This window comes from Salvelinus namaycush, chromosome 5, assembly GCF_016432855.1.
Source record: "Salvelinus namaycush isolate Seneca chromosome 5, SaNama_1.0, whole genome shotgun sequence".
Classification (NCBI taxonomy): domain Eukaryota; kingdom Metazoa; phylum Chordata; class Actinopteri; order Salmoniformes; family Salmonidae; genus Salvelinus; species Salvelinus namaycush.
Window position 1 is genome coordinate 38,266,901 of NC_052311.1, and position 72,089 is coordinate 38,338,989.

The 72,089-nt window shown below is 43.6% G+C and overlaps 3 protein-coding genes and 1 pseudogene across 5 annotated transcripts in view; 1 reads left to right on the top strand and 3 right to left on the bottom strand.

Annotated features, from left to right (window-relative positions):
- Positions 1–5,314: 5,314 nt before the first annotated feature.
- On the bottom strand, positions 5,315–6,379 carry LOC120047522 (membrane progestin receptor alpha-B-like). Its single transcript, XM_038993049.1, has one exon. The coding sequence runs from the start codon at positions 6,377–6,379 to the stop codon at positions 5,315–5,317; it is 1,065 nt and encodes a 354-aa protein (XP_038848977.1).
- Positions 6,380–13,148: 6,769 nt separating this feature from the next.
- On the bottom strand, positions 13,149–16,772 carry LOC120047523 (stathmin-like). The gene is made up of 5 exons (XM_038993050.1): positions 16,070–16,772; positions 14,511–14,554; positions 14,114–14,280; positions 13,763–13,954; positions 13,149–13,560 (listed from the first exon to the last, which is right to left on the bottom strand). Exons 2-5 carry the CDS (start codon positions 14,524–14,526, stop codon positions 13,501–13,503), a joined length of 435 nt encoding a protein of 144 aa, XP_038848978.1. The 5' UTR covers positions 14,527–14,554; positions 16,070–16,772; the 3' UTR covers positions 13,149–13,500.
- A 16,285-nt stretch (positions 16,773–33,057) lies between these two features.
- Positions 33,058–44,770, top strand: LOC120047099 (annotated as a pseudogene).
- An 18,417-nt stretch (positions 44,771–63,187) lies between these two features.
- Positions 63,188–72,089, bottom strand: part of LOC120048247 (transcription factor HIVEP3-like) — an 88,471-nt gene continuing 79,569 nt past the window's right edge. The window contains exons 4-7 of one of the 3 annotated variants that reach the window (XM_038994063.1): positions 71,048–71,223; positions 67,850–67,951; positions 65,552–66,204; positions 63,188–64,933 (exon numbers count right to left, since the gene is read on the bottom strand). In XM_038994063.1, the coding sequence (XP_038849991.1) occupies positions 64,235–64,933; positions 65,552–66,204; positions 67,850–67,951; positions 71,048–71,223 (1,630 nt within the window). In that variant the 3' untranslated portion in view covers positions 63,188–64,234. Of the gene's footprint in view, positions 64,934–65,551; positions 66,271–67,849; positions 67,952–71,047; positions 71,224–72,089 lie in introns of all 3 variants that reach the window. The other 2 variants (XM_038994062.1, XM_038994061.1) reach the window with 2 other exon arrangements.

Genomic DNA, 72,089 nt, shown 5'->3' on the forward strand with positions numbered 1-72,089 from the left:
ATTTTCCAACAATTGTCTCCAGACATATTATTTAACTTATTTCAATTCCAGTGGGTCAGAAGTGTACATACATTAAGTTGACTTTGGCTTTAAACAGCTTGGAAATTCCAGAAAATTATGTCATGGCTTTAGAAGCTTCTGATAGGCTAATTGACATCATTTGTGTCAATTGGAGGTGTACCTGTGGATGTATTTCAAGGCCTACCTTCAAACTCAGTGCCTCTTTGCTTGACATCCTGGGGAAATCAAAAGAAATCAGCCAAGACCTCAGAAAAAAATTGTAGACCTCCATAAGTCTGGTCCATCCTTGGGAACAATTTCCAAATGCCTCAAGGTACCACATTCATCTGTACAAACAATAGTACGCAAGTATAAACACCATGGGACCACGCAGCTGTCATACAGCTCGGGAAGGAGACGGATTCTGTCTCCAGGAGATGAACGTACTTTGGTGCGAAAAGTGCAAATCATCCCCAGAACAACGGACCACAATGTTCTTAAGGAGGGTCTTGAACATAAGAAAGCAGTGCAAAGACAGGCTTTCAAACACATTCACATCTGAATCAAACATATATACACGCAAAGAGACATGCTCCAAGGCACGTACAGTTGAAGTCGGAAGTTTACATACACCTTAGCCAAATACATTTAAACTCCGTTTTTCACAATTCCTGACATTTAATCCGAGTAAAAATTCCCTGTCTTAGGTCAGTTAGGATCATCACTTTATTTTAAGAATGTGAAATGTCAGAATAATATAGTTGAGAGAATGATTTATTTGTCACGTTCGTCATAGTGAGGAGACCAAAGCGCAGCGTGATGTGAATACATACTTTTAATGTAAGACGAATGAACACGAAGTACACTAAACAAACTAACAAAATAACAAAATGAACGTGAAAGCTATAAACAACAAGTGCAGACATGCAACATCACATAGACAATAACCCACAAACCAAACTGGAAAATGGCAACCTAAATAGGATCCCCAATCAGAGACAAGCGGGCCCCGGACTGAAGACCATCGTAGAGGGCGCCACTGGACGGAAGGGTGCCTCTAGACTGAGGAACGACTCTGGCAGCTCCGGACAGGAGGGCGACTCTGGCAGCTCCGGACAGGAGGGCGACTATGGCAGCTCCGGACAGGAGGGCGACTCTGGCAGCTCCGGACAGGAGGGCGACTCTGGCAGCTCCGGACAGGAGGGCGACTCTGGCAGCTCCGGACAGGAGGGCGACTCTGGCAGCTCCGGACAGGAGGGCGACTCTGGCAGCTCCGGACAGGAGGGCGACTCTGGCAGCTCCTGACTGACGGGCGGCTCTGGCAGCTCCTGACTGACGGGCGGTTCTGGCAGCTCCTGACTGTCGAGGCGCACTGTAGGCCTGGTGCGTGGTGCCGGAACTGGTGGTACCGGGCTGAGGACACGCACTTCAGGGCGAGTGCGAGGAGCAGGAACAGAGCATACTGGACCCTGGAGGCGCACTGTAGGCCTGGTGCGTGGTGCCGGAACTAGTGGTACCGGGCTGGGGACACGCACCTCAGGGCGAGTGCGGGGAGGAGGAACAGGGCATACTGGACCCTGGAGGCGCACTGGAGGCCTGGTGCGTGGTGCCGGAACTGGTGGTACAGGGCTGAGAACACGCACCTCAGGGCGAGTGCGGAGAGGAGGAACAGGATACACGGGACCGTGGAGACGCATTGGAGAACCAGAACATCGAGCTGGCTCAATCTGTCCTGGCTGGATGCCCATTCTAGCCCGGCAAACGCGATGAGCTGGAATAGAGCACACCGGGCTAAGAATGCGAACTGAAGACACCGTGCGTATTTCTGCATAACACGGTGCCTGACCAGTTACACGCGCCCCACGGTAAGCACGAGGAGTTGGCTCAGGTCTCCTACCTGACGCAGCCAATCTCCTCGTGTGCCCCCCCCAAAAAAAATCTTGGGGCTGCCTCTCGGGCTTCCGTGCTAGCCGTGTACCTACATATCTTCGCTGTTCCTCTATTCTCCAGTATTTTTCCTCGTAGTATCACCGTTCCACTTTCGCTGCTACTAACTCCTCCTTAGGACGGCGATACTCCCCCGGCTGTGTCCAGGGTCCTGCTCCATCCAATATTTTCTCCCATGTCCATGATCCTTTTCCGTCCAGTATTTCGTCCCAGGTCCATTTTTCCACAACGCGCTGTTCCTTCCTATCACGCTGCTTGGTCCTTGGTTGGTGGGTTATTCTGTCACGTTCGTCGTAGTGAGGAGACCAAAGCGCAGCGAGATGTGAATACATACTTTTAATGTAAGACGAATGAACACGAAGTACACTAAACAAACTAACAAAATAACAAAACGAACGTGAAAGCTATAAACAACGAGTGCAGACATACAACATCACATAGACAATAACCCACAAACCAAACTGGAAAATGGCAACCTAAATAGGATCCCCAATCAGAGACAACGATAAACAGCTGCCTCTGATTGGGAACCAATCTAGGCCACCATAGACCTACATATGTCTAGACTAGACACACACACCTAGACATACAAAAAACCCTAGATAAGACAAAAACACACATACCACCCTCGTCACACCCTGACCTAACCAAAATAATAAAGAAAACAAAGAATACTAAGGTCAGGACGTGACATTATTTCAGCTTTTATTTATTTCATCACATTCCCAGTGGGTCAGAAGTTAATATACACTCAATTCAGTATTTGGTAGCATTGCCTTTAAAATGTTTAACCTGGGTCAAATGTTTCGGGTAGCCTTCCACAAGCTTCCCACAATAGGTTGGGTGAATTTTGGCCCATTCCTCCTGACAGAGCTGGTGTAAAGGAGTCAGGTTTGTAGGCCTACTTGCTCGCACGCGCTTTTTCAGTTCTGCCCACACATTTTCTATAGGATTGAGGTCAGGGCTTTGTGATGGCCACTCCAATACCTTGACTTTGTTGTCCTTAAGCCATTTTGCCACAACTTTGGAAGTATGCTTGGGGTCATTGTCCATTTGGAAGACCCATTTGCAACCAAGTTTCAACTTCCTGACTGATGTCTTGAGATGTTGCTTCAATATATCCACATAATTTTCCTCCCTTATGATGCCATCTATTTTGTGAAGTGCACTAGTCCCTCCATTAGCAAAGCACCCCCACAACATAATGCTGCCACCCCCGTGCTTCACGATTCGGATGGTGTTCTTCGGCTTGCAAGCTTCACCCTTTTCCTCCAAGCATAACGATGTTCATTATGGCCAAACCGTTCTATTTTTGTTTCATCAGACCAGAGGACATTTCTCCAAAAAGTATGTTCTTTGTCCCCATGTGCAGTTGCAAACCGTAGTCTGCCTTTTTTATTGCGGTTTTGGAGCAGTGGCTTCTTTCTTGCTGAGCGGCCTTTCAGGTTATGTCGATATAGGACTCGTTTTACTGTGGATATAGATACTTTTGTACCGGTTTCCTCCAGCATCTCCACAAGGTCCTTTGCTGTTGTTCTGGGATTGATTTGCACTTTTCGCACCAAAGTACATTCATCTCTAGGAGACAGAATGTGTCTCCTTCCTGAGCGGTATGACAGCTGCGTGGTCCCATGGTGTTTATACTTGCATACTATTGTTTGTAAAGATGAACGTGGTACCTTCAGGCGTTTGGACATTGCTCCCAAGGATGAACCAGACTTTTTTTTTCTGAGGTCTTGGCTGATTTCTTTTGATTTTCCCATGATGTCAAGCAAAGAGGCATTGAGTTTGAAGGTAGGCCTTGAAATACATCCACAGGTACACCTTCAATTGACTCAAATGATGTCAATTAGCCTATCAGAAGCTTCTGAAGCCATGACATAATTTTCTGGAATTTTCCAAGCGTTTTAAAGGCACAGTCAATTTAAACTTCTGACCCATTGGAATTATGATACAGGGAATTATAAGTTAAATAATCTGTCTGTAAACAATTGTTGGAAAAATGACTTGTGTCATGGACAAAGTAGATGTCCTAACCGACTTGCCAAAACTACAATTCGTTAACAAGAAATTTGTGGAGTCGTTTAAAAATTAGTTTTAATGACTGCAACTTAAGTGTATGTAAACTTCCGACTTCAACTGTACATACCCAACCATACATATACAAATGTACAAACAGTAAGTCACCATACTAAGTACTCAGACAGCCCTTTTGTGAGTAAAGTCAAGTCCATGAAAAGACTGAACAATACACACAAAGGCATTGACATCATCGGGTGTGAAAAGGCAAAAGCTGAAGTTCCAGCCCTTGAATACAAAATGCATATTATCACAACGACAAAGAGACATCATAGTAATGTTGGGCACATAGTTCCATCCATTTCTTATGCCAACTATCCTAAGAGTGCCAGCTTTGTTCTTTGACATGATCAATCCACATGTTAGTAAAATGGCCAATATATGTATCTTAGAGGAGAAATGTTCGGTTTGGTTTGCAAATTGTGTGCGCTATGCCTCTAGCCCAGTCTAACTGCCAGTCTATTATATCTGACAGCCCGTATAGGCATCTCAATCATTGATCGAACATAGCTTTGGAGAAAATGGGCAGAGCAAATGGTAGATAAAACACAGAGAATGAGTAGGGGAGACAGCATTTGGAGGTGTTGACTGCAGCTCACTGGAATTTCATGAGATAACCAAGGAATAAAAAAAAGAATACTGGTCTTCATTAAGCATTAACATTTGACTTGGGAGTCAAATCGCTTTGAAACTCACATTGTACTTTTAAGAAATAAAGCTGGTGAGAAATTATTAAACTATTATAATTATTGATTTGATTATCCACTTAAGGGCAACGTGGGTATACTTTCCATTCTTTCCTGCATACCTCTATTGAGATGGTTAGTGTCATGCTTGGTGTTGGTCAGTCAGTACAGTATGTAGTCAAACAGTCATTCAGACTATTCAGTAGGTAGCCAGGCCATGACATGTGATCTCACAGTAGAGAGTGGAAAATTAAGAGGAAAATCAACACAATAAAAAAGTCTCAATTCCGACCTTCATTTTACCCTCTCTGTGAAGTGCAAAGATGTTATTTGGAGTGTTACAGGGACTGCTTGTGATGTGACAGAAAGAAACTACCAGGATGTTTCTGTCTTCCTGGAAGGTCAATCACAAGACAATCTATGTTGCCAGTTTAAAATGTCATTTGGCAGGCCACAATAAAAGAACAGAAAAAAACAGCAGGTCATTGTTTTTACAAATGAACAGTCTGATTGCTTTAATCTCTTGTCTTTTTTAGCTTTCCAGTGTAAATCAGATTAGTCTTTCTCCCTTATCCTCCTTCATCCCTCTGTCCTGACAGCTCCTACTCCTCTTTCTCGCACATTTGCGCCTGCACACGTTTCCGCACGTAGAAGGCAGTGAGCGCGCTGCAGCATGCCGTGAAGATGAAGAGCGCCACTGCATCATGGGCCAGGTTGCCGTGGAGACGCTCGTAGAGGGGCCTCCGCTCAATGTAGTCTATGCGTGTCGCCTCGATCTGCACCAGGGTGCACAGCACCAGGAAAACGTGGAAGATCTGGTGGCCCTGGCCAATGAAGTCACATCGCCCGGGCAGCCAGCGCTCTGGGTGGGGGCAGGCAAAGAAGTAGGCGCTCACCAGGAAAAAGAGTACCTGGTAGCGGTGGTAAGCCACAGCCTGGTTCGAGCAGCCCCCCTCCTGCTGGTGGCAGCTGTAGATGCGGTGCAGCACGGGGCTAATGTCCAGGCAGTAGGCCAGGCCCGAGGGCACCACCTGGAATAGCTTGTGGGCAAACTTGGGCAGCCTCGGGCTGGCATACTTGCCATAGCAGCAGCCGAAGCACGAGAACCAGGCTAGGAACGCTGCGGTGGGCAGGAAGATCCCTCGCACCCGGGCGTGCCAGCCTTCCTCGATTGCATAGTAAAAGTGGGCCAGGGCGCTGCCATACTGGTAGATGGCCACGCCCACATAGTCCAGGAAGTAGAAGGTGTAGTGGGAGAGCTCGGACTTGGCGTTGAGCAGGTGGGCCAGGGCACTGCACGACAGGTAGGTGAAGGCTGAGAGGAGGACGATAAACAGGGGCTGGGCGTGGGGGTCACGGAGGAAATCCACTGTCTCGGACAGCTCCTGGCACTTGACCAGGATGATGAAGGCGGCGAGCAGGTGGGTCCAAACGTTGAGTGCCTCGTTGTGCCTCTGGAAGAGGGTGAGGAAGTAGTAGCGCCAGCTGTGTTCCGGCTGCCTGTAGCCTCCAATGATGTGAGGCTCACGGAACACCCAGGGCACATCGTGGGCCTTCACGGTGCAGGGCAGAGTAGGGAAGGCCGACTCGAGCAGCTGAGGAATCTGACGCAACTGTTGAGCATTGATGAACAGGCGACCAATCTGCTCCATCACCACGGTCGCCATGGCAAACTAAAGACGGGAGATGAGGGCAGAGAATGAGTTCACAGTCAGTCCATAATATCTATCTGGCCATGAGCTGTCATTTCTGATTGCAAGCGAGAGGATTTAGACCCTAATCGTATGTTGCATGATATTACAATGCTTTGATTTTTTGGCTTTGGCTTAGTAATGGGGGTGGGTGGAGGGGGTAGTTTAGCTTGTTAGATTATTTCATTTAACAGATATCTTTATAATGTCTACATTTGAAATAAAGCATTGTATTTTTTAAATGATATGCAATTTAAAAGTTTTATATCATGAAATTTCAATCTGAAATATTTTGGACATCAAAGCAATGTTGAGGATATCCTATTTGAGTCAGAAAAGGATACTCATATGATAGGTAAGATATAGCCTACAAAACCTTGCAGAGAGCCAATTCAAATAACACTCTTTGAAAAAATATATAAAATACTGGAACCAAGACCTAAAAAGAACTGTTGGAACATAAATAACAAAATTACAGCTAACAAAAATGTAAGCTTAATCAAGTATAAACTAATGTATAGAATATATTATACAAGAGACAAAATACACAAATTCTACAGCACAATGGTAGAGTCATGTCTTAAGTGTAAAACAAACAATGACTTAATAATTCATGCTTTCTGGTGAGTGTTATAAAGTCCAAAACTTATGGGCGGAGTAAGAAAGTTGGCTATCATAGGTTTTACAATGTAAGTTTGGAGCGGGAGAAGACGAGGATGTCTTCAAGGTAGACAAAGACGAACTGATTCAACATGTCGCGGAGAACATCATTAACCAGAGCCTGGAACACAGTAGGGGCGTTGGTATGGCCGAACGGCATGACCAGATACTCGTAGTGACCGCTGGCCGTGTTGAAGGCAGTCTTCCACTCGTCCCCTTCCCGTATCTGCACCAGGTGCTAGGCGTTCCGTAGGTCCAGCATGGAGAACACGGTGGCCCCCTGGAGTGGGTCGAAGGCCGAGGAGATGAGTGGTAGCGGGTAGCGGTTCTTCACCATGATGTCGTTGAGATCCCGGATAGTCGATGCACGGGCGCATGGTTTTGTTCTTCTTCTCCACAAAGAAGAACCCTGCGCCGGCGGGGGACACAGAAGGACGGATGAACCCTGCAGCTAGGGAGTCCTCAATGTAGGTTTCCATAGCCTTGGACTCCGGACCCGACAGAGAGTACAGTCGTCTCCGGGGCAGAGTGGTGCATGGGAGAAGGTCAATCCCGCAGTCATATGGTCAGTGCGGTGGAAGCGAAGTGGCCCGGGCCTTACTGAACACCTCCCGGAGGTCCTGGAATGGGGAATGGCGGAGAGATCCGGGGCAACTTCCGAGCCCCCAGGAAGAAGTCCTGGGGCAGGCTGCACTGACTTCAGGAACTGGGGGTAGCAGAACGGGCTAGGAGAATCCCAATACCACGGGAATCTAAGGAGACTTAATGAGCAGGAACTGTATCGTCTCGCTGTTTTTCCCTGACACAAGTAGGTTGATGGGGGTGGTATTGTGGGTGACCGGGCCTATAGAGCTCCCGTCCAGTGCTCTAATGTCCATGGGAATGGAGAGGGGCTGTGGGGATAACCAGCTCGGATGCCAGGGTAGCATCCATAAAGCTCTCATCTGCCCCATAGTCGATTAATACCCGGAGAGATTTCGACTGGTTCCCCCACAGCAACATGGCATGAAAAGGGATGCGAGTAAGGGGAGAGGAAACGTTCTCCATATGGCCCACCAGAGTACTCGCTCCTACCGGTGAGCCTGGTCTTTTAGTGGACAGGTGGGGACGAAATGACCAAAATCTCCTCTCCTTCCTACAGTGGTTCTTCCTGTAAAAGTTACGTCATACTGCAGCACACCTTGCTGGCTGCTGCAGAATTCTATGGCACGTTATTTAATTGTCAGCCATTGTTGCTATTAATTCTAGTTAGTGCTAGTTTCACCACCAGAGGGCATCTTTGAGAAGCATTTAAAAGTCTTCAATATTGGCTGTACTAGAGAATTGCAAACCATTTTTTGTAAGAACATAGTATATGGGTTTCAGAGAATGCCAAGACTGAGAGAATGCCACGAGTGTGCAAAGCTTTCATCAAGGCAAAGGGTGGCTACTTCGAAGAATATACAATATTAAAAATATTTTGATTTCTTTAACACTTTTTTTGGTTACTACATGATTCCATATGTGTTATTTCATAGTTTTGATGTCTTCACTATTATTCTACTATGTAGAAAATAGTAAAAATAAAGAAAAACCCTTCAATGAGTAGGTCTGTCCAAACTTTTGATTTGAACTGTATGTCTGAGTTGGTGTTTTTTGTCTTTTTTATTTATGTTGAAGGTTGGGCATTAAGTCCCAGCCAAGGTAATGTCTAGTTTAGTGGATCTATGTCTGTAAAATGTTAAGTTGTCTATTGTCTTTTGTCTATGTCTATGTCTATTGTCTAAAATCTGAAATAAAATCTTACAAAAAATATCAGAAATAAAGCAGTGTACTTTAGGCTACTTATGTACTGTATATTTTCAGTGTCAGCAGTGCAAATATGTAAATGCTGTAGCCTAGGCCTACACACAGGGTGCATATTAATAGTCTTCAGTAAATTAAACAGCTTCCTCAAACTCCCTCTTGTTACTTCATTTGCATGTATCTAAAAATGCAGAGCAAGCGAAAGAATGCCTATTCTACTGAGAATTGTATTGCCCTTGTATACTCCTTCCATGACCATGTTAGCGTGGAAAAGGTTAAGGAGACAAGAGGAGACCACGTAAATGACTGAGTGCTAAGGAAAAATGGTATCATGGAGCGATTGTTGAATGGGAAGAGAATTATGTAACATATTCCCCATCCTGCCGGTCTCCACCCTCAGGTTTTTACATTGGTTGCATGCCTAGCTGTCTTAAAATATTCATGGCTGAAAAACTGCTCGAGTATAAACGAATCCAGAAGCTTTGAGACTGTAGAATGGTATTCTAATGTAAATTATTTGTTCAAGACATTCAACAGTGAGGCCTATTTTAGCCTACTAGCTAACAATTGATAATTGCATGGAAATGACTGATTAATATGTTATCCTAATTATCAACGTAGCCTAATATGAACACAAATTGGGTATTTCTGTAAAAAGACATTAGAATTAAGCCGACATATGATCAGGGAGGGGTAAACTGCATACAGAATAGGCTTAAATTTCCCCTTCTGACAGCTGTTCTATTACATGTTATACGAGATGTACTAAAACAGAGTCTTCTATACAAATGCACATTATTAAAATGGTCTATCGGCATGCGCATTGACATTTTATGCGACCATATTCTGGCGTGGCCATAGTGCTGAAAACCACAAGAAATAAAGAAATAAGAAATAAACCTACCTGAAGAAGGCAAACGCAGTATCAGTGCAAAACCTTGAATAGTGAATCCTTTGGATTATTCATTAATACATCAAATATAAATAACATTGTTTGATCAATAAAATTACTAAAGTATGATTATTCTTGTGCGGGTGGAGCGCCCATCGGCTTTTTATCAAGACGCAATCCGTAGTCAAAGAGCCAAGAACCTTTGACAAGCAGATGTTCTAACCAATCAGCGGTCAGATATGGTGTATTGTTCCTGTCTTTTCATAAGATTCTCACCAATAGCGTAGGTCTTATTTGACTGATTGCACACGGTCAGGGAATGAAATGCAGTGTGTGCTCTGAAAATGAAGAAACACCCATTCACCATAAATGATGTATTTGTTTTACTGATTTGAAAGTCTATTGGAGGTGTGTGTGTGTGTGTGTGTGTGTGTGTGTGTGTGTGTGTGTGTGTGTGTGTGTGTGTGTGTGTGTGTGTGTGTGTGTGTGTGTGTGTGTGTGTGTGTGTGTGTGTGTGTGTGTGTGTTGTGTGTGTGTTGTGTGTGTGTGTGTGTGTGTGCAAGTGCATAGGACTATATTTAATGGTACAATTATTTTGCTATTTCCTTTTAGCAAAGCAAGATCACTATCAGCTGTTAACAGCTGTTTGATTCCCCTCCTAAAACAATAATAGGCTTTGGCATTGACACTTTGTTATTGGTATTTATTAGTGTACTTTATGGCAGTGTTATTTCATTCTAATCCATTCATGATGTGACTTTAAATTTGGGTGTCTACCAGAGTGCTAAACCAATAGATATAGGCCCACAGTAGCTTTGCAATGGAAACTTCCAACTCAGAAGTTAGCCCACATGTGAAATGACAAACTCAGCACAGGTTTGGCTCTTGATGAGAGACCTATTGTTCGTTTACCACCAATATGGTTCACAGTAAACTGAAACTAATTTGTATATCAAGTCAAGCACATTTTTGAATCGCTCCTTAGTCCAGTCACTGTATAAAGGCTCACATTCTCCCTCCTCCCACGTTGTGGGTAGCATTGACAATGTGTCTTTGTATGAAACACTGTGGATGCGTCTGTGAAAGGCTTGTATTGTATATACTCAGTCAGACCCAGCCCAGAACTTCAAAACAATTTGCAGAGGTGTCTCAGCTGCCTCCCCTTCTGTGAAGGCTGACAATACCACCTGCTGAGACCTCTTTATGTGGATGGTATTGTACAATACAAAAACGTTATTGTACAATTACATAAAGTGCACATAGATGTGCACAGCCTACTGTCATACGGTGGATATCTTTCTCAGACTTAACAGGTGTCTCTAAAACAATATAGGCAAGAGCCCAACCAGAAATTTCACACAAGATTAACACACTGTTTGCAATTTCAACATGTTCCATGCTTGGTATGTGACTTGGTAACCTGTTTCCAATACATTTCAAATGTATTTAGGAACAAAACATGCACTCCAAACTAGCTTTTCAGGTGTTTGTTTAAGCAAAGATAGGGTAGAATGCGTATTTAGTGTGTTAAAAATCAATGTGTTCCAATTGTGTAATTATTGTATTTCCACACATGTACATTTCCCGTCGGAGGGGACCCTTGTTGATGAATGGTACAGTACCTCATCCTCGTTGCTTTTTTTATTACTCTAGAAATGTATGGCTTATTTATAGAACTTGCTCAATGTGCAGGTCGTTCCATACTTGTTGAAGCACAGATGAGATGGGGGAAATATTCAAATGTCTTTTGTTGCTTGGAAGGACTTATACAGTAATATATGTTGTTTATCACATCTGCCGATACCTCCTTAGTATAACATTAACGATTAGCATGACGAATGATTGTGAACATAGCTTATATAGAGGTGAGGTAGGTTAACTATAAAGGGACCAGAACATGATGCTCAAGAATTTAGGCTGACCACAGAGACTTCTCTAAATAAAATGTATTCAGCCTCATAAGGTCAAAGAGGCACTGTTCATCACCATGCTGGCATTGTGGAGGGACCATCTGTGGCCATACAATCAGTAGGCTACATACCAGCACTCTGTAAGCGTAGGCACCAATTCAACCAAATTTTAGGCCTGAATGGCAAACCTCCCAGTTCCAATAGAATATGGCATTTGTACACTTGATCAGTGAAACAATTCAACAAAACACATTATGTTAATTTCATTGTTTATAATGATAAAACAATATTACTCATATGCCCAAAAGACACTGTCTATACACTGCCAAAATGTGTGAAAGAAAAATCTTAATTTCATCTTCCAACTACTGTTGCTCTACATTATAGCTTTGCGCTATTACCACTCGGTGTCAGTAGTCAAAGGAATGACTTGCATTTTTTTACTGTAGCAATTCATTATATTTACTAGTACCACTATCAAGGCCTTATATCACAAAATAGATGGAATGAATAACAAGAACATCTAGATAAAAATGATGATGACGAGTAAACAAACATGGCAATTAACTCTAACCAGTCTTTAGGTAAAAGATGAAGATAACATAATTGAAATACTGAGGGTGATATAATTACACTATTCATCCACTATGCTGCATCTACTATGTTGTGGGATAAATTTTAAAATGACTATCAAATTTGCATGACGAAATGAGAATTACCAAAATGGAATTACTAGTGTAGTCTCTGTGTGTACCAATACAGAAGGTGTGTAAGTAAATGAGTCGGCGACCCAAAAGCCACAAATAAATTAAGACCATTAATAATCCTTAAGGAGTCTATTGACGCACCCATGTGTCAATCTAAGTAACATAATATAAAAATCCCCATCAAAATCCGTCCGTTTAAACTAGAGATCAGTATTTTTTTGCATGGGCTGCGTTTAAATCCACCGCATCCGCCTGTAGGCCTTCTGCATCTGCGGTGGAAGGTGGCCAAGCTACAGCGGTATTCATCAGATCATGAGACATCCCAAAAATCGGTCTACTCACGAAAACTTATGTAGCTCCTACAAACTATTATGACCACTCTATGAAAAAGGAAGACTCACGTACACGATGGTGTTCTCCATTTTGCTCTACGCCCCCCATGGGACTTGTCTGAAGGTAACCCATACAAACGAATAGAAGTATGGAGGTCGTTTTATGCCAACAATAATAAGGGATTAAATGAGTTAATATATATATTTCCTGAGCTTTCTTATATATCCTAGATATAGAACAGACACTTCAAAACCTTATTCCTTATGATTCATTTTTGAATGCCATTTATCAATGTGTTATTCAATGGGTTTCTATGGGCTATATAGTAGTAAAGGACAAATTAAATATTATTAAATCAAAATCAAATAGCTAAATGATCCATGGTATGACCATCTTTAAAACAATTTCATGTTAGCTTAGTACCCTACCCCCCCCCCACAATGGCTAAGACTTTTAGAGGTTTTAAAGAACAATTGCAACTTTATTAAGATCAGATAAACGCAGTTTTACAAGGTACAAGGATTTACTTACATTATGCAAATCACAATGATAAGGACCAATGCGTAACAGTGGCATGCTTCCTTATAGGTAAAAACGCTGCTTATTTCAAAGGTCATAAACTGCAATACACAAATCTACCGGAGGTGGGGGAAGAAATACTTACACATCCACAACAAAAGCAACAATGGACAGCCTAACTAATCCTAACAAGGTGAATAAAACTATAACAATGACAAATATAATACTGTCATTGAACAGAACAAAAAGATATCTTTGCACAAGTTTTTTTTTAAATATTACAAAAGAAAATCAGTTCTCCCCCTCTGGTTTTGTTTCCTTTGCCTTTCGTACCTCCTCAAGCTTCTTATCCTAGAATGAATAAAAACATGAAAATCACATAAGTTATCCTGATTAGTTAAGTATAACTTTGAACAGTGTACATGGAATTTCAACCAACATTCTATTTCCATAACCTGGGCCTTTCAATTTGAAATTCTCTCTTAAGTACAGGATTGCAGAAAATGACGTCAAGATGACTGAGAAAAATGGCAGACTGAGCAGTGAGGCCAACCTTCTCCTTGAATTTCTCATTGAGTGCTGCCATTCGTGCCGTGCGATTCTCTTTGTTGGCTTCCATCTTCTGATTGAGCTTCTCCTCTGCCGTCTTGCTGAAGTTGTTGTTCTCTTCCATGGCTTTCTTCAGAACTTCCTTCTCGTGCTCTCTCTTCTCAGCTAAGTGCTTCAGCACCTCTGCCTCATGACTCTGATCAAATTAGAAAATCAAAGTCACGCAGTAAGTTAGTGGTAGGCTAGTGGGACCAAACCTGTGCTAGAAAATAATACAATATAAATTAACTAAACCTGTAAGGTGGATGCGGCTCCATTTCCTGATACTTATTTGTGTATATCTGACTGTAGGTACCTTGCGTCTCTCCTCTGCAGCCTCCAGTTTCTTCTGAATCTCCTCCAGGGACATCTCCTTCTTCTCCTTCGGGGGAGGTAGGGGGATTTCACCCTTGGCATCGGGGGCCAAGATTACCTCAAATGCTTGACCTGAAGCACGCTTGTCCAACTCCTTGATCAGGATCTCTGTGAAAATAGTGAATCCATCAATGTTGATACAAGTATGTATCAAACTGATAATAGCATAGAGTTATAACACCTAAACAATACAATAGTGTAGCTGATTGCATAAAAGTGACTCCAAAATGTACCATTAATTTCTATTGGGCACTAAACAACAAAAAATGTCTAACTGTCCCAATATTGTTGGAGCTTATTGTAATAGTGTAATAAAGGCCTGTCATGTTAACACTTACCTCCAGAGGATGCCATTTCAGCAGAGTACTGAAGGTTGCTATGCCTGGGAGGAAAAATACAGACAAAGCCATAGGTTTAATGACAGAAAGACAATACATCAAAGATGCATCCATGCGCTAATCAGGAATGAACAGAAACACGGATTGATAAAAGCAATGACAACTATTGATTCAGAAGGTGGAGAGCCATGATATGTGCCATGTAAGAATTCAATTGAGGGTATTGCTGTCTATAAAATGACCGTTGGAGATGTATGTTAGACATGTAGCATGAATGTTAGTGATACAGCAAATGATTGAGAATAGATTTCAAAGTAGTCTTACTGCACCTGTTCAAAACAAGAGCTGGCAAATGTGATTTTTATTTTATTTCAATGGAGACAAAAAGGGCGTGGAAATGAAGTCCTTCCCATCCTTGTTAATCAGGAACAAATACCAGAGCATAAATGAAGCTTACTAAAATAGAATTTCTTCTACCTTGCCATGGCAATATCATGTCAGCAGATAACGTTTTCTTTCCCAACATTGGAGTTGACTATTGCACGAAGACAATAAAGCACCATTGTGAATACAGGTCAAAGAACAATATGAACTTAGCTAGGTGTGGTCTGAATTGACAGTTAGATTGAAGAGCATTCAAATTCAATCATTGCAATTATTGAGTTAAAGCCAATTCCTAGCTAAAAGGTCGAGGCGTGCCTACGCTAAGACCAGCTTCAAAACAAGAAACCAACACTAGCAAAGGCTGAATACAAACGACCAACAGTAATCGCAACCTATTCATGTGGATTCAATTTCATAAAAACTAAAAACAAATACTACACAATTAGGAATCATTACATTATTAAAGATTATACAATACCACACATTAACTTGACATAGCTAGACAAATGTCACCGACACTGATATCCATCTCAACCCACCTGCAAATGCACGAATAGCAAACTGGTGCTGAGGAGACAATGGACTCGGCTACACTGTCAGCTCAGCAGGGGCACAGACAATGGCTAACAACCTGAATAAATAATCTAGCTACTGTAGCTAGCTATCTTAACCGTTGGCGGACTGAAACCCCTCTTCACATGTAAGTTAAAGCACAGCAATGTGTCCTTAGTGGTGTCGAAAGTCAATGTTTAATCGTCGACTGACGACATAGGAATTGGGAAAAAGCGCAGACCGAGGCAGAGTGTGATCACACCCACCTAGTCTCCATCACCAAAGTCATGCGCTGGGTAGCAAAACCCGCCGAAATGTTTACGTTAAAGATAAATACAATAATGTATTGTATAATACAAATATTTTTTGTGTAACGTGGAACTAGAAAAAATCAAAAACCTTGTCACCAAAAATAAAACCGAGCAGTGGGCTAAAGTTAGCTTAGGGCTTGTTAGCTAGCTATAGTAACGTTAACTGGCTTACATTATGGGATTCTCAATTACCATACATTTGTAATGACAACTAAGTTACTTACCCCAAAAATGACAAACATCACTGAAAGCGTAATGACTGCCATCAATATATCTCCAATGATTACCGTTAAAAGCGTTATTTATACCTACCTTCAAATGCTTACAAAGTGGTGTGGTCGCGCCTTCTTCACTGCCTGCCTCAGCACCGTTCGCGCAACAAAAAGGAACGAAACACTAAAGTCAACTCGTCACATCTCGTTCTCTACTCCCATTGGTCCTAATCGTCCAATCAATAATGTCGATTTAGGGTGAGTTCGTAAATGAATTTTGTCTATCTACTCCGATTTCAAAGCACTCTCGTTTGAGTGTGCCAGAGTGCAGAATAACTCATGAATTTACGAACGCGCAACACCGTTGAATATGACAGGTCCCAATAAATGTTTGCAAAAAAATGGAAATCAAATGTTGCTAGCAGCTAGTCAGATAGTCACTAACGCGATTGATAGCATGAAAACAGCCTAACTAGCTCTGATAGGGCAAGTAAAATGGTCAGTGAGGTGTTCTCATTTGTGTCTAGAAGTAGCTAGCAAACTAGTCAACTTTAGCCAGTTAGATTGGGCGCTTGACTGCCGTTGTGAGGTCAGAACGCTCAGATCAATCCTGAGAGCGAAACGCTGTGCATTTACGAACGGACCCTAATGTATCGAGGTTCTCAGCTGGAATGAAAACAAAAGCATGAGACAGGGTTCCCAAGATGTATACAGTAGCCTACCATCATCAACATAAATAGTTACGCTATCGAGCTTTCTAAAGCTATCACTCTTCTAACCCCACTGGCGCAACATCGCGAGGACTTTCGGGAACGCTTGCGAGACAGACCAGTCAGACACAAGGGGCGAGGGTTCCGGTGTTGTGCCGTTAAGCTCCCCCCTGCCAGAATCCCCCCATCGCGTGAACGCGCACGCACTCAATTCTTCATTGCTGCGACTTGCTTGCTAGTTGTGATTTCTGATCACGTTACATGCTGACCAGACCGAACACGTCGCGTGCGCGAGCGTCGCAAAATAAATGTAGAAATCCATGTTATTCAATTATTGCACCCACACTGCTCGCACGCGCCCTAAAATTGAATTCATTTCTATTTCTGACGCAGATCGGCGCTGAAAGTCCTGCCTCTCCCATCTCCTCATTGGTTTATAGAAGCAGGTACCCACGTGCCATCTCCTCATTGGTTATACCCACGTGGGTGATTGAAAGACGAACTTTGTTGCCGGTTGTCGTGGTAATACAATGAAAGTTTAGATGCGATCACCATATAAATTCAAAGATGAAAAAGCCTGGAAGGAGGAGAGATGACTAGAAACGATTCGGTTGGCCGTTTTATGTGTGGATTAATTGCCGGAGTAGAGGTCCTTGTGCATTTCAGGTAAAATAACAACTCAATGTTTATATCCCAGGACAAATTAGCTAGCAACAGCAAGCTAGCTAAATAGGACAAATTAACGTTAGCTAGCAAGTGCAAGCTAACTAGCTAAATTGCCATACATGTTTAATGCTTTTCGACCTGTCCCCAAATTAATGTCATTGGTTCAGAGTTTGTTTTGATATTTTAACCTGCGTGTCGTGATCGCGCTTGGTGTGGGGGGGCAAAATAAATGTATGCACAATAGCGCACGATGGCGCACGCGCGAAGCCGGTTTGGGTTCCGTGTTAGGCTGCGTTTCATTAAATTTTTTATGTCGGTTTGATCACGGGGGAGGCACTAGTAATGTCTGCAGTTTTCGGTTTGGCTATTTGTTTCAAGTGTATTAGTCTATAAATAAATCTCTTTGCCAAAATTCGTCATCTCTCCCATGTCTTATTCGACTAGTAGTTGTTCTGAAATGTTAATTGCTTGCCTACATTTTACTCCCTCCTCTACGTTTAATATAACACACATACATGAATTATTAATTTCGGTTGCCTATCCTGATGTGAAGTTTGTTCTATAGAAAGTATTTAACTCATATGTGTGCCACAGAAAGTGTTTGACTCTAGCCACAAAAGTAAGGATATTAGAAGGGGGGGGGGGGGGGGGGGGGGATTTCGGCAAGGCTATATATACCAAGATATATATACACATACACACACATGCACAGTACAAATACATAAACATATTAACTCAACTTATCTCTTATCTATTTTCCTACATCAGATATGCAGGTGGATGACAGCACATAATCAGCAAGACGGAGATGCTCTTCATCCTCTTTTTTTGTGAAAGAGTGCTGTAACGCCCTGACCTTAGTTATCTATGTTTTCTTTATTATTTTGGTTAGGTCAGGGTGTGACGAGGGTGGGTATGCTTGTATTGTATTGTCTAGGGTTTTTGTATGTCTAGGGGTGTTTGTAAGTCTAGGCATATGTACAGTGGGGCAAAAAAGTATTTAGTCAGCCACCAATTGTGCAAGTTCTCCCACTTAAAAAGATGAGAGAGGCCTGTACATTTTCATCATAGGTACACTTCAACTATGACAGACAAAATGAGAAAAAAAAATCCAGAAAATCACATTGTAGGATTTTTAATGAATTTATTTGCAAATTATGGTGGAAAATAAGTATTTGGTCACCTACAAACAAGCAAGATTTCTGGCTCTCACAGACCTGTAACTTCTTCTTTAAGAGGCTCCTCTGTCCTCCACTCGTTACCTGTATTAATGGCACCTGTTTGAACTTGTTATCAGTATAAAAGACACCTGTCCACAACCTCAAACAGTCACACTCCAAACTCCACTATGGCCAAGACCAAAGAGCTGTCAAAGGACACCAGAAACAAAATTGTAGACCTGCACCAGGCTGGGAAGACTGACTCTGCAATAGGTAAGCAGCTTGGTTTGAAGAAATCAACTGTGGGAGCAATTATTAGGAAATGGAAGACATACAAGACCACTGATAATCTCCCTCGATCTGGGGCTCCACGCAAGATCTCACCCCGTGGGGTCAAAATGATCACAAGAACAGTGAGCAAAAATCCCAGAACCACACGGGGGGACCTAGTGAATGACCTGCAGAGAGCTGGGACCAAAGTAACAAAGCCTACCATCAGCAAGGGCATTGAAGATGAAACGTGGCTGGGTCTTTCAGCATGACAATGATCCCAAACACACTGCCCAGGCAACGAAGGAGTGGCTTCGTAAGAAGCATTTCAAGGTCCTGGAGTGGCCTAGCCAGTCTCCAGATCTCAACCCCATAGAAAATCTTTGGAGGGAGTTGAAAGTCCGTGTTGCCCAGCAACAGCCCCAAAACATCACTGCTCTAGAGGAGATCTGCATGGAGGAATGGGCCAAAATACCAGCAACAGTGTGTGAAAACCTTGTGAAGACTTACAGAAAACGTTTGACCTCTGTCATTGCCAACAAAGGGTATATCTCAACCTTTAAGTCTTTACTGAAGACTCATCTCTTCAGTAGGTCATATGATTGAGTGTAGTCTGGCCCAGAAGTGTGAAGGTGAACGGAAAGGCTCTGGAGCAACGAAACGCCCTTGCTGTCTCTGCCTGGCCGGTTCCCCTCTCTCCACTGGGATTCTCTGCCTCTAACCCTATTACAGGGGCTGAGTCACTGGCTTACTGGTGCTCTTCCATGCCGTCCCTAGGAGGGGTGCATCACTTGAGTGGGTTGAGTCACTGACGTGATCTTCCTGTCTTGGGTTGTGCCGTGGCGGAGATCTTTGTGGGCTATACTCGGTCTTGTCTCAGGATGGTAAGTTGGTGGTTGAAGATATCCCTCTAGTCGTGTGGGGGCTGTGCTTTGGCAAAGTGGGTGGTGTTATATCCTGCCTGTTTGGCCCTGTCCGGGGGTATCATCGGATGGGTCCACAGTGTCTCCTGACCCCTCCTGTCTCAGCCTCCAGTATTTATGCTGCAGTAGCTTATGTGTCGGGGGGCTAGGGTCAGTCTGTTATATCTGGAGTACTTCTCCTGTCTTATCCGGTGTCCTGTGTGAATTTAAGTATGCTCTCTCTAATTCTCTCTTTCTCTCTTTCTTTCTTACTTTCTCTCTCTCGGAGGACCTGAGCCCTAGGACCATGCCTCAGGACTACCTGGCATGATGACTCCTCGCTGTCCCCAGTCCACCTGGCCGTGTTTCAACTGTTCTGTCTGCAGCTATGGAACCCTGACCTGTTCACCGGACATGCTACCTGTCCCAGACCTGCTGTTTCAACTCTCTAGAGACAGCAGGAGCGGTAGAGATACTCTTAATGATCGGCTATGAAAAGCCAACTGACATTTACTCCTGAGGTGCTGACTTGTTACACCCTCGACAACTACTGTGATTATTATTATTTGACCATGCTGGTCATTTATGAACATTTGAACATCTTGGCCATGTTCTGTTATAATCTCCACCCGGCACAGCCAGAAGAGGACTGGCCACCCCTCATAGCCTGGTTCCTCTCTAGGTTTCTTCCTAGGTTTTGGCCTTTCTAGGGAGTTTTTCCTAGCCACCGTGCTTCTACACCTGCATTGCTTGCTGTTTGGGGTTTTAGGCTGGGTTTCTGTACAGCAATTTGAGATATCAGCTGATGTAAGAAGTGCTATATAAATACATTTGATTTGATTTGATGGGCAAAAGAACACAGACACTGGACAGAGGAACTCTGCCTAGAAGGCCAGCATCCCGGAGTCACCACTTTACTGTTGACGTTGAGACTGGTGTTTTGTGGGTACTATTTAATGACGCTGCCAGTTGAGGACTTGTGAGGTGTCTGTTTCTCAAACTAGACACTCTAGACATTCAAAGAGTACGGCTAAAGGCTATAAGAACTGGTTGTCTAGTGCGTTCGGAACAGAGAGTTAAAGGAGAAGATTTCTAGGCGCGGAAGAATAGATTCAAGGCATAATGTACAGAGATGGGTATGGTAGGATGTGAGTACAGTGGAGGTAAACCTAGGCATTGAGTGACGATGAGAGAGGTTTTGTCTCTAGAGGCACCATTTAAGCCAGGTGAGATCACCACATGTGTGGGGGGTGGAACAAAAGGGCTAGCTAAGGCATATTGAGCAGGGCTGGAGGCTCTACAGTGAAACAAGACAAAAATCATTAACAAAAACAGCAATAGACAAGGCATATTGACATTAGGGAGAGGCATGTGTAGCCGAGTGATCATAGGGTCCAGTGAGTAGCTAGACGAGCTGGAGACATGGCGATTCAGATAGCTAGCAGGCCGGGGCTAGCAGGCTAGCAGTTGGGCCTCAGGGGGATGTCGCAACGGAAGAGGTAGGAATCTGGAGATGTGGAAGAGAAAAGCAGTCCGATATGCTCTGGGTTGATGTCGCGCTGTGCAGACTGGCAGGAATTGACCGGGCTGAGGCTGGCTGATGTCCGAATTAACGGTGATGACCGCTAGCAGTGGCTAACTGACTGCTAGCTAGTATCTAGTTAACTGGCTAGCTTCTGATGAGGGTTCCAGTTCTAAAATATAAAAAATAGCAGATCCATACCACATTGTGTGAGGCGTGTTGCAGGAGAGTACGTTCAGTCCGTAGATGGAAATTGAGATTAAAAATATTAAAAATATGTACGAAATATATACAAAGAAAACAATATATACACGGGACGGGACAAGACCAACAAAACAGACGCTCGACTGCTATGCCATCTTGGAATAGCAACCGTACGTACATTTCCCAACAAGAAGCCATGGATCACAGGCAACATCTGTGCTGAGCTAATGGGTAGAGCTGCTGCTTCAAGGAGTGGGACTCGAACCCGGATGCTTATAAGAAATCTTGCTATGCCCTCTGACGAACAATCAAATAGCTAAAAAACGTCTATGCTCGCTTTGAGGCAAGCAACACTGAAGAGTGTTGAGAGCATCAGCTGTTCCGGACGACTGTGTGATCACGCTCTCCGTAGCCGATGTGAGTAAGACCTTTAAACAGGTCAACATTCAGAAGGCCGCAGGGCAGGTCGAATTACCAGGACGTGTACTCCGACCATGCACTGACCAACTGGCAAGTGTCTTCACTGACATTTTCAACCTGTCCCTGACCGAGTCTGTAATACCAACATGTTTCAAGCAGACCACCATAGTCCCTGTGCCCAAGAACACCAAGGTAACCTGCCTAAATGACAACCAACCCGTAGCACTCACGTCTGTAGCCATGAAGTGCTTTGAACGGCTGGTCATGGCTCACATCAACACCATTATCCCAGAAACCCTAGACCCGCTCTGATTTGCATACTGCCCCAACAGATCCACAGATGATGCAATCTCGATTGCACTCCACACTGCCCTTTCCAACCTGGACAAACGGTACAGCTAGGTGAGAATGCTATTCATTGACTAGAGCTCAGCGTTCAACACCATAGTGCCCTCAAAGCTCATCACTATGCTAAGGACCCTGGGATTAAACACCTCCCCCTGCAACTGGATCCTGGACTTCCTGACGGGCCACCCCCCAGGTGGTGAGGGTAGGGAACAACACATCTGCCATGCTGATGCTCAACACAGGGGCCCCTCAGGGGTGCGTGCTCAGTCCCCTCCTGTGCTCCCTGTTCACTCATGACAAGTACATGTCCAACACCATCATTAAGTTTGCCGACGACACAGCAGTGGTAGGCCTGATCACCGACAACGATGAGACAGCCTATGGGGAGGAGGTCAGAGACCTGACAGTGTGGTGCCAGGATCACAACCTCTCCCTCAACGTGATCAAGACAAAGGAGATGATTGTGGGCTACAGAAAAAGGAGGACCGAGCAAGCCCCCATTCTCATCGACAGGGCTGTATTGGAGCAGGTTGAGAGCTTCAAGTTCCTTGGTGTCCACATCACCAACAATCTATCATGGTTCAAACACACCAAGACAGTTGTGAACAGGGCACGACAATGCCTAGTCCCCCTCAAGAGACTGAAAAGATTTGGCATGGGTCCTCAGATCTTGAAAAAGTTCTTCAGCTACACCATCGAGAGCATCCTGACTGGTTGCATCACCGGCTGGTATGGCAACTGCTCGGCTTCCGACCGCAAGGCACTACAGAGTGTAGTGCGTACTTCCCAGGACATCACTGGTGCCAAGCGTCCTGCCATCCAGGACCTCTATACCAGGCGGTGTCATAGGAAGGCCCAAAGAATTGCCAAAGTCTCCAGCCACCCTAGTCCAAGACGGTTCTCTCTGCTACCACACGGCAAGTGGTACCTTAGCGCCAAGTCTAGGTCCAAAAGGCTTCCAAACAGCTTCTACCACCAAGCCATAAGACTCCTGAACATTGTCCCCATCCCATCCCCCATTTTTAAGCTGCTGCTACTGGCACCCCCTGTATATTGCCTCGCTACAGTTATTTTATTTTTGCTCCTTAATTATTTGTATTTTTTTTTTTACTTCAGTTTATTTTATTAAATACTTTCTTAAACCTTTTTTCTTAAAACTGTTTTGTTGGTTAAGGGCTTGTAAGTAAGGATTTCACTGTAAGGTTGTATTGTTCTATTCGGTGCCTGTGACAAATACAATTAGATTTTATTTGATCTGAGAGGGGTACGAGTAATGGGATATTGGAAATTCTCCATATGGCCTACCAGCGTACTCGTTCCTACTGATGAGCCTGGTGTTTTAATGGACAGGTAGAAATGTAATGACCTGTAGTTCCACATTACAGACAGCTCTTGGTGTTAAGTCTGCGTAGATGTTTGGCAGGAGACAATTTAGCTCTGCCAAGTTGCATAGGCCCTGGAGGAGGCAAGTCGGCAGACCTCAGTGATTCCCAGGGGAACTCTGGTAACCTTGGATTCTCTCTGTAATGTAGACGTCAGTCACCTCCGGGATTCCTCGGAGGCGAGGGGGATCCTTGGATGAGCGATTGTGGCTGGGAACAGACCTTCAAACCCTTCTACGTTCCCGTAGCCACCCATCGATCTGTATGGTCAAGGCGACGAGAGAGTCGAGATCCATGGGCAGCTCCCGGGCAGCGAGCTCGTCTTTAAACATCTCCGATTATCCATGAAGGAACACGTCAAACAGGGATTCCGGGTTCCAGGCACTCTCGGTGGCCAATGTGCAGAAATCGACCTCATAGTCTGCCACACTACGGGAGTCTTGACGTATTAGGAGTAGCTTCCAAGCAGCCTCTCTCCCGGAAAACGGAGAATCAAATACCTTTTCTACCTCTGCCATGAACTCCTCCAGACTGATGCAAACGGTGGATTGTTGCTCCTACACCGTTGCTCCTACACTATAGCCCACAACCCTAGAACCCTCCCAAACATCAGCATTATTAGGTACGCTATACTCGAGTGGTCCAAGGGAAAGAAGAGGGCTACAGCTCAAAGGTGAAGGAGCACTGGAGAGAAAGCCAAACAGGTTCTTTAATCTCCAGCAAAGCTGGAGAAGCAGGGGTGGGCTGGGGAGACGCGCTGCTGACAGCGGGGTTACTGAGAGGCTGGGAAGTTACTATTGTGACTGATTGCATAATAGACAATCCGCGGAATTGCACCAGCAATATATTGAAAGTGCGGTCATGACGTTCCGACAAGGTCTGGAATCCTTCCATAAGATTTTGAAGTAAAATCTAGGAGACGGCATTGCAGAGCTGGTTCGAATCTGCTGGGTCAGTCATGGCCAGTTCATTGTAACACGACTCAGGATAAGACCCAGATGCAGACAGTACGAATCTCAGATGTTTATTACAAAACAGGGGGCAGGCCAACAGCAGGTCAAGGGCAGGTAGAGGTCAGTAATCCAAGGCAGTGTCAATCAGGGACAGAACGGCAGGCAGGCTCAGGGCAGGCAGAATGGTCAGAACCGGGAGGACTAGAAAACAGAAACTAGAGATACTGGAAAACATGCTGGTAAGACAAGACAAGATGAACTGGCAACCAACCAAGAGAAAACGCAGGCATAAGTACACAGGATAATGGGGGGAAATGGGAGACACCTGGTGGGGGGTGGAGACAAGCACAAGACAGGTGAAACAGATCAGGGTGTGACAGTTCCATAATAAATACAAATACACTGTGTTAAAATGAGTTTAACTAAATACTTATATATTTAATTGTTTTATATTAATAACATATTGCAGCTCCACAAAAATAACTCACTAATAAACATGAAGGCTAGGCCCATCCAATCAAGACTGCATGGCATATTGATGGTTGAGCAAAAACAAGCTGGATATGTACATTGTCAGCATCATATTACTGTTATGACCACTTACTCTGAACGTACTGCAGAACAACAAACTCACTCTATTAGCAAATACCGTCGCCAACAGCACTTCCTGCCATACCTATGTGACGGGATGAACAGTAACATTGTAAATTGCTCTGGAAAATGTTTGGGGCTGCAGTAATCATCCACTGTATTCTGCAATACAGGGATCTCTAGTGATGGAATGCAGCCAGTCTCTCCCTACATGTCACTTCATAGGCGCTCACAGAAGCTCCACTAGTCAAATCAAGTCCATCACTGCAGTAACCCCAGTCCAAAATGAGTAACTGTTGCAGTAAGAGTACCAGGAGGTCACTGTGTCAACAAAACTGTAAAGGGCTCCCGAGTGGCGCTGCGGTCTATGCCACTGCATCTCAGTGCTGCATCTCAGTGCATCACTACAGACCCTGGTTCAATCCCAGGCTGTATCAGAACCAGCCGTGTTTGGGAGTCCCATAGGGCAGTGCACAATTGGCCCAGCATCGTCCGGGTTAAGGGTTTACTGGGGTAGACCGTCATTGTAAAATAAGAATTTGTTGTTAACTGACTTGCCAAGTTAAATGAAGGTTAAATATATATATATATTTTTTTTACAAATGTCATATTTAGAAAGGTTTCTGCACAGTGCACTACAATGTGCCATTCTTGGCACCACCTGCATTTTGCTAATCTACAAAAAAGCATTGTGTTTTTGTCCCAGTATTGTCAAAAGTTTTAGTGATCCTAATTCACTTGAGTTGATTAATTTGAGTTGAGCCAGCGTCGACACCAAGGGGGGAGTAGACACTAAGAGGGGAATCTTAACTTACACTTTGCTGTGCTTCCGCTTCCAAAATCTGACGTAAGGGGTGGGAAATGCCAGTGCACCAGTTTCTACATGACGAAATTGAAAACAAACATACGTTTGACGCTTGCTCCTCCTTAGCACCAGCCAGAAATAGAGCCCTGTGTCTTAGCAATAGAAACAGCATGCACTGAGTGACAGAGTGGATAAACAGGGGACTAAAAAGACAATGTGGGGACAAAGGTCTGCAGGATTACAGGTCTTCAATTGGACCTTATTCCCCTGTATGCATTCCATTTGCAAGTAGAAGTGAACTCTCATAGGATATGTTTTCTGGGCCTCTCTGGTCCTCTGGTGGTGCAGTGGTTTAGCAGTGGTCTTAGCTGTGGTCTTTGAAAGCTCCAGGACAAAATTGCCCAGGTCAGTAAAGAAGTCCCCCTGCATAGACAGGGTGCTGGCCCATTGTTTGGGCACCATGCAAGGCATCAAGGTGTCCTGGAGGGCCTTAAGATCTGGAGGCTCGATCTTGATGATTGTCAACCGGGGAAAGAAGAAAAAAAAGTAAATCGTCTGGAAATCATGACTTAAGAAGCAATGAAATCGTACAAAAAAAAGCTAACAATAACCACAATCTGGAGAGATAGTTCAGTTCTGAGTCTTGTTTACAGCGAGTTTGTCGTAATGTTAACTGGAGTGATGTCATAATGCTGTTATGCATTTGTTTATGATGTCACAAATGGCAGCCATTTCCTCATCTCCCAATGATCTAAAAAGGTGAGGAGCTGAATTCCTTATTTTATTTAACCTTTATTTGATATGGGAGTCTTACTGAGACCAAGGTCTCTTTTACAGATGAGTCCAGAATACAAGGAGAAAGAAAAAAACATGGTCATAAAAATAAAAACACATTCATCAGTAAAAAGATCCTCAATCAGCTTTCTGAAATGGCCTAGAGGCACCAAAACATCACATTTAAAAACATTTTGAAGATTGTTCCACAGATAAGGTGCAAAAAAACGAAATGCTGATTTACTTAACTCAATAGAGACAAAATACATTTCCAGAGTTAGCCATCCTGTGTGGTAACTCGTATGTCTTAAGTTTAGTAATGATGTTAGGCACAGTGGGACTTTTTGTAAAAGGGCTTTATAAAAGAAATTTAGAACCTACTTACATTTTTCATTGGTGAAAACAATATTTTTCCTCTAGAGAGACATGATAGTACCAGAGAGATACACCCACACATAGACTACACAAAGAGAGAGACACAAAAACCAACCATACATCAGTGGTGTAAAGTACTCAAGTAAAAATAGTAAAAAATATTGTTTTCACCAATGAAAAATGTAAGTAGGTTCTAAATGATCATGACTCTCAAAAACACACATGCTTATGTCAATATCCTGACTGGTTAATACCATGTACACCTTAGTTATTTATCAAGACAGTCATATAATTTAGATAGCATAAAGCATAACCCAGATTCTCCATTCAAAAACATCACAACTAACATTAGCTAGCTAGCTTCGGCGGTCGACGTCGTCGGTCTTCTAGCCATCGCCGATCCATTTTCCATTTGTCTTGTCTTGTTTTCCCACACACCTGGTTCTCATTTCCCTAAATCCTAACAGTTGTGTATTTAACCCTCTGTTTCCCCCATGTCTTTGTGTGGTATTGTTTATTCTGTTTCATGTTATGCGCACGTTAGTCTGTTGCGCTGGGTTATGTTTACTCGTGTTCACTTTGCTGTGTGTTTTTGGTTCGCCTAAATAAAAGGCTCCGTTGGCTACCCAATATCTGCTCTCCTGCACCTGACTCCCTTACAGCCATTTATGCATACCTGACAATATGCTTGGAGTATAACTGACTTTCTTTTTCTAAAGAGGGGATGAGTTTCTGGAGGAGCCTGGAGCTGTTGAGCTAGATGGGAGCACCATGGAGGCAACAGAAGGCGAAAACAGGCTACACAAAAAAATGTGTTAACTATTCCCAGACTTTATCACCCTATATGTGTGTTGCCAATGTTGTACAGACCTTAGTCAATAAATTGTTTTTGTTATGTTATATCATTTCTATTTAGCCTGATGAATATGAGCATCTCCGAAGAGACCATAGAAGTAAATGAAGATGAATAATGTGTAAGATTGTTCTTAGTATTTGTGATGAGCTATAGTGCTTACTTTTGTTGTTTGTATTCACAATTTACCATTATATTACTATTTTGTCTTATTTGTGATAGCATCGATTGGGATGATGAAATTGGTGCTGACGAGAGTGGTGCTGATGAGACCTGGAGTCCCTCAAAGGAATCACAGGTGAATGAAGATTCTGATGAAGAGGAGTCTGACAAGTTTGAAGATTCTGGAGACAGCAGCTCGGACGAAGAATACATTCCTTCACTTTTGTGTGGTATGTTTATCATTCTATGCCTTTAGTAATGTATACATTTTTAAATGTGCATCTTATGCCACATCTGTACCGTTTTTTGTAAATTGTTTATCCACAATATATTCTCTCCATCCACAGCTGCGCATTGATAGACTACCGGTCATCAGTGTGGAAGAGACAGTGCATGACTCTGTCCTTTTAGAAGACTCTTCTGCCACAGATGCACCTCCATCCACAGACACCCCTGACCCACATCAAGTGATTTGCGAGTATGACATCATTGGCAAGCATGCATCCATCACTTAAGAAGCCAGATTAATACATCTGACAAACTTTATTGTGCTACCTGTGGATCAGTGCCCGTTCCACAACCGGGGAACAGGTGGAGATTGCCATGCCCTTCCACCCTTTGCTTACTTACGAGCCCCTAACCAACATTGCAGTTTTAAAAGTAACAAGTATTTAAAGAGCAGCAGTAAAATAACAATAGCGAGACTATATACAAGGGGGTACCGGTACAGAGTCAGTATGCGGGGGCACTGGATAGTTGAGGTAATATGTAAATGTAGGAAGAGTTATTAGTGACTATGCATAAATGATAACGACAGAGTAGCAGCGGTGTAAAAGAGGGGGGCAATGCAAATAGTCTGGGTAGCCATTTGATTAGCTGTTCAGGAGTCTTATGGCTTGGGGGCAGAAGATGTTTAGAAGCCTCTTGGACCTAGACTTGGCGCTCCGGTACCGTTTGCCGTGCGATAGCAGAGAGAACAGTCGAGGACTAGGGTGGCTGGAGTCTTTGACAATTTTTAGGGCCTTCCTCTAACACCGCCTGGTTTAGAGATCCTGGATGGCAGGAAGCTTGGCCCCAGTAATGTACTGGGCCGTTCACACTACCCTCTGTAGTGCCTTGCGGTCGGAGGCCGAGCAGCTGCCATTCCAGGCAGTGATGCAACCAGTCAGGATGCTCTCGATGGTGCAGCTGTAGAACCTTTTGAAGATCTGAGGACCCATGCCAAATCTTTTCAGTCTCCTAAGGGGGATAGTTTTTGTCGTGCCCTCTTCACGACTGTCTTGGTGTGCTTGGAACATGTTAGTTTGAAGCTCTCAACCTGCTCCACTGCAGCCAATGAGAATGGGGGTGTGCTCTGTTGTCTTTTTCCTGTAGTTCACAATCATCTCTTTGGTCTTCATCACGTTGAGGGAGAGGTTCCTGGCACCACACGGCCAGGTCTCTGACCTCCTCCCTATAGGCTGTCTCGTCGTTGTCGGTGATCAGACACTGTTGTGTCATCTGCAAATTGAATGATGGTGTTGGAGTTGTGCCTGGCTGTGCAGTAATGAGCGAACAGGGAGTACAGGAGGAAACTGAGCACACACCCCTGAGGGGCCCCTGTGTTGAGGATCAGTGTGGCGGATATGTTGTTACCTACCCTTATCACCTGGGGCGGCCCGTCAGGAAGTCCAGGATCCAGTTGCAGAGGGAGGTGTTTAGTCCCAGGGTCCTTAGCTTATTAATGAGCTTTGAGGGCACTATGACTTTGAACGCTGAGCTGTAGTCAATGAATAGCATTCTCACATCGGTGTTCCTTTTGTCCAGGTGGGAAAGGGCAGTGTGGAGTGCAATAGAGATTGCATCATCTGTGGATATGTTGGGGCGGTATGCAAATTGGAGTGGGTCTCAGTTTTCTGGGATGATGGTGTTGATGTGAGACATGACCAGCAGTTCAAAGCACTTCATAGCTACAGACGTGAGTGCTACGGGTCGGTAGTCATGTAGGCAGGTTACCTTAGTGTTCTTGGGAACAGGACTATGGTGGTCTGCTTAAAACATGTTGGTATTACAGACTCTGACAGGGAGAGGTTGAAAATGTCAGTGAAGACACTTGCCAGTTGGTCAGTGCATGCTCGCAGTACACGTCCTGGTAATCCGTCTGGCCCTGCAGCCTTGTGAATGTTGACCTGTTTAAAGGTCTTACTCGCATCGGCTGCGGAGAGCGAGATCACACAGTCTTCCGGATCAGCTGGTGCTCTCATAAATGTTTCAGTGTTATTTGCCTTGAAGCGAGCATTGAAGTAGTTCAGCTCGTCTGGTAAGCTTGTGTCACTGGGCAGCTCTCGGCTGTGCTTCCCTTTGTAGTCTGTAATGGTTTGCAAGCCCTGCCACATCCGACGAGCGTCAGAGCCAGTGTAGTACGATTCGATCTTAGTTCTGTATTGACGCATTGCCTGTTTGATGGTTCATCGGAGGGCATAGCAGGATTTCTTATAAGCTTCCGGGTTAGATTCCCGCTCATTGAAAGCGGCAGCTCTAGCCTTTAGCTCAGTGAGGTTGCTGCCTGTAATCCACGGTTTCTGGTTGGGGTATGTACATACAGTCACTGTGGGGATTACGTCATCGATGCACTTATTGATGAAGCCAATGACTGATGTGGTGAACTCCTCAATGCCATCGGAGGAATCCCGGAACATATTCCAGTCTGTGCTAGCTAAACTGTAGCTTAGCGTCTGCTTCCTCTGACCACTTTTATATTGATTAAGTCACTGGTGCGTCCTGCTTTATTTTTTGCTTGTAAGCAGGAATCAGGAGGATAGAAGTATGGTCAGATTTGCCAAATGGAGGTCGAGGGAGAGCTTTGTATGCATCTCTGTGTGTGGAGTAAAGGTGGTCCAGAGTTTTTTTCCTCTGGTTGCACATTTAACATGCTGATGATAATTTGGTAAAACTAATTTAAGTTTCCCTGCATTAAAGTTCCCGGCTACTAGGAGCGCCGCCTCTGGGTGGGCGTTTTTTGTTTGCTTATGGCGGAATACAGCTCATTCAATGCTGTCTTAGTGCCAGCCTCTGAACGTGGTGGTATGTAAACAGCTACAAAGAATAAAGATGAAAACTCTCTCGGTAGGCAATGTGATCTACAGCTTATCATTAGATACTCTACCTCAGGCGAGCAATAGATCAAGACTTCCTTAGATATCTTGCACCAGCTGTTGTTTACAAAAACACATAGAAGGCTGCCCCTTGTCTTACCAGATTCCGCTTTTCTATCCTGCCTGTACATCGTATAACCAACCAGCTATTTGTTGATATTGTTGTCCTTCAGCCAAGACTCCATGAAGCATAAGATGTTACAGTTTTTAATGTCCCGTTGGTCGTTTAATCTTCCACGTAACTCGTCAATTTTATTCTCCAAAGATTGCGGGTTTGCTAGCAGAATGGAGGGAAGTGGAGGTTTATTAGATAGCCTACGAATTTTCAGAAGGCAGCCCGACCTTCGGCCCCTCTTTCTCCGCCTCATCTCCACGCAGATAACAGGGATTGGGGCCTGTTCCCGAGGAAGCAGTATACCCTTTGCTTCGGGCTCGTCAGTCGTGAAAGTAAAAAAAGGATTATGCTAGTCCGTGGTGAGTAATCGCAGTCCTGATGTCTAGAAGTTATTTTCGGTCATAAGAGAACTGATATTTGAAAATAAAAGAAACTGATATTTGAAAATAAAAGAAACCTTAACCTGACAACAGATATTGGCAAAACCTCTGCCTTTAACCCCCAACATAGTCTGTGAAAAAGAAGTACCACACAAACTATACATGGATATTGGTCCAAGACCTTGTCCTTATTTTATTTTTGTCCCCCAACAACTAGGACTGAGCCTTTGAGTTTTTTACATTATGACAAAATAAGTAAAAAAGTAATTTGCAAATAAACTAACAAAAAAACATAATCGACTGGGGGGCACGTAGAAGGCCAGCATCCCGGAGTCACCTCTTCACTGTTGATGTTGAGACTGGTGTTTGCGGGTACTATTTAATGAAGCTGCCAGTTGAGGACTTGTGAGGCTTCTGTTTCTCAAACTAGACACTCTCTAATGTACTTGTCCTCTTGATCAGTTATGCACCGGGGCCTCCCATTCCTCTTTCTATTCTGGTTAGAGACAGTTTGCACTGTTCTGTGAAGGGAGTACTACACAGCGTTGTACGAGATCTTCAGTTTCTTGGCAATTTTTCACATGGAATAGCCTTCATTTCTCAGAACAAGAATAGACTGACGAGTTTCAGAAGAAAGTTCTTTGTTTCTGGCCATTTTGAGCCTGTAATCGAACCCACAAATGCTGATGCTCCAGATTCTCAACTAGTCTAAAGATGGCCATTTTTATTGCTTCCTTAATCAACACAACAGTTTTCAGCTGTGCTAACATAATTGCAAAAGGCTTTTCTAATGATCAATTAGCCTTTTAAAATGATAAACTTGGATTAGCTAACACAACGTGCCATTGGAACACGGGAGTGAAAAATCTGCCGTTTCCAGCTACAATAGTCATTTACAACAAAAACAATGTCTACAATGTATTTCTGATCAATTTGATGTTATTTTAATGGACAAAAAATGTGCTTTTCTTTCAAAAACAAGGACATTGCTAAGTAACCCCAAACTTTTGAGCTGTAGTATAAGTGAATTTGTCCATGGTCTGCACTTTAACCTAATAGTGATTGTATCATTTTATATCATATGTGCTGGAGTACAAAGTGGACACTGTCCAAATACTTTTGGACCTCACTGTATTCCTGTTTTTTCCCCCCCATTAAACCATAAGGGCAGTCTGTTGACTTAATTACTCTGTCTCATAATATGTGTTCGTCATTATGACTTCCTTCTTCAATCCTGCTATATTATCCCATGTATAATATTGTCTTGTTGCTTAGATTCCACCAAGACATTAACATACAATCTGTACATCAAACAAGTGACTAACAATTTTGTACAGATGTATTCATTCTGGCTACTTTTCTATGTGTGCTCTCCTTTCTCGCTTCTTTCTCCACTGGGCCTCCTGTCTGTGTGGCTCCGCTCCGTGTCTGCTATGTGGCTGCTGTCCCTCCTCCAGAAACTCCATCATCACCCGGCTGGTGTTCTCTTTCTAATTCTAGGGACCCTGGTGTCTGTCATCATGATCCTCCCTGGCATGGAGGCACATCTCCAAAAAGTAAGACACTCCTGTCAGTGTTTCTGTGTGTTAGTGGTGTTGTTTGTTCACCCGCACCTGCCCGCAATTACACATTGACATTTATTTACATTTTTTATGTATCCTTTATTTAACTAGGCAAGCCAGTTAAGAACAAATTATTATTTACAATGACGGCCTACCCAAGTCGAACCCGCCCTATGGGACTCCCAATCACGGCCGGATGTGATTCAGCCTAGATTCGAACCAGGGACTGTAGTGATAACACATCCGCAATTGCTAATAAGCCATCCACAACTGCCCGACTATATGTGATAAAGTGAAAGTCTGAGGCCCATACCCGACCCTAATCTGCAAATATCGAAAATGCGCTTAGGCTACAGTCCGAGTTGGTGTAACGATTTTTTGACAAGGGGTGCAGGATTTTTTCCCCCTAATTTAGATATGTTTCTGCTTATAATTTCTGACATTTTGGTAGGCTATTTGTTTGTAAACTTGTCTAATTAGACCAGAATAAAGTCATAAATTATAGAATGGACACTTCCATCTAGTTCACATCAGTAAAGTGTTCTCTGTCATCCCTATATGGAACGCCGTTTGGGTCTTAAAGCGCATGGTCAAAACGCAATAATATTAATGCTGCGTGTGTAAAGCAAGCAGGTGCAGGCGCTAAATTAACTCGTGCAGGCCCTAAATTAACGCGTGCATGTGTTAAATTAACATCTTCCCGTGCTAAATTAACACCTACAAGAGTCAAATAAGTGGTGGAAATGTGCTAAATAAACAGCTGCAAGCGGTCCTGCACACGTCAAATTAACACCTACAGCTGCTAAATATACACCTACACATGCTAGCTTAACGCGTTCTTTAATATGCTAATTTTACCAGCCAATTTCCCTAGCTCCTCCTTTCATTAAATCGGTGTACAGTCAGTTTGATGCAACAACACCGAAGATGGAGAGAAGAAACTTCCATATCCGCCGCAAACAGACCCTAAATGGCTGCACTCGGCTTCTGCTCTCTAATAATCCTGGACTTGATGCCCTTCAGTCCACGTTAACAAGGTTGATTCTTTTTAAATATTATTATTACTTAATCATAAAGTTGATCTGCTAGCTAACACAGAGGACGGGTCTGTGTATGGCTATGCAGCTATGTTGAGGCTCAGACACTGAGACAGCAGTGCAAGTAACTTAGGTCTATGTGTGGCTAATATTGTAAGTCTGATTAGGGCAAGGGAGTATTTTATATTTAGCTAGTATATGTAGAATATATATATTTTGTTGTAATGAATGCTGGTATTTAAATGGCTGGATTGCTAAATTAGTTACTAGTTCGCTTGATAACGTTCCGTAGCCGCACACCCCGGCCATAGCCACAGTGAACGGAGCTGTCTTGTAATATTTTTTACAGCCCTGCTAGTTACATAAAGGTGACTTATTATCGAGGAGTACTGACGTCAAACATGTTTTTGTATTTTTAGGCTAAACAACAACTGAAGGTCTAAAACTTCAGGCAGGCTGGCTGGCTAGCTAGCTATAATTTCAATGCTACCTAGCCTTAGCCGCGCTAGCTCGCGATTAACATGAAAACATTTACAAAGCTCACAAAGCTCATTTGACCTAGGACAACCCTGTCAAAACTTTGCTAATATCTACAACATATCAGCTTTCCAACAGCACAGATATTACTTTTGAATAACCTTTGAAATATGAATATTTCATCTAAGCCTATGATGTAGAAATTAACAAATTCAGACATAAACCAGGAACGTTAATGTTAGTACTATGGCACTGTTTGAACAGGAATCGCAGTGCCAACCATGGTCTCTATTTTCACAAAACTGTCATCTTGCAGAATGGAAGCCATGCAGAGGAGCCTTGAGTGGGCTAGGGGGAGGCTGATAAATGTTGGGTGTGGTTGGGTTTACTGTAGTTTTTTTGTTGCATTTTTTCACTCTTCTGCTGCCCATTCTATTCGTTCTTGGTCAACATTTCTATTTATGTCTTGGCTTTAAAATCCAATATTATAAATACATTACTTGGCCACAATTTGTGACAGTTACTATAAATTCAAAGTGTTTTTGGAATGAGGGTGGTGGGCTGTGTCACAATACATTAAGTAGCCTAAACACAGTGTATTATTGTTACAGCCAGTTCCAGTTACCGGGCTCCTCGTACTTGGAGAGGAGCTAGAGGTGCACCTTGTTATGCCATCACTCAAGAGCAACTGAGGTTTCTGATGTCCTGTGCTTTCGGTGTGTCTCAGATGGCAGATACTCTACATGTGTCCCAATCGACAGTCAAACGTTGTCTAAGGTCAGTTGTGCTTGGGAGTAATGCTATAAACTACAGACATTAGATGCATGGTTTCCAGTTTCTTACCAATCAAACAATTTAGAATGACTACAATCAAGACAGGACTTTAAAATGACTAAGATGATATGCATTACCTCATCCCTGTAGATTGTTACTTTTCTCCCAGACACTTCAATCTGTCATGTGCACCGTTATATTCTGACATGTTAGACTTGGCTCTGGATGAAAAGATTAAGGACTTGGTGGCTGGGAACGACAAACGTGGACCGGAGGCTGTTCGATCACAATTAAGGGCTCTGGGTGCAGAGACGCAGAGTGAGGGACAGCATGCTTCGTGTTAACCCGAGGGCGGCTGCCCTCAGAGCCATGTCGCAGAGGCTGCATAGAAGGTCATACCGTGTTGCTGGACCAAACTTGTTATGGCACCTTGATGGAAACCACAATGATAAGCTGTCTTTGTGATAGACACAATTATCTATATCACTGGTGAGAAGTTGTACATTGTAACATCTCAAATTGTTCATCAACAACTTGTTCATCAACAACTAACAGTTCAGTAAGCAATGGCCCTTGATACCATATGTCACTCATGTGGATAATAATTGTTTTATTGTGTTTCTGCTACTTCTGTGATTGATAGAATATCTGCATTATGAAATGAACAAACATGCTTATATTGAGGACATACGGAGGCAAAAACAGTTGGAGCAAGGTATTTGTGCCTAAGTGTGAACAACAGGAGGGTCTGTCCTCTTGACTCATCAAGATAAACGTGGTTATTTTTCCAATTGAAGTAGATATTGTAATCACACATCTTCCGCTGCAGGAAACAGTCTAGAACAAACCCTTGTAGTCTTATAACCCCTCCCCTTGTATTAACACAACATAAGCATAATCAATTATTCTAATATATCAAACATTTTGGTACAGTACTTATGACCCCTAGGTGAACCCGACAGTACACTGAACAGAAATATTACATGCAACAATTTCAAATACTTTACTGAGTTACAGTTCATATAAGGAAATCAGTCAACATCATCAGTACTGATTTACCATTTGTGTGTAGTAAATAAGTAGTGAAACACGTATTATTGAGTAGAACTTGTAAGGTAGTGATGAATTCTAACTTAGTTAATTTTTTTCATGAGGTTGTGGTGATATACTGCAACTATTACAAATTGATGGTCCTTGAAAATACATAGTTTTTAATCTACCTGCTGCGGTGGCTGGTGGACCAAAAAGTACATTTTATGCCCTGACTGCCACCCACCTGCCCTTCATCTACACATTTCATGACCCTAAACCCACCCGCCCCGCGTATATAACCGTGGGAACTGCGGGTTATGAGTCAATCCGTGCATCACTAATGTGTGTGGTGTAAGTATTTGACAATGTCAACATGTGTGACGTAAGAGCTTAACACTTGAATGCATTTCCTGTGAGTAAAACAAAAAATAGTTCTAGCACTTTTTTGTGACGATGTCTTTTTAGAAACGCTACCCAAAATGACATTAAAATGCCCTTTTTATCCTTTCCCCCTCTAGATCCTAGGCTTCTGTCATGGTGGGAGCACCATACCAGGAATGGAGAACCAGTTTAACTGTGACGTCATTGTGGGCTACACGTCTGTGTACCGCATGTGCTTCGCCATGACCTGCTTCTTCTTCCTCTTCTCAGCCATCATGGTCTGTGTCCAGGGCAGCAAAGACCTGCGTGCAGCCATTCAGAATGGGTGAACTCAAATTAAGATTAAGATCACTTTATTCATCAATTGTACACAAGGTCCAACCAAAATGTGACTCCCGCTTTTTCCCAGCCCCTCTGAAAGACACACATACATATACAGGTTGGAGCAGGGGGCTGCAACACTGGGCGCCCGCGGAGCAGGTGTTGGGGAGGCTTAAGCGCCTTGCTTAAGGGCACAACGGTAGGCACTTTGAGGATTTGATACCAGCAACCCTCCAGCTTTCTTCCCTCCAGATTCTTCCCGTCAGACCCGGGATTCAAACTGGCACCCCTCCGGTTGTTGGTTCACCTTTAACCGCTAGTCTACCTGCTGCCCCACCACCATGCCCTTCACTGCTTTCATTCCCAGCAGGGAAAATGGTTTGAAGTGACATCATTACAATCAGAAACCGGTCGATATGTAAGTCCAACCAATTTTGGGTTAGTACTGTAATAAGTTGTTTACAAATCATGAATAAAACCTTTTTGTAACTTTCAGGCTCAAGTTCACTGGCTTCTCTTAGAGAAGACTCATGCAAATACTTAGTTTCTGATTCTTTAAGTTTCTGATCCTGGTCGGCATCACTGTGGGAGTCTTCTTCATCCCGGATGGAACCTTCCATACTGGTACTGTGATGATCACAGTTAACTTTAAATGTCTGTCAAGTGACTTCTGACAGTACTGGTGTAATCATTGGCTAATGATTAAGCCTTTGTGAAAAACATGCATTGGTACATTGGTTTTTCCCTCTGAAAGATCCTCAACCTATAGCGATTGCGTTATTATAAGTAAAGTATGCTGTTTATGCTCTTGTGAACCAACACAATCAGACAAACCAAGAAAATGTATCAAGTAATCAAAAAATGTAGAAGCCAATTTATTTCTGTTGAACTAGCACATTGTTTACTGCAAGAAAGAAACCAATTACTTTTTTATATGGTCTGCACTGTGTTTATATAAACTAAAATAGGACATCCCTCACTTATTTATCCTATTTATTACCAAGCTGAAAATTATAATGCATTCGAATATAACCACACGATATTTGATAAAGGAAGTAGGAGAGGGAAAGTAATTTTACTCTGAATATGCCAGAAGTGAACCTACAGGCAAAGCACAATAGCGACACTGTTATACACTATATATACAAAAGTATGTGGACACCCCTTCAAGTTAGTGGATTTGGCTATTTCAGCCACACCCATTGTTGAAAGGTGTAGAAAATTGAGCACACAGCCATGCAATCTCCATAGTCAAAGATTGGCAGTAGAATGGCCTTACTGAAGGGCTCAGTGATTTTCAACATGGCACCGTTATAGGATGCCACCTTTCCAACAAGTCAGTTCGTCAAATTTCTGCACTGCTTAGAGCTGCCCTGGTCAACTGTAAGTGTTGTTATTGTGAAGTGGAAACATCTAGGTGCAACAACGGCTCAGCCGTGAAGTGGTAGGCCACACGCTCACAGAACGGGACCACCGAGTGCTGAAGCGATTTTAAAAATGGTCTGACCGCAGTGGCAACATTCACTAGCGAGTTCCAAATGGAAGCAATGTCAGCACAAGAACTGATCGTCGGAAACTTCATGAAATGGGTTTCCATGGCCTAATATCACCATGCGCAATGCATGGGCTGGAGTGGTGCATGGGCTGGAACTCCATGGGCTGGAGTGGTGTAAAGCTTGCCACCATTGGACTCTGGAGCAGTGGAAACACGTTCTCTGGAGCGATGAATCACGCTTCACCATCCAGCACTCCGGACTAACAAATCTGGGTTTGGAGGATGACGGGAGAACACTACCTTCCCCAATGCATAGTGCCAACTGTAAAGTTTGGTGGAGGAGAAATAATGGTCTGGTACTGTTTTTCATGGTTCGGCTGGGACCCTTAGTTCCAGTGAAGGAAAATCTTAACGCTACAGCATACAATGACATTCTAGGCAATGCTGTGCCTCCAACTTTGTGGCAACAGTTTGGGGAAGTCCCTTTCCTGTTTTAACATGGCAATGCCCCCATGCACAAAGCAAGTTCCATACAGAAATGGTTTGGAAGAACTTGACTGGCCAGCACAGAGCCCTGACCTCAACCCCATCATTGAACACCTTTGGGATGAATTGGAACACTGACTGCGAGCCAGTCCTAATCGCCTAACATCAGTGCACGACCACTAAAGCTCGTGGCTGAATGGAAGCAAGTCCCCGCAACAATGTTCCAACATCTAGTTGAAAGCCTTCACTCACAATAAGTTGTATGCTTGGGGTCATTGTCCATTTGGAAGACCCATTTGCGACCAAGCTTTAACTTCCTGACTGATGTCTTGAGATGTTGCTTCAACATATCCACATAATTTTCCAGCCTCATGATGCCATCTATTTTGTGAAGTGCACCAGTCCCACCTGCAGCAAAGCACCCCCACAACATAATGCTGCCACCTCGGTTCTTCACGGTTGGGATGGTGTTCTTCAGCTTGCAAGCATCCCCCTTTTTCCTCCAAACGTCACAATGGTCATTATGGCCAAACAGCTCTATCTTTGTTTCATCAGACCAGAGGACATTTCTCCAAAAAGTACAATCTTTGTCCCCATGTGCAGTTGCAAACCGTAGTCTGACTTTTTTATGGCGGTTTTGGAGCAGTGTCTTCTTCCTTGCTGAGCGGCCTTTCAGGTTATGTCGATATAGGAATCGTTTTACTGTGGATATAGATACTTTTTGTAACTGTTTCCTCCAGCATCTTCACAAGGTCCTTTGCTGTTGTTCTGGGATTGATTTGCACTTTTTGCACCAAAGTACGTTCATCTCTAGGAGACAGAACACGTCTCCTTCCTGAGCGGGATGACGGCTGCTTGGTCCCATGGTGTTTATACTTGCGTACTATTGTTTGTACAGATGAGCGTGGTACCTTCAGGCATTTGGAAATTGCTCCCAAGGATGAACCAGACATGTGGAGGTCTACAATGTGTTTTCTGAGGTCTTGGCTGATTTCTTTTGATTTTCCCATGATGTCAAGCGAAGAAGCACTGAGTTTGAAAGTAGGCCTTGAAATATATCCACAGGTACACCTCCAATTGACTCAAATGATGTCAATTAGCCTATCAGAAGCTTCTAAAGCCATGACATAATTTTCTGGAATTTTCCAAGCTGTTTAAAGGCACAGTCAACTTAGTGTATGTAAACTTCTGACCCACTGGAATTGTGATACAATGAAGTATAAGTGAAATAATCTGTCTAAACAATTGTTGGAAAAGTTACTTGTGTCATGCACAAAGTAGATGTCCTAACCGACTTGCCAAATCTATAGTTTGTTAACAAGAAATTTGTGGAGTGGTTGAAAAACAAGTTTTAATGACTCCAACATAAGTGTATGTAAACTTCCGACTTCAACTGTGTTACCTTAATTCTGCTCAAAAAGTTTTACTACCATGACTGTGTTTGTTCTTCTAGAGCAGCAGGGTTCTTCAAGCCTGCTCCTGGAGACCCATAGGGTGTGCATACAGTTGTTCCAGCCATATACTAATATCTGATTTAACTAGCCAATCAACCAATCATCAACCCTTGATATGTTGAATGTGGTGTTAGTAGTAATGGACAGGAACATAAGCCTGCACACCTTGTGGCTCTCCAGGACCAGGATTGAAGAACACTGTTCTAAAGAAAACATAGAACGAGAATATGCATCTGAAGAGTATGGATGGGGGTGTTCGTCATACGTGACTGTTTTTGCCGACCCTCTCCATGTTGCCCCTCTCTCCCTCAGGCCTGTTGTCGTTCACCTTCCTCCACTACGCACTGGCCTTCACCTCAGTGGTGCTGTTCTACATCTACTACACCCAGCCTAAAGACTGCACTGAGCACAAGGTCTTCATCAGCCTCAACCTCATCTTCAGCGTCATCTTCTTCATCGTCTCCATCCTGCCCAAAGTACAGGTATTGTGGCGGTTTCATTGCCCACCTCAAATTAAGGAACAGTTTCAGCAATTATATCAGTAATTATTGATACAATGTTTGGTAAGGGAATGCTTTTATTAGTCAGTTTTTGTTGATAACAGTGTTGACAGTTGTGTGCATTGCATGATGATGAATTTGTTCCACTGCATACATGTGTTTACCAGTGCCTATGTTTTTGTGTGTCACAGGAAGCCCAGGCCCAGTCTGGTCTGCTCCAGGCCTCTCATCTCCCTCTACACCATGTATGTCACCTGGTCCGCCTTGACCAACACCCCAAGTGAGTCTCAGCCTTTTTCCCATTTCAGTTTCTACAGAGTTTCTGCCGTTGTTGTCATTGTATATAGTTGTTTTTACTTTCTCCCTCCAGTTTATGTTTATATTTGCTTTCCAAACCACTGCAGCACTGAGTATTGCCTACTGGTGAGTTTGGCAGACTTTGGTAGTTCACTCACCTTCCCCAACTCGTTACATTTACTAGGTCCTGGAGTTGTTTTCTTGTTAAGTCACATAGTCAGGAAAAACTCCTGGTCCTACCTATGGCCCAAGCTTGTACTTGTGCTTGTAGTGGGTCAGTGAAAAGCTCAGACATGTGTTGGAGTGTGTCTACAATAGTCTGCACTCAGTTGTTGTAATTAATAGACACTTGGCATATCTGTTGTGATAATAGGTTTAGAGTCTTGGCTGTTGCCTTCCTCAAGACTGCAGGTCTCTTTACGTGTTTTTTTTCTTCCCCATAACTATCCTACATTCTATGACTGATTTGCTGTGTCTGTCTCTCTCAGACCGTAAGTGTAACCCCAGCCTGCTGAGTCTGGTGTCAAATTTCAGCTCCAGCGAGCCCGCACCCACCAGTGCCCCAGGACAGGTGCAGTGGTGGGATGCCCAGAGCATTGTGGGTTTGGTCATCTTCCTCTTCTGCACTCTCTATGCCAGGTAGCTAGCTACTCCAATTTGGATCCATATCATGGCTGCTTATTTAAGTGTCTGTTATGCTATGATCTTGATAGATCTCCCATGCTGACCCCTGGTCTCTCTCTTTTTGTATCTCTTTTTCTCTCTCCACCTCTCTCTCCCATTCTCTCTTTCTCTCTTCTTTCTCCCTTTCTTTATGTCTGTCTTGTTCACATTTTCCATTCTCTTTCCTGCCCCCCCACATCTTTTTAGCTTTACTTTACCTTAGGGTGCTTTTAGTCATTCAGTTTTTATTGTTATTCTTTTGTTTTTTATCCTCATGTTTGTTGTGTAGTAAATATTTAAGCTATTATTTCCTTATTTTTTTCCCGTGAAGCACATTGTGTTGCATTCCATGTCTGAAATGTGCTGTATAAATAAAGCTTGATTTGATTTGACTCCCTCCCCCCTGGGTGAACGTATGTCCAGCAACACTCAGGTGAACAAGCTGATGCAGACCGAGGAGGGCGGGGTTATGGAGGAGAGGGCGAGGTAGGGGAGGACGGTGTGCGATGGGCCGTGGATAATGAGGAGGAGGGGGTCACCTACAGCTACTCCTTATTCCACTTCTGCCTGGTCTCCCTCTACAGCATGATGACACTCACCAACTGGTACCAGTAAGTACAGCAACAGCTGACCATCAGAGCCACAGCTCTATAGAAATGTTAGAACATTTTACAATATTTCTAGGTGTCCTATTGGGTATGTTGTGTTGTGATATTTCTTTGGGTGAATCTCAACAGCCTTTGTGTGAAAGCTACGCGAAAGCAAATCCCTGATAGGCAGCATTAATCCACCATATTGCTCTGACCTCTTCTGTGTTTTCAGATCAGCCTAAATTAAGGGGATGAGACAAGGATAGAAAGCCACTATAAAGATACACTCTTTAAACTGACACCTTCTCCCTTCATTCCTCAGGCCTGACACCACCAGCCAGGCCATGCAGAGCAGTATGCCAGCTGTGTGGGTGAAGATCAGCTCCAGTTGGCTGGGCCTGGGCCTCTACCTCTGGACCCTGCTCGCCCCTCTCATGTTTCCCGAGCAAGACTTCAGCCAAACAGCCCCCCATGGGGTCACCATTGGCTTGTAAGATGTTGTGTTGAAGTTTATTATTATTATAATAGTTTTTTTATATATACGAGTCAGAATTTTTGCATTGTTCTCTGTTGGTGTGTTTAATCTTGTTTTGTTGGGTTTTGTTTTGATTTATTTTATTTAACATGTTAGGGTCTTTTATCTACCATGGCTGCATGGGTTATGGTTATCATCAGTTTGTCCCAGAATGCACATTAGTGAACTATAGCAAAGACGTAATAATCAGGTGCTTATTACCTCACTTTTAAAATAATATATCAGTTGGAATTCTGAGTCTGAGCCCTCTTACTGAGGGCTCAGTACTATGTACACATCCTGATTAAAGCTCACTGGACTGTGAAGTATCAACCTAGCCCTTGCTCTAACTACATATTTCTGAACCCTGGAGGTCAGTTGTAATACCCCCTACATACCCCACCCTAAGGCTTAGCTCTCTACCCCAACTATGCCTGATTTCACGTAGTGCCGACCTGAACCGTACTGTGCTGGCTCAGATATTTTCTTTTCTCATGATCCTTTCCAGCAAGGTTCCAGAAACTATGGTGGATGCATATTCAGGTCAATACAGCTCAGGCTTGGCTCAGTTTGGCTCAGGAGTGTGAAAATGGTACTACAGTGCTCTCAAACCCCAACCTTAGCCCATTTAACTTTGGTGCTACACCATGCCCTGTCCCTAAAGACATCTGTGTTTCTGCTCCATCACTAGCCCTGTTTCTGGGTCTTCTATATCCATAGTCATGGGTCAGTCATAAGTCAGATACATGCTTGCATCTGCAGTGAGGAGACGTATTCTGATCCGATACAATCAATCTCTTGGGAGCAGTTTCTCGGACACAGATTAAGTATAGTCCTGGACTAAGAAGCTGTTTCAATTGAGATTTTCCATTGACCATGGTTTTTAGTCCCGGACTAGGCTTAATCTGTGGCTGGAAAACCGTCCCTTGAAGTCTACAGGGGTTTAGGTGAGGAAGTGGGATTCTGAACCTCGTACTTCTGCTCTGAGAAATGCCCATATGTTGCCACGATGTTACTGAGTCTGATTAATAAACTGTCATTAGTGTACAGCTCTACAACAATGCATTTCAAGAACGATATGTTGGTGTTTGATAATATTTATAATGGTTATAATTCAATGGATATTGCTCTCAAATTTGATAATTATGAGTTGTTTGACAATTCTTACACATTTCATAATTTCATGTCAGATTATTTACCTCTTAATGGATATGAAGTTTCCCAATGTGACTGAAATGAGATCAATGTGTTTAACTCGTGGTGAAAAGATTGGTATGCTTAAGAGATGTGAAATGTTGCTTATGAGGTGAAATGTTGAAATTGGCGGTCTGTTGAAGAATCTATAGTAAAACAGTGCGAACATTTGAGTATTGTGAATTAAATTATTTAAAAGTTAAATTGAAGACAATAAGTCAATTCTGATATACATTAAAGTGTACAAAACATCAGGAACACATTCCTAATATTGAGTTGCAACCCCTTTTTACCCTCAGAACAGCCTCAATTCGTCAGGGCATGGACTCTACAAGGTGTTGAAAGCATTCCACAGGGATGCTGGCCCATGTTGACTCCAATGCTTCCCACAGTTGTGTCAAGTTGGCTGGATGTCATTTGGGTGGTGGATCATTCTTGATACACACGATAAACTGTTGAGCATGAAAAACCCAGCAGTGTTGCAGTTCTTGACACTCAAACAGGTGCGCCTGGCACCTACTACCATACCCCGTTCAAAGGCACTTCAATCGTTTGTCTTGCCCATTCACCTTCTGAATGGCACACACACACAATCCATGTCTCAATTGTCTCAAGGCTTAGAAATCCTTCTTTAACCTGTCTCCTCCCCTTAATCTACACTGATTTAAGTTGATTTAACAGGTGTCATCAATAAGGGATCATAGCTTTCAGCTAGATTCACCTAGTCAGTCTGCCATGGAAACTCAGTGTATTGTACAGTATATGTTGCATGTGAGCGTAATGTATTATGGTTCATTGCCCATACAGATGAATTAACACAAGCATGATTTCAAGTGATGATCCTTCAGTATTGCATGAAGAATTATCAATGGTGTTTTTGAGAACAACAACATTGAGTGCCTTTTTATATTAATGCATTTCAAAAAGAACTACTATTAGATACAAATTCAAACCTGCACTAAAGTGGCTTCCACATTTTGTGTTAAATGATGGTGAGACAGTAGCATGTCACAAGGAGTGTCTCAGCTAATTTCATAGTTTGAATATAAAGGTACTGTATCTGCAAATTCTCTTTTTCAAAAAAATCCTCAACATAATAAAATAAAAAATCTATTGTTTACTATCTATAATACTTTCTTCACAATTGCAGTAAGATTAGTTCTCAATGTTGACCACTAGGTGGAACTGAAGCTCCTTCAATCATATTGTTTTCTTTACTGTTATCAGATACCATACTACACAGTACACTACAGAAATGGCATAAGGATATTTTCTAATCAACATACTGAGGTTGCTCAGAGCTTTACCCTGTGCTCTGAGAAACTTGAGGACTGTGAAGGGCGAACGTGATGTGACCAATAGGCCTGTCCTCTGTGGATGTTGTTGATTGTACAGTATGCTGTTGATCCTTATTGACACCAAAGGTCTCTTTTATCTTGGTAAGTTCACCAGAGGGAGAAAGCCTGATTATCTATTTGCTGGGTCTATGATAACATTTCCATCAGATTGCTACTGTAAGGGGACCCCACGGTCCTCACAGCACAATCAGAGATTAGACTGAGGAGGCACTGGGGATGGATGGGGACAGAAGAGGGCCAAATGGGAGCACTGCATCTTTTTACCAGCAATTGTTTGATTTTCATTGCTCATGTTATTTAAAACAGAACCTGAAGTCACTGAAGGTTTCTGAGGAACATAGGACTAAGTTACACTGCCATAGATATAATATTTAGTTTTTAGGTACCAGTTGTGTAAAAGTAGCCCCAATTGTTGATCGCTTTCCTTTGATTTTATTATTTTATTTATGTAACTAGGCAAGTCAGTTATGAACAAATTCTTATTTACAATGACGGCCTACCAAACGGCAAAAGGCCTCCTGCGGGGACGGGGGCCTAGGATTAAAATAAATAAATACAATATAAATATAGGACAAAACACACATCACGACAAGAGAGACAACACAACACTTCATAAAGAGACCTAAGACAATAACATAGCAAGGCAGCAACACATGACAACACAGCATGGTAGCAACACAACATGGTAGCAGCACATAACATGGTACAAACATTATTGGGCACAGTCAACAGCACAAAGGTCAAGAAGGTAGAGACAACAATACATCACACAAAGCAGCCACAACTGTCAGTAAGAGTGTCCATGATTGAGTCTTTGAATGAGGAGATTGAGATAAAACTGTCCAGTTTGAGTGTTTGTTGCAGCTCGTGCCAGTCGCTAGCTGCAGCGAACTGAAAAGACGAGTGACTCAGGGATGTGTGTGCTTTTGGGACCTTTACCAGAATGCGACTGGCAGAACGGGTGTTGTATGTGGAGGATGAGGGCTGCAGTAGATATCTCAGATAGGAGGGAGTGAGGCCTAACAGGGTTTTATAAATAAGCATCAACCAGTGGGTCTTGCGATGGGTATACAAAGATGACCCGTTTACAAAGGAGTATAGAGTGCAGTGATGTGTCCTATAAGGAGCATTGGTGGCAAATCTGATGGCCGAATGGTAAAGAACGTCTAGCTGCTCGAGAGCACCCTTACCTGCCGATCTATAACTTATGTCTTCGTAATCTAGCATGGGTAGGATGGTCATCTGAGTCAGGGTTAGTTTGGCAGCTGGGAAAGAGGAACGATTACGACAGAGGAAACCAAGTCTAGATTTAACTTTAGCCTGCAGCTTTGATACAGTTGAAGTCGGAAGTTTACATACACTTAGGTTGGAGTCATTAAAACTTGTTTTTCAACCACTCCACAAATGTGTTGTTAACAAACTATAGTTTTGGCAAGTCGGTTAGGACATCTACTTTGTGCTTGACAAGTAATTTTTCCAACAATTGTTTACAGACAATTGATTATTTCACTTACAATTCAATGTACCACGTTCATCTGTACAAACAATAGTACGCAAGTATAAACACCATGGGACCACGCAGCTGTCATCCCGCTCAGGAAAGAGACGCATTCTGTCTCCTAGAGATGAACGTACTTTGGTGCGAAAAGTGCAAATCAATCCCAGAACAACAGCAAAGGACCTTGTGAAGATGCTGGAGGAAAGGTACAAAAGTATCTATATCCACAGTAAAACGAGTCCTATATCGACATAACCTGAAAGGCCGCTCAGCAAGGAAGAAGCCACTGCTCCAAAACCGCCATAAAAAGCCAGACTACGGTTTGCAGCTGCACATGGGGACAAAGATTGTACTTTTTGGAGAAAGGTCCTCTGGTCTGATGAAACAAAAATATAACTGTTTGGCCATAATGACCATCGTTACGTTTGGAGGAAAAAGGAGGAGGCTTGCAAGCTGAAGAACTGTCACGTTCGTTTGTAGAAACGGACCAAGGCGGAGCGTGATTACAGTTCCACATAATTTATTAATAGTGAAACTTAACAAAAACAATAACAATAAATGAGCAACGAACCGTGACTACAGAGGTGCTACATACACTTACTCAGCCATGGACCCAGGCTGAACACTGTGCCTGGACTGGACCTCGGTGCAGAGGAAGGCTCCTGTCATGGAGCGGGACTGGACGCCGTGTCTGGACTGGGCATCGGCGCAGAGGAAGGCTCCTGCCATGGATCTGGACTGGACGCCGTGTTTGGAAGCTCCGAACCATTGACCCTCGCCGAAGGTTCCGGACCGTGGACCGTCTCAGGAGGTTCATAACATTTCCGGGCTGGGAACTGTCGCCGGAAGCTCCGGGCTGGGAACTGTCACCGGAAGCTCCGGGCTGGGAACTGTCGCCGGAAGCTCTGGACTGGGAATCGTCGCAGGAAGTCTGGTGCGTGGGGCCGGCACTGGTGGTACCGGACTGGTGACACGCACCTCAGGGCGAACGCGGGGAGGAGGCACAGAACGTACTGGACTGGGGAGGCGTACTGTAGGCCTGATACGTGGTACCGGTACAAATGGCACCGGACTGGTGACACGCACTTCAGGGCGAGTGCGGGGAGGAGGCACAGGACATACTGGACTGGGGAGGCGCACTGGAGGCCTGATGCGTGGGGCCGGTACAGGTGGCACCGGACTGGTGACACGCACTTCAGGGCGAGTGCCGTGGCTCTCTATGGTCAGGGCGTGACAAGAATACCATCCCAACCGTGAAGCACCGGGGTGGCAGCATTATGTTGTGGGGGTGCTTTGCTGCAGGAGGGACTAGTGCACTTCACAAAATAGATAGCATCATGAAGCTGGAAAATGATGTGGACATGTTGAAGCAACATCTCACGACATCAGTCAGGAAGTTGAAGCTTGGTCGCAAATGGGTCTTCCAAATGGACAATGACCCCAAGCATATTCCAAAGTTGTGGCAAAATGGCTTAATTCTTAGTGCCAGGGGTTCCGCTAGCAGAGCCCCTCGACAAAATTCCGCTGAAAAGGCAGCGCGGGAAATTCAAAAGTATTTTTTTGAAATATGTAACTTTCACACATTAACAAGTGCAATAGACCAGATGAAAGATACACTTCTTGTTAAAACTTCTCTAAGATAGGGGACAGCATTTTCACGTTTGGATGAAAAGCATACCCAAATTCAACTGCCAGCTACTCATTCCCAGAAGATAAGATATGCATATTATTAGTAGATTTGGAGAAAACACTCTGACGTTTCTAAAACTGTTTGAATCATGTCTGTGAGTATAACAGAACTTATTTAGCAGGCGAAACCCCGAGGACAAACCATTCAAATTTGTTTTTTTTTGAGGTCACTCTCTTTTCAATGGATTTTTATTGGGAATACAGATTTCTAATTGACCTTCTTGCAGTTCCTACCGCTTCCACTGGATGTCAACAGTCTTTAGAAATTGGTTGAGGGTTTTTCCTTTGTGTAATGAAGAAGTATGGCCATCTTGATTGAGGGTCACTCGAAGTGTCCTGTTTGTTAGAGGCACATGACCAGAAGGCTAGCTACAGTTTGTTTTAATCCTGTATTGAACACAGATCATCCCGTCTTCAATTTTATCGATTATTTACGTAAAAAAATACCTAAAGTTGTATTACAAAAGTAGTTTGAAATGTTTTGGAAAAGTTTACAGGTAACTTTTGAGATATTTTGTACTTTTCCACTTATTTATAAGGCCCTCCTTTCGGAAAAGCTGACCACGACTCCATTTTGTTGCTTCCAGCCTACAGACAGAAACTAAAACAAGAAGCTCCCGCGCTCAGGTCTGTTCAACGCTGGTCCGACCAATCTGATTCCACGCTTCAAGACTGCTTCGATCACGTGGATTGGAATATGTTCCGCATTGCTTCCAACTTGTTGATTCGGTGAGCGAGTTCATTAGAAAGTGCATCGGTGATGTCGTACCCACAGCAACTATAAAAACATTCCCAAACCAGAAACCGTGGATTGATGGCAGAATTCGCGCAAAACTGAAAGCGCGAACCACTGCTTTTAACCAGGGCAAGGCCTCCACAAGGCAATCAAACAAGCTAAGCATCAGTATAGAGACAAAGTACAGTTGTAATTCAACGGCTCAGACACAAGAGGTATGTGGCAGGGTCTACAGTCAATCACGGATCCAAACTTGTCATCAAGCTCGAGACCCTGGGTCTCGACCCCGCCCTGTGCAACTGGGTACTGGACTTCCTGACGGGCCGCCCCCAGGTGGTGAGGGTAGGTAACAACATCTCCACCCCGCTGATCCTCAACACTGGGGCCCCACAAGGGTGCGTTCTGAGCCCTCTCCTGTACTCCCTGTTCACCCACGACTGCGTGGCCATGCACGCCTCCAACTCAAATCATCAAGTTTGCAGACGACACTACAGTGGTAGGCTTGATTACCAACAACGACGAGACGGCCTACAGGGAGGAGGTGAGGGCCCTCGGAGTGTGGTGTCAGGAAAATAACCTCGCACTCAACGTTAACAAAACAAAGGAGATGATTGTGGACTTCAGGAAACAGCAGAGGGAGCACCCCCCACCCACATCGACGGGACAGTAGTGGAGAGGGTAGTAAGTTTTAAGTTCCTCGGCGTACACATCACGGACAAACTGAATTGGTCCACCCACACAGACAGTGTTGTGAAGAAGGCGCAGCAGCAACCTCAGGAGGCTGAAGAAATTCGGCTTATCACCAAAAGCACTCACAAACTTCTACAGATGCACAATCGAGAGCATCCTGTCAGGCTGTATCACCGCCTGGTACGGCAACTGCTCCGCCCACAACCGTAAGGCTCTCCAGAGGGTAGTGAGGTCTGCACAACGCATCACTGGGGGCAAACTACCTGCCCTCCAGGACACCTACACCACTCGATGTCACAGGAAGGCTATAAAGATCATCAAGGACAACAACAGCCCGAGCCACTGCCTGTTCACCCAGCTATCATCCAGAAGGCGAGGTCAGTACAGGTGCATCAAAGCAGGGACCGAGAGACTGAAAAACAGCTTCTATCTCAAGGCCATCAGACTGTTAAACAGCCACCACTAACATTGAGTGGCTGCTGCCAACATACTGACTCAACTCCAGCTCACTTTAATAATGGAAATTGATGGGAATTGATCAAAAATGTATCACTAGCCACTTTAAACAATGCCACTTAATATAATGTATATGTATATACTGTACTCTATATCATCTACTGCATCTTGCCATCTTTATGGAATACATGTATCACTAGCCACTTTAAACTATGCCACTTTTATGTTTACATACCCTACATTACTCATCTCATATGTATATACTGTACTCAATACCATCTACTGCATCTTGCCTATGCCGTTCTGTACTATCACTTATTCATATATCTTTATGTACAGATTCTTTATCCCTTTACACTTGTGTGTATAAGGTAGTAGTTGTGGAATTGTTAGGTTAGATTACTCGTTGGTTATTACTGCATTGTCAGAACTAGAAGCACAAGCATTTCGCTACACTCGCATTAACATCTGCTAACCATGTGTATGTGACAAATAAAATTTGATTTGATAAGGTTGCAAGATCGATCCCCCCGAGCTGACAAGGTAAAAATCTGTCGTTCTGCCCCTGAACAAGGCAGTTAACCCACTGTTCCTTGAAAATAAGAATTTGTTCTTAACTGTCATGCCTAGTTAAATAAAGGTTAAATAAATAAATAACCGTTAATGTTGTATGACCCAAATCAATTATTCCCGGTAGCCCCTGGGAATCCTATAGACGTTTAAAATAATTGAAAGTTTAGTGGAATCTGTGTGGGTAGCTGGACATGTAGGATGTCCGCCATTGAACGTGTCTGGTGACAGAGGAATGGATGAGACTGTGGCCGGAATTCCTTTAACCATAAAGTGGTATATTTACTGTGTAGTCTGTGCTGCATAACAAATGAAACAGAACAGGTATCCTATCATATTCTTAACATGTATCCTATCAAATTCATAATCACAAAGATCAAATCATAACAATCATTATTAACATACTTAGGGAATTCAACATGCTGGTTCATTAAGAAGTCAATAGGTATCATCAGGGATAGTTATAACAGCTGATGTTGGATGATCCAAAGCATTTATCCCCGGGAGCAGTTGGCTCAATGTTGGATATCCTGCGGACGTTAGATAATATAAAAAAATATAGTTCTACGTAATATATACACTTTAACTTATAAAAATACATGCAATTGACATATTACCTGAATAGTCGCTGTCCCCTCCCTTTAGAATATCTGTAAAATACACATATACAGTGGGGAGAACAAGCATTTGATACACTGCCGATTTTGCAGGTTTTCCTACTTACAAAGCATGTAGAGGTCTGTAATTTTTATCATAGGTACACTTCAAAAATCCAGAAAATCACATTGTATGATTTTTAAGTAATTAATTTGCATTTTTTTGCATGACATAAGTATTTGAAAACCTACCAACCAGTAAGAATTCCGGCTCTCACAGACCTGTTAGTTTTTCTTTAAGAAGCCCTCCTGTTCTCCACTCATTACCTGTATTAACTGCACCTGTTTGAACTCGTTACCTGTATAAAAGACACCTCTCCACACACTCAATCAAACAGACTCCAACCTCTCCACAATGGCCAAGACCAGAGAGCTGTGTAAGGACATCATGGATAAAATTGTAGACCTGCACAAGGCTGGGATGGGATGCAGGACAATAGGCAAGCAGCTTGGTGAGAAGGCAACAACTGTTGGCGCAATTATTAGAAAATGGAAGAAGTTCAAGATGACGGTCAATCACTCTTGGTCTGGGGCTCCATGCAAGATCTCACCTCGTGGGGCATCAATGATCATGAGGAAGGTGAGGGATCAGCCCAGAACTACACGGCAGAACCTGGTCAATGACCTGAAGAGAGCTGGGACCACAGTCTCAAAGAAAACCATTAGTAACACACTACGCCGTCATGGATTAAAATCCTGCAGCGCACGCAAGGTCCCTCTGCTCAAGCCAGCGCATGTCCAGGCCCGTCTGAAGTTTGCCAATGACCATCTGGATGATCCAGAGGAGGAATGGGAGAAGGTCATGTGGTCTGATGAGACAAAAAAATAGAGCTTTTTGGTCTAAACTCCACTCGCCGTGTTTGGAGGAAGAAGAAGGATGAGTACAACCCCAAGAACACCATCCCAACCGTGAAGCATGGAGGTGGAAACATCATTCTTTGGGGATGCTTTTCTGCAAAGGGGACAGGACGACTGCACAGTATTGAGGGGAGGATGGATGGGGCCATGTATCGGGAGATCTTGGCCAACAACCTCCTTCCCTCAGTAAGAGCATTGAAGATGGGTCGTGGCTGGGTCTTCCAGCATGACAACGACCCGAAACACACAGCCAGGGCAACTAAGGAGTGGCTCCGTAAGAAGCATCTCAAGGTCCTGGAGTGGCCTAGCCAGTCTCCAGACCTGAACCCAATAGAAAATCTTTGGAGGGAGCCGAAAGTCCATATTGCCCAGCGACAGCCCCGAAACCTGAAGGATCTGGAGAAGGTCTGTATGGAGGAGTGGGCCAAAATTCCTGCTGCAGTGTGTGCAAACCTGGTCAAGAACTACAGGAAACGTATGATCTCTGTAATTGCAAACAAAGGTTTCTGTACCAAATATTAAGTTCTGCTTTTCTGATGTATCAAAAAATTATGTCATGCAATAAAATGCAAATTAATTACTTAAAAATCATACAATGTGATTTTCTGGATTTTTGTTTTAGATTCCGTCTCTCACAGTTGAAGTGTACCTATGATAAAAATTACAGACCTCTACATGCTTTGTAAGTAGGAAAACCTGCAAAATCGGCAGTGTATCAAATACTTGTTCTCCCCACTGTACCTACGGTTTAATGTTATAACAATATCAAAGTGTAATATCCAAACAATTCCCAGAAAAAATACCTAACGCATCCAAATCGAATATATTATTTTCACTAACTCACCTTCAAAAAGCTCCATGAGGAAGGATTCACAGATGATCTTTTAGCTGTTCGGTCTTCCATTCTTCTGGGCTGTTGGCCGAGGGTTTGTAGTTGCGTTAAAGCCGGTCGTATAGAAGTGTAGAATACGGTCTGTTTCATCAGGACCTCTGTCGTGACCGAGAGATAGTATGTAATGAATTTACAGCCTGGGGGTTTGTTTGCCTGTTTTTTCGGGGAGCCATCCTGTATGCAAAAATGGATCTATAGTACCGCAAATGTTTAGAGAACAAAAGCAGTGTTTTAAAACAACAGGAGGGGATGTCTAGACCTATTCTATACTGGCTGTATTGACTTTTGCTTCATAGCAACAGCATGGGGGTCTGTCCGATGTAAATTTACAGAGCGGGGTGGGGGGACCGTTAGTATCGGTGCTGATTAGAAATAACAATGTTTTTAACCCCAGGGGTCATTCTAGACATGTTATATCCCGGCTGTGGGTTTTGACTTTGAGCCCCCACATCCTCTGGGGTGAGATAAATACGGATTTGAAAGGCTTGTGTGCTAATGAATCGAAAGAGACGTTATTGTTTCAAGAGATGCACACACACACAGCCCCCATACACCGCACACACTTTTTGATGGGGGTAGACAGATATCTAAACAGAGACAGAGAGAGAGAGAGCCTTAAGTGCAAAATGCCTTGGTATTGTTGAACACACACCCCCGAAAACCCTTTGTTTTTGAAACACACACATACATGCCCACGCACACACACACACACACACACGTCTTTCCCGAAAGCCCTTTTTCTCCGGGACAGGCTGTGAGATAAAGCGAAAAGACAGAGTCCCTTCGTTAAAGGTGAGATACAGCTTTAAATCACTTTATTTAATTCTAAATCTTTAGTTACAGACCTTTTAAAACATGTTATAATTAAACAATTTTACTGCGCAAGAATGTTTTTATGTATAAACATTGTTGGGCTACAGTTGTACATCATTACCAGACACAGTACTACACTTTAATAACCTTTAAACAAATCTACTGTGAAACAAACGTGTACACTTTACACACCTGTTAATTGACATTAACAAAAGATCACATTAACATGTCAGATAGAGTAGAAATGCTACAAAATCTGCTAGTTCGAATGTATTTTCCAAAGCCTGTCTGGATGTGAACTACTTTGTGCCTGGAAAACTTACGGAATGTGGAATGAAACAATGTCTTATTTTATACTAATACAGTCTTTCTTACAACAGACAGTTATAAACATAAACATTTAAACTTCTTATGGCTGGGGGCAGTATTGAGTAGCTTGGATGAATAAGGTGCCCAGAGTAAACTGCCTGCTACTCAGGCCCAGAAGCTAAGATATGCATATTATTAGTAGATCTGGATAGAAACACTCTGAAGTTTCTAAAACTGTTTGGATGATGTCTGTGAGTATAACAGAACTTATATGGCAGGCAAAAACCTGAGGAAAAATCCAACCAGGAAGTGGGAAATCTGAGGTTTGTAGGTTTGCCTATCCAATATACAGTGTCTACGGGGTCATATTGCACTTCCCAAGGCTTCCACTAGATGTCAGTCTTTAGAACCTTGTTTGATGCTTCTACTGTGAAGGATGAGGGAATAAGAGCTGATTGAGTCAGGGGTCTGGCAGAGTGCCACGAGCTCACTCAGGCGCGCCCCCGTGAGAGTTAGCCGCGTTCCATTGCATTTCTACAGACAAAGGAATTCTCCGGTTGAAACATTATTGAAGATGTATGTTAAAAACATCCTAAAGATTGATTCTATACATCATTTGACATGTTTCTACGAACTGTATTGGAATTCTTTGACTTTTCGTCTGGCCTGCGCATCATGAATTTGGATTTTGGAACTAAACGCGCAAACAAAAAGGAGGTATTTGGACATAAATTATGGACTTTATCGAACAAAACAAAAATGTATTGTGGAACTGGGATTCCTGGGAGTGCATTCTGATGAAGATCATCAAAGGTAAGTTAATATTTATAATGCTATTTCTGACTTCTGTTGACTCCACAACATGGCGTGTACCTGTATGGCTTGTTTTTGTGTCTGAGCGCCATACTCAGATTATTGCATGGTGTGCTTTTTCCGTAAAGTTTTTTTGAAATCTGACACAGCGGTTGCATTAAGGAGAAGTTTATCTAAAGTTCCATGTAAAACACTTGTATCTTTTATCAATGTTTATTATGAGTATTTCTGTAAATTGATGTGGCTCTCTGCAAAATCACAGGATGTTTTGGAGGCAAAACATTACTGAACATAACGCGCCAATGTAAACTAACATTTTTGGATATAAATGTGAACTTTATCGAACAAAACATACATGTATTGTGTAAAATGAAGTCCTATGGAGTGTCATCTGATGAAGATCATCAAAGGTTAGTGATTAATTTTATCTCTATTTATGCTTTTTGTGACCTCCTCTCTTTGGCTGGAAAAATGGCTGTGTTTTTCTGTGACTAGGTACTGACCTAACATAATCAGATGGTGTGCTTTCGTCGTAAAGCCTTTTTGAAATCGGACACTGTGGTGGGATTAACAACAAGTTTATCTTTAAAATGGTGTAAAATACTTGTATGTTTGAGGAATTTTAATTATGAGATTTCTGTTTGAATTTGGCGCCCTGCACTTTCACTGGCTGTTGTCAAGTCGATCCCGTTAAGACCACCAAGAAACACCTGATTTATCCCACTGCATTAATTAATAAGTGGGGTAGAAAATGAATCTGTTTGTCATAAATAAAGGGACCAAATTAAAGAGTACAATTACCCTTTCAAAAGAGGCTGGCATGATTGACTGTGACAGCCACCCCCCTGGAGAGCAGCTCTCCTTTGATCCACAACCTAAGAAAAATCACCTGTTGTTTGGGTATCGTTATGTATATATGCCCACCTATTGTTGAATTGTTTAGATAAAAAAAACATTGTTTCAAACACCCCTGCAGAGACACACACACACACACACACACACACACACACACCAGGATATATAAAATGCATACACATGCACTATCTTGTTAAATAAACACGAACTAAAGCGTGACAGCTTCAAAGGAATAGATGCACTATATGCATAAATTAACACTCACTCTAAGGCGTGAGAACAGGAACAGGATGTCCTGACCGGATGCCCATATATTGGCACTCCCTAGAGCACGTGATAACTTCCAGCCAGGATGTCCTGACAGGATGCCCAAATATGGGCATGCACACGTCACCCGGACATAGGGTCATAAATCAAACGTTTGACGTGTGCCGTCTACTGTATTCTCTCTGAGGCAGTAGTGGTACCAATCCGGAAGCCAGGGAAGGACCCAACGAGGCCAACAAGCTACCGGCCAATTACTTTAACATCACATGTATGTAAGATTATGGAACGTATGATTACGGAGAGGCTAAATTACTTCCTGGAGAGCAGGTGGCTAGTATCAGGAAGGGTATGTGAACTATGGACCCAGTGCTCTGCTTAAAAGCAGAGATCATGAAGGCTCAGGTGAGCAAGGAGACGGTTATAGCTGTCTTTTCTTATGTGGAGAAGGCTAATGATATGATGTGGAAGGAGGGGTTGTTAATCAAGCTTGATAATATGGGGGTAGGAGGAAGAACGTACAACTGGATAAAGGATTTCCTGTTTGGAAGGCCCATCCAGGTGAGGAAGTCTATATCAGGCAGCTACCTGGTGGATAACGGTACACCACAGGAGAGCCTGATTAGTCCTCTGTTGTTCTCAATCATGATCAATGATGTTTACTCTCAGGTATGAATGGATATTGGGAGGCTGTTATTTGCAGATGGGGCCTTAAAGAAGAGGGGAAGAAATGTGTCATACCTAGTCAGGAAGGTACAGGAAGCAATTGATGAGGTAGAGCGGTGGGCATTCAGGTTCTCTGTATAGAAAACTCAAGACAGTGTTCTTTACCAGGAGAAAAGGTGGGAGATGAGGTATACCTGATGTTATATAGGAGAAACTTGGAGAGGGTGGGGCCCTTCAAGTTCCATGGTGTATACTTTGACACTAGACTGACCTGGGCAGAACACATTGAGAGAGTGGTGGGAAGGAGTAAGAAGGTGGTAAATGTGATGCGCAGTCTGACTGGGAAGGAGTGGGGGGCTGGGCATTCCTCATTGAGGACCATGTACGTTGCATTGATCCGAACTGTAATAGACTATGGCAGTAGAGTGTATGGTTTGGCATCCCGGACCTCATTGGAAAGGCTAGAAGTTATACAGGGGCAAGGACTGTTATACAGGCGTTTCGGACCTCCCCAGTGGCTGCACTACAGTTGGAGATGGGGGATATGCCATTGCAGATTAGGAGACAGCAGCTGGCAATTAATTATTGGGTAAACCTACAGGGACAAAGGGGTGTCTCATCCCGCGAAAGGGATTTTACAGGCATGCCGGTAACATGAGCGAAGACAGACATGAGCTTTGGGTGGGTGGGTAATACCCAGGCGAAGGGACTGTATGGAAGGGAGTTTAGTCCAACGTTAGATATTCCTTTAGATCCACCATGGCTAATCCCGCCTCCAGTAGTTGATCTAGAACCGTTGGAGAGACTACAGAAAGATAGGGTGTTGATCCATCTGATTTGTTTTAAGATACGTCTGGATACTGTGTATCAGAATTCTGTGGCCATTTACAGAGATGGCTCAAAAGATCCAAGGACAGGACGTATTTGGTTAGCATTTGTAGTGCAGGAATGTGGGGTGGCAGTCAGGAAACATATTACAGATCATCTGGCTGTATATACGGTGGAGCTGATGGCCATACTGTTAGCCTTGCAATGGGTGAGGAAGTCAAGCCAGGCATAGCAGTTATTTGCTCTAATTCATGTGCAGTGTTGAGTCTCTAGTTCTTTAGCTCACGTAGCAGACAAGACCTGCTTTATGAGGTGCTACAACCCATGGTAGGATTAGACAGATGGGTATATACAGATAAGATTTACTTGGGTCCCAGCCAATTATAGGGTGGAGGGGAATGAGGCAGTTGATGTACTGGCTAAACAAGCACTTAGTAGTGGGGATGTTGATGTTGTAGTTTCAATGAGCAAAGCAAAAAGCCTGATATGGACAGTGATGGTGCAGAGGTGGCAGGAGCAGTGAAATAGAGATACTAAGGGCGGGCATTTATTTCAAGTACAGAGAAAAAGTCGGGGAGGGGCGAAACCCTCCCCTAACCACGATGCGCCACTCTATGGGACTCCCGATCACGGCCGGTCTTGATACAACCCGGGATCGAACCAGGATCTGTAGTGACACCTCTAGCACTGAGATTTCCCACTCGGGAAAGATAGAGGCTGAGATCTAGTATTAGTTTAAAGAGTATATTGAGTAGAACATCATTAGATATAGTCTCAAATATTTAATATGTTTTAAGAGCAATGGGGCTGGCAGGTAGGATTTAGTTTCTCCCAGTCTCTTGCCCACACTCCAGTACAGTAGGTGGTGGTAATGCACCATAACGTTGGATGCCAACCGCTGATAAACCCCACCGAAGAAGAAGCCACAGTTGCCTGTGTCTCTGTTCAGTCCTCACATCTTAACATGGTGTCAGAAATGAACAAACCTTGCCAAATATTGAATTGGAACAATGTCGGAGTTGACTGGAATGTTTATTTTGCAGAAAATAATTATGTATAATGAGTTTAGAGAGTTTAAAGCTAGCTAACATCAGCAAAGGGTTCCCTCTCGTCATGGTAGATTTCCACATAACACGATAATTCGGAGAGCCACTCTAGCTTTGCCCTCATGTTGGTGCTAGGAAGCAGGCTAGGTATCAACAGCCAACCCACTAGGGGCTGGAAGCTATATAGAGCTTCGATTGGTCAACAGCGTTGCGATGTCGCAGAGTATTTGCATACTCAGCTTTCCCCAACTTTTGTCCCGCCCTGTTCATGCTCCCTCACCCATGGAAGTTAGGATATGCCATTTGTGTGGCTGCACAACTCCAACACCATCATTAAGTTTGCTGACGACATGACGGTGGTAGGCCTGATCACCGACGACGAGACTATAATAGGGAGGTCAGTGACCTGGCATTGTGGTGCCAGGACAACAACCTCTCCCTCAATGTCAGCAAGACAAAGGAGCTGATCGTGGACTACAGGAAACGGAGGACCGGGCATACCACCATCCACATCGACAGGGCTGTAGTGGAGCTGGTCGAGAGCTTCAAGTTCGTCGGTGTCCACAACACTAAGGAATGGTCCACATACTCCAACACAGTCATGAAGAAGAAGCGGCAACGCCTCTTCCCCCTTAGGAGTTTGAAAAGATTTGGCACTGGCCCTCAGATCCTCAAAAAGTTATACATCTGCACCATTGAGACCATTTTGACTGGCTGCATCACAGCCCTGGTATGGCTAATGCTTGGCATCTGACCACAAGGCACTACAGAGGGTAGTGAGTACGGCCCAGTACATCACTGGGGCCGAGCTCCCTGCCATCCAGGACCACTATACCAGGCTGTGCCAGAAGAAGGCCTGAAAAATTGTCTCGACTCCAGCCACCAAAATCATAGACTGTTCTCTCTGCTACCGCACGGCAAGCGGTACCAAGGCACCACGTCTGAAACTAATAGGACCCTGAACAGATTCTACCCGCAAGCCATAAGACTGCTAAATAGTTAACCAAATAGCTACCCAGACTATCTGCATTGACTTTTTTTGCAATAATTATTTTGCCTCATTAAACATGCTGCTGCTACAGTTTATTATCTACCTGTTGCCTAGTCACTTTACCCCTACCTGCACTCAGTGACCAGTTTATTAGTTACCCGGTCAGACCCCCTTTGTCTCCAAAACATCCTGAATTATTCGGGGCATGGAAACATAGGTCCCTTGATACCAATTGAGCAAACAGAAAAACATTCCCCACACCATTATACCACCAGCCTGTGTACCGTTGACACCAGGGAAGAGTGGACAAATCCTGACTCTCATCAGCATGACGCAACAGGAACCGGGATTTGTCGGACCAGGCGATTCCACTCAATTATCCAGTGTTGGTAATCGCGCAACCTACTGGAGACTATTCTTGTTTTTAGCTGATAGAAGTGGAACCCGGTGTGGTCATCTGCTGCAATAGCCCATACATACGTGCCAAGGGCCGACGAGTTGCGAGTTTCAAAATGGCGTTCTGCACACTACAGATGGACTGCGCCATTATTTCCCAATTTGTTTCCGTCTGTTAGCTTGCAAGATTCTTGCCATTCTCCTCTGACCTCTCATCAACGAGCTGTTAGCGCCCACAGGCTGTTTTTTGTTTGTCGTGCCATTCTCGGGGAACCCTAGACACTGTCGTGCGTGAAAAGCTAATTTTGCCCATTCTAATGTTCAACCGAACAGTAACTGAATACCTCAATGCCTGCTTTATACAGCAAGCCACAGTCACGTGACTCACCATTTGTGAACAGGGTGGTGTACCTAATAAACTGGCCTCTGTTTATTAGGTACATTGACTCAGTATTGGTACCCCGTGTGTACACAGTGGCTTGCGAAAGTATTCACCCCCTTTGGCATTTTTTCCTATTTTGTTGCCTTGCAACCTGAAATAATTTTTTGGGGGGGTTTGTATCATTTGATTTACACAACATGCCTACCACTGAATAAATATTTTCCCTTGTGAAACAAGAAAATAAGACCCCAAAAAACTTGAGCGTGCATAACTATTCACCCCCCCAAAGTCAATACTTTGTAGAGCCAACCTTTTTTGCAGCAATTACAGCTGCAAGTCTCTTGGGGTTATGTCTCTATAAGCTTGGCACAGCTAGCCACTGGGATTTTTTCCCATTCTTCAAGGCAAAACTGCTCCAGCTCCTTCAAGTTGGATGGGTTCCACTGGTGTACAGCCATCTTTAAGTCATACCACAGATACTCAATTGGATTGAGGTCTGGGCTTTGATTAGGCCATTCCAAGACATTTAAAAATGTTTCCCCTTAAACCACTCGAGTGTTGCTTTAGCAGTATGCTTAGCGTCATTGTCCTGCTAAAAGGTGAACCTCCGTCCCAGTCTCAAATCTCTGGAAGACTGAAACAGGTTTCCCTCAAGAATATCCTTGTATTTAGCACCATCCAACATTCCTTCAATTCTGACCCGTCTCAGTCCCTGCCGATGAAAAACATTCCCACAGCATGATGCTGCCACCACCATGCTTTACTCTGGGGATGGTGTTCTCGGGGTGATGAGAGGTGTTGGGTTTGCGCCAGTGTTTGTCTTGATGGCCAAAAAACTCAATTTTAGTCTCATCTGACCAGAGTACCTTCTACCATATGTTTGGGGAGTCTCCCACATGCGAACACAGGCGAACACCAAACGTGTTTGTTAATTTTATTACTTTAAGCAATGGCTTTTTTCTGGCCACTCTTCCGTAAAGTCCAGCTCTGCGGAGTGTACGGCTTAAAGTGGTTCTATGGACAGATACTCCAATCTCCGCTGTGGAACTTTGCAGCTCCTTCAGGGTTATCTTTGGCCTCTGTTGCCGCTCTGATTAATGCCCTACTTGCCTGGTCCGTGAGTTTTGGTGGGCGGCCCACTCTTGGCAGGTTTGTTGTGGTGCCATATTCCTTCCATTTTTAAATAATGGATTTAGTGGCGCTCTGTGGGATGTTTTAAGCTTCTGATATTTTATAACCAAACCCTCACCTGTTTGGAGAGCTCCTTGATCTTCATGGTGCCACTTGCTTAGTGGTGTTGCAGACTCTGGGGCCTTTCAGAACAGGTGTATATATACTGAGATCAGGTGACAGATCATGTGACACAGGTGGACTTTATTTAACTAATTATGTGACTTCTGAAGGTAATTGGTTGCACCAGATCTTATTTAGGGTCTTCCTAGCAAAGGGGGTGAATACATATGCACGCACCACTTTTCAATTTTTATTTTATTTTTTGAATCAAGTAATTTTTTAAATTCCACTTCACCAATTTGGACTATTTTGTGTGTGTCCATTACATGAAACCCAAATAAAAATCTATTTATATTACAGGTTGTAACGCAACAAAATAGGAAAAACGCCAAGGGGGATGAATACTTTTGCAAGGCACTGTAACCAAGTTATCGTTACTCATTGTGCATTTATTCCTTGTGTTAGAATTTTTGTCTATTATTTAAAAAAAATTCTCTGCATTGTTGGGAAGAGCCATTAAGTAAGCATTTCACTGTTAGTTTACACCTGTAGTTTACGAAGCAAGTGACAAATGTATTTGTTTTTGTTGATTTTAACTCAGATTGTTATTTTGTGGAATTCAAACAGCAGCATTCTATATGTATTAATCAATCGTTATTTTGGTTTATCTATTTAAAAAAAATACATTTTTCAAAAACCAGTAAAACAGCCTCAAAGAAGTCTGGTGCACTTTTTATTGGTTCAGAGACAAAACATTTGCTGTGTGTGAAAATCTTTAGGGCACTTGTTCCTCCTTGTACCATATCCAATCTTAGAGACCTTCCTGTCCATCTCCATTTCAAGTCGTGAGAACATTATGAAAAAGGCAGACACATGACAAAAACATTATGGCATGTTTCCCCCCCCCCAAAAAATACAAAGTAAAAGAACTTAAACAAGAAACACTTTCATAGTTTAACAAAATAAATTACATTGACAACTCTTTTTTTATAAAAAAAAATATGACTTCAGTGCATTTTCTTTGCAAAGCGCTCACTGTTCCTTCAATATACCACCTCATATACCATATTTTAAAATACCCTGACATCAATGCAATGGCCTTAAAGGGATAGTTTGGGGTTTTGGCAATTCATTTTTATTTCTCTGAATCCAGTATGAATGAAGGTAGAGGTGCTGTAGTTTCGCAAGCCAATGCTAACTAGCTTAGTGCAAAGACTGGAAGTCTCCGGGTACAGCTAGTTATCATTGGCTCGCGAAACTACCTCTAACCCTTAACTATCCCTTTAAGGATACGAACAGTCATCACGCCACACAGGAACCCCCTTCCTGGAAACACAGAGTGCATATCAAAACTTCACAGCCTTTTTATCTTTGTCGTCATCTCAAGACACAAACCCAGACAGAAAAGGCACAAGTAACTACAGTTTGAGTAATACTGGACAAAGAGAAAACAACATGTGCATTTATTGTTGATTAAAGATTTTGGTCATTTACAAATGTATTCATATTTATTTTACATATATATTCAAATATATATTAAGATAGCAGTATCAATAGAGATACAGAAGGTAAGATCGAGAGATTTAAAGAAATCGTCAAAAAGAAAAAAGTGCATTTTATAACAAACCTGAATATTGCAGAAGAACTAACATTTAAGTTAACAATTGTATTGAAAACTGTATAAAAACAAAGCAATACAAAACCCAAAAACAAGAGTAGCAACAAAAAGCGTAAAGGACGCATGACGTATCAAAGGGTGGAGACTAAGTGCTCTGGTCTTGATTGGTTGAGTCTCCGCCTTTAGATCCTCTCTCTACCAATTCTGAAACAGTCGCTCTGGACCCCAACCCTGGTGGCTCCTGCCTCTCAAACAGCTGTCCAATCCTGTGTGTGGGAGGGGGGGACGGTCCTGCCTGGCCATGTGAGGGCCATCGTTCTCTGGTCTCTGCCTCAGACCTGTGTGAGTGGGAGGAGCTGTGATATTGCTTTGTGTTTATCATCCCTGGGTCCATCCTACCCTGCTGCGAGGTGGAGGGTTTGGAATGTATGGGTGGGGTTAAACTGGGAATGCACAGCCCTGATTGGCTGGCTCCTACTACTTCCTGGCTGTCTGACCAGTGGTCCCCAGGAGTTCTGAGCCCTTGAGTTCTGGGGGTCCTGCACCAGGGGGCTTCCCTCCTGGTCTGGCCCAGTAGAAGCCCCTCCATCGGGGGAGAGGAGGCCAAGGTGGGGGTAGTGGGGTGGGAGCGGGGACGAGCCTGCACCATCTGAATGCCCCCAATGGAGATCATCAGGTAGGGCACCCTGGCCTGCTGTGAGTGCAGAGGCAGGTGGCTGAAGATTCGGTCCATGGACTGGGACTGGGCTTTAGGGCTGTCACTGGGGGACAGACGGAAAGCTGGGGGGAATGACAGGCAGGGCTCTGGACCAATCTGCCCTTCACTTGGTGTTCCTATTCTCTCCTGTTGGGGGAGCAAGGACCTCATCATTACTTTACACAGTAGAACAAAACACTGAAATTGTTTTCACATTGCCTTTGGCTAAACTGGGCTTCCAATGCAGGTTTTAAAAACACAGGGGAGGGAAGCAACAAGACGCAACCACAGGCATTAAACACCATCAACCATCAAAAGTAAATTTACAAAGTATAGCATAGTTATGTATTTAGGCCTCTGCTATTCTCATATAGTGAGTGTTAGCTTAGTACCAAATACAACCCTTTATGAATTATTGTTGAATCATATTTATTTCAGTGGCACTAGTGTATTAAATACCTCTCTTTTACAAGAGTTAATTTTAGTAAGTCAAACAATTTGACATGGGAATATAACCTATAACTTGTCTCTATGTCATCTAGCTTGCACATAAATTACTTTTTATAAAAGTACTATCAGAACTTGTCCAATACGAAACACTTGGTCTAAGGCAATACGATGCATTTACTACTGACCATTACTGACAATGTAGTTATGTGGAGGGATGGCTAATTACATCTCATTTTGTAACTGACAAGAATAACTGTGGATTAAAATAACATGAAAAACTACAGGATCAGAAAGTGAATTAAATACATAACTTACCATTGAACCCACCTGTCTGCGATCGCTGGCCATCATACTGGGGATGTCCCATGGCAAACGACTGGGTGAGCTGCGAGGTCTATGCTGAACCCCCAGGGGCGAGGGAGAGGCCCGGGCCCACAACACCCGATACTGGCTAGGGGAGAGAGGCCGCATGGGGTACAGGGGAGATAGAGCTCTGATGGGGGATGGTCCTCTCTTGGGGGAAGGCGAGAGGTGTCGGTTGTGGGAGGCCAGCTCCCGTCTGGGGGAAAGGCTTCGGATGGGAGAGCAGCTCTCACTGCTAGGGGAGAAGGCCCTGGGGGAGGCATCCCAGCCCCGGCGGGAGAACAGTGCCCTCCGGCTTTCTGGAGAGGAAGTATGCCCGCTGGGCCACATTCTACGGCTGGGAGAGAGCTCCTGGCTGGGACAGGGGCTGGGATCTGGCTGGAGTTCTGGGGCTGAGGGGTCAGGCGTGCCCTGCTGGGACCGTCTTCCGCTGCTGGAGTGCCCCCTTGCGGACAGACTGCGGTCGGAGGAGCAGGATGAGGGCAGCTCATCGTGAGATGAGGACTCTTCCTCTTCCTCATCATCGTCCTCCTCTGAATCATCCACGTCAGAGAACTGGTGCTCATCCTGGTCCTCGGAGCCAGACAAATGCTCTTCAATACCTCCTGATGAGAAGAGGGGGAAACTTACACTATGCCTAATTCTCCAAACTCCAGTCCTCCAGGCTACACCTAAATGAACACAGTTGTGTTCAGTAGTCACGAAATGGAAGAAAGCAGTTAGAAACAGAGTGAAACGGGGAGGTACTATCAGAACGTGCCCAATACGAAACGCTTGGTCTAAACTAGTTCCAGATTGAAAGGCAAGACTGAAAACCAGCAGACAATGCAGCTCTCCAGATACAGAGTTCATCTAAGTCACTCTGGACTTACAGTGAGCTCTAAAAGTATTGGGACACTGACATTTGAAGTTGTTTTGGCTTTGTACTCCAGCACTTTGGATTTGACTATGAGCTTCAATAAAAATAGAATATGTTTCTAGACACTTCTACAATAATGTGGACGCTACCATGATTATAAATAGTCCTGAATGAATCGTGAATAATGATGAGTGAGAAAGTTAGACGCACAAATACACTAATCTCCCCTTCTATTGTAATGGTGAGAGGTTAGCATGTCTTGGGGGTATAATACTTGTGTCTAACTTTCTCACTCATCATTATTCACGATTCATTCAGGAATATCCATAATCATGGTAGAATCCACATTAACGTAGAAGTGTTTAGAAAATTATATTCTTATTTACAATAAAAGTGACTCTAAAATGACACGATACATTATTTACCATTCATTACTATTGGGCAAAAACATTTGTGAACACAATCAAAAACTGAAAATGCATTCAACAGGTTTATAGAGTCACAAGCTTGATGTAATCATTGCATGCTAGGAATAATATATACTTTAAAACACATTACTAAATTTGTCCCAATACTTTTGGTCCCTGAAAATGAGGGGACTACGTACAAAAAGTGCTGTAATTTCTAAATGGTTCACCAGATTTGGATGAAATGATCCTCAAATTAAAGCTGACAGTCTGCACTTTAACCTCATAGTCATTGTATCATTTCAAACCCAAAGTGATGGAGTGCAGAGCCAAAACAAAAAAAAATTGGGCACTACCACAATACTTGGAGCTCACTGTATACAAACACACATTCATACACACAAACACATGAAATGGGCACAAGGACCAGGACAGGCTGACTTCCTATCCAACCTGATATTATAAATAGCAAACAGATGGACAAGGTTTGATTTAATGGAATCGTGCTGCTGTTTCCATTCATGAAGTCTAACAGCTGGCTTTTGAATGGAAGGGTTATTTGAATGGGCTGTCCTCGGCTCAGTGTTGAGTGCAGTCTGCTACCGGGAGGGATTGAGAGAGGGATGGGTGGCATTGAGCCTGCACAGAGAGGGGGTGGATGTGAATGTCTGGAATGCTGTTCTTTAAAGGCCAGGACTGCAGTCTTGAAAACAACACTGTACATCTCTCCCATCCTGCAGCAGAAACAGACTCTATGGAATGTATTTGGCCATGTATTCTTTATGTATTAATTTAATATTTTTAATTTCTCTTTAGCACGACAGAGGAACGAGAATAGCAACATATTGCCTTACATATCCAACATACATGGCATGCCCAGTTCCAGTTTCTTTAGAGGAGCAGATATAGCTACAAGGCTAGCTATCGAGTCAGGTTTGAGGAAAGATGTTTGATGGGTGAAGTTTCCTCCCTATGGTATTGTACCTGCTTCCTCGGTCTCTGGCTCGTCCAGTGAAGACCCAGACGTTCCCATTGACTGGCACTTCTTCCCATGAGCCTTGGACTTCATGTGCTTGGTAAGGTTCCCTATGAAGACAAGGAAAACAAGAACAGCAAAGCCGCAATTAGACTGAACCGGAGCAGGGTAGATGAGGAATAATTGATGGTGCGGGGAGAGACCAGAGTACAACCAAATAGTCGAGCATAGCTAGGTTTGCAAAATTCTGGGAACTTTCAATAAATTCCCTGTTTTTTCCAGAATCCCAGTTGGAAGATTCCCAGAATCAGATCATTAGCTATGAAACTTGAAACTGAGCTCAGGTGCATTCTGTTTCCGTTCATCATTCTTGAGATGTTTCTACAACTTGAACTTGAATATGATTTTGAAAGGCACACACCTGTCTATATAAGGTCTCACAGTTGACAGTGCACGTCAGAGCAAAAACCAAGCCATGAGGTCGAAGGAATTGTCCGTAGAGCTCCGAGACAGGATTGTGTCGAGGCACAGATCTGGGGAAGGGTACCAAAACATTTCTGCAGCATTGAAGATCTCCAAGAACACAGTGGCCTCCATCATTCTTAAATGGAAGAAGTTTGGAACCACCAAGACTCTTTCTAGAGCTGGCCACCCAGCCAAACTGAGCAATCGGGAGAGAAGGGCTTTGGTCAGGGAGGTGACCAAAAACCCGATGGTCATTCTGACAGAGCTCCAGAGTTCCTCTGTCGAGATGGGAGAATCTTCCAGAAGGACAACCATGCAGCACTCCACCAATCAAATCAAAGTTTATTTGTCACATGCGCCGAATACAACAGGTGTAGACCTTACAGTGAAATGCTTACTTACAGGCTCTAACCAATGGTGTGGGAAAAAAAGGTATGTGTGTGTGTGTGTGTGTGTGTGTGTGTGTGTGTGTGTGTGTGTGTGTGTGTGTGTGTGTGTAGGTAAGTAAAGAAATAAAACAGTAAAAAGACATTTGAAAAAAAGAGTAGCAAGGCTATATACAGACACCTGTTAGTCAGGCTTATTGAGGTAGTATGTACATGTAGGTATCGTTAAAGTGACTATGCATATATGATGAACAGAGAGTAGCAGAAGCGTAAAAATAGGGGTTGGGGGGCTCAAAATGCAAATCGTCCAGGTAACCATTTGGTTACCTGTTCAGGAGTTGTATGGCTTGGGGGTAAAAACTGTTGAGAAGCCTTTTTGTCCTAGACTTGGCACTCCGGTACCGCTTGCCATGCGGTAGTAGAGACAACAGTCTATGACTGGGGTGGCTGGGGTCTTTGACAATTTTTAGGGCCTTCCTCTGACACCGCCTGGTGTAGAGGTCCTGGATGGCAGGCAGCTTTGCCCCAGTGATGTACTACCCTCTGAAGTGCCTTGCGGTCGGAGGCTGAGCAATTGCCGTACCAGGCAGTGATGCAACCGGTCAGGATGCTCTCGATGTTGCAGCTGTAGAACCTTTTGAGGATCTCAGGACCCATGCCAAATCCTTTTGGTTTCCTGAGGGGGAATAGGCTTTGTCGTGCCCTCTTCACGACTGTCTTGGTGTGTTTGGACCAATCTAGTTTGTTGTTGATGTGGACACCAAGGAATTTGAAGCTCTCAACCTGCTCCACTACAGCCCCGTCGATGAGAATGGGGACGTGCTCGGTGCTCCTTTTCCTGTAGTCCACAATCATCTCCTTAGTCTTGGTTACGTTGAGGGATAGGTTGTTATTCTGGCACCACCCGGCCAGGTCTCTGACCTCCTCCCTATAGGCTGTCTCGTCGTTGTCGGTGATCAGGCCTACCACTGTTGTGTCGTCAGAAAACTTAATGATGGTGTTGGAGTCGTGCCTGGCCATGCAGTCGTGGGTGAACAGGGAGTACAGGAGGGGACTGAGCACGCACCCCTGGGGAGCTCCAGTGTTGAGGATCAGCGTGGCAGATGTGTTGCTACCTACCCTCACCACCTGGGGGTGGCCTGTCATGGAAGTCCAGGATCCAGTTGCAGAGGGAGGTGTTTAGTCCCAGGTTCCTTAGCTTGGTGATGAGCTTTGAGGGTACTATCAGGCCTTTATGATAGAGTGGCCAGACGGAAGACACTCCTCAGTAAAAGGCACATTACAGCCGGCTTGGAGTTAGTCAAAAGGCACCTAAAGGACTCTCAGACCATGAGAAACAAGATTCTCTGGTCTGATGAAACCAAGAATGAACTCTTTAGCCTGAATGCCAAGTGTCACATCTGGAGGAAACCTGGCACCGTCCCTACGGTAAAGCATGGTGGTGGCAGCATCATGCTGTGGGGATGTTTTTCAGTGGACAACGCAGGAGTAGCTTCGAGACAAGTCTTTGAATGTCCTTGAGTGGCCCAGCCAAAGCCCGGACTTGAACCCAATCGAACATCTCTGGAGAGACCTGAAAATTGCTGTGCAGCGACGCTCCCCATCCAACCTGACAGAGCTTGAGAGGATCTGCAGAGAAGAATGGGAGAAACTCCCCAAATACAAGTGTGCCAAGTTTGTAGCGTCATACCAAAGAAGACTTCAGGCTATAATCGCTGCCAAAGGTGCTTCAACCAAGTACTGCGTAAAGGGTCTGAATACTTATGTAAATGTGATGTCAGTTTATATTTTTATTTAATAAATTTGCAACAATTTCTAAAAACCTGTTTTTGCTTGGTCATAATGGGGTATTGTGTGTAGATTGATGAGGGGATTTTTTTTTTTTAATCAATTTTAGAATAAGACTAATGTAACAAAATGTGTAAAAAGTCAAAAGAATACTTTCTGAATGCACTTTACGTGTAGCCTACTTGGGAACCGGATCCCATATTTTCCATGTCGAATAGCCTGAAGCCACATGGCTCTTCTCACAGGCTCTATTTCCTTATGTTGTTTTTTCCTGGTTATATGTTCATTGAACAACACAGCAGTTTTCCGGCATTTTTTGTTATTTCTGTATAATAAGAAAATTGACAAAGTTGGCTCTTTTACAATGGGGGTCAACGGGAAAGAATGTTTGTTTTCCCCAATTTGTGGGCGTGGTCGAGGGGAATTCCTTCTTATGACGTGAATATCGACTTGGAGTATAGCTAATCGTTAAAGAAACTGCTCAACCATATACGAAGCAGAGCGACACTGAATGCCATATTATGACTTGGGGGCCTATTTAGAAAGGTCACACCTCCTCTTCCTCACCTTTGGTTTTGAAGGCGAAGTTGCAGTGTTTGCAGATGTAGGGCCGGAGATCCGTGTGTGTTCGAATGTGCTTCCTTAGCATGCTGGGCTTCTTACAGCGGATCCCGCACTCTCCGCACACATAGTTTCCTCTGCCGCGACCCCGCACATACACATACTCCTCATTAGACTTGTACCTGATGGGAAAGAGGGAGAGAGAGAGGAAGTGGGGGGAGAGAGAGTGAGAAAAGATAAACAAAATACATATTAAGTTAAAAGTAGGTAAAGATAGCTCCCTGGGCCTACTCTACACAAGGCACTCTTCACATCAGAACGGGTTAGCCCCACTAAACCCCGGCTTCCTTTAAGTCCCCCTGTAGTTCGCTCTCTCCAGCCTGTCTACACCCGTAGCAGGCAGGCAGGCAGGCAGGCAGGTAGACAGAGAACCCAACCTTTATCCTCAGTTTGGTTGGCTCGGTCAACAACAGCAGCAGCTACAGAGAGGGAAGCCTGGCTTTAGCCAACTGCCCCCAAAGTTACAATACATACAAAATCCAACTCTACATTTAGCCCTACTCTATAAAAGACTAGTTTATATGTTGTTTTTAATGCTTACGAAAATACTATGCACTACCCAACTCGATGTACACTCATCTTTAAATAGAGAATTTGTCATACAGTATACTAGATCAACATGAATAAAGATCAGTATTCGCATTGGGCTTTCCAATGAGGCAACAACAGTACTTTGAACACATTCTTACTCAACTGAGAAACAGTCTCCAGAGAGCCATTCTATTGCATTCACTCAGTACAGCTTGTGTCTGCACACTGACACACATTTCGTGGCATGGCTAAAAATATTGCCTCACATTTCCAGCAGAGCGAGACTCAAGCTGCACACATCTGCCTTTCAATCAGGGAGCACTCAAGGTGTTCCTGCAAGGAAGCTGACAAATCATTCCCAGTTGTACAATGGCATCATGACTGATAGAGCAAACAGATGTGACGAAGCACAACTCTTCCTATTACTCTTTTAGATGGGGACTGTGAATTTCAAAGC

Coding starts and splice junctions, on each gene's coding strand:
- LOC120047523 (XM_038993050.1), bottom strand. Junction 13,955..14,113: donor CTGCAGAGGAGAGACGCAAG/GTACCTACAGTC, acceptor TAATTTGATCAG/AGTCATGAGGCAGAGGTGCT. Junction 13,561..13,762: donor ATGAGAAATTCAAGGAGAAG/GTTGGCCTCACT, acceptor TATTCATTCTAG/GATAAGAAGCTTGAGGAGGT.
- LOC120047522 (XM_038993049.1), bottom strand. CDS start 6,379: ATGGCGACCGTGGTGATGGAGCAGATTGGTCGCCTGTTCATCAATGCT.